A 72,089-nucleotide genomic window follows, 5' to 3' on the forward strand; every position below is an offset into this window, starting at 1 on the left:
TACGTTTTAGTCTAAATCTTCTACAACACGTGACGATTTCTTCTACAAATTATTTTAGACAATTGTAATTGTTAATTATCGGTAGATTCCTCTGTTAAGAGTTTTGACTTTAAAAATGACCAAATATATTGCAGTTACAGTATATGAAAATGATCAACATTAAAAAGCATATAGTTCGCGTATTAGTTGAAATCAGTTGATCCGCATACGGTTTTCGTATAAACCAAATAAATCTCTTCCAATAATTATGAATTTTTCGAGGTTTCATTAAGCGGCCAATGTGTCCCGCTCGATGCATTTTACTATGCAAAAACCCTACAAATAACTGAAAATGGCGCAACGTGCATACGATTTTTATGCGCATCAGATTTCAGTAATCTCCTATGAAAATACACAAATGGACACCTATTTTAAAAGGATCGGTGAAGAATCGCGGATGTGCCTCCACAATCAATTTTGGATAAAATACGCATATTATTCGCGTATCGATATATTTTTGACCTGTTTTCACACAGATTCGCGAATATTATAACACAAGAATGAATGTATGTGAAATCAATTCGAAGAAAAACGCGATTATATACGCACATTCATGAAGCAAAATCACGAGTTCTACAATCTTATACCCAGTTTAGTCCATTATCTGGATGCGCGTCCTGATTATAAGAAAAATTCAAAAAACACTGAAAATCCGGCTTCAAAATGTCAGCATCCGTTTAGGGTGGATGCAGTGATTATATCGAAAAATCACACATTAGAACCATATTGTCCATGGGGTATTCTGCAACTTAGTCACTGATCACATGTGCGTGCGTCGTGTAGTTTAGCCACAAATCAGGAAGGAACACAAAAACTCGTTGGCTTCAACACATTTCACCCATATTTTTACATTACCACCATCACAGCTTCCACGCAACTTATTATTTATTACCAATATTTTAAGATTTTGACAAGAACACTTCATATTTCGCGAGTTATAACCTTGCAAACCTCAGTTTCAAAAGATTTTTGTAATTTTCCCATATATCCCACATAATGGTAGGCAAATCTGTCCAGCCGTTCCTTCAAATATGGTTTGCAATATTTTCGCGGATTTTTCTCAAAATTTCCTTTCATAAAAGCCTTCCCACTTCAATTACATACAACGGAAAGAAATTTTAAGTCAAATCGGTGGCGCTGTTCTAAATTGATGAGTTACTATACATTTTTACATCATTTTTATAAATAGATTTAAATTAATATTACTTCAATTTGATAAGTTATTCTTTTTTCGTTTGACTCCTACGGGCTTTTTGCGAAAACAGGATATGTATGCGTCGGTTTCGGAATACTTAACGTCGGCACGCGCCGATTAAGCACCCAATCTCTAATCGATTAAGCACCCAATCACCCAATCTCAAACTACACAGAAACACTCCTCACGCCCCATAAAGCATGTACATACAATTTGGTCCAAATCGGTGCAGTAGCTTTTGAGTTTAGCGATCACGATGCCTACACTGAATCTCTAGAGATAGAGATTCAGTGTAGGCATCTTATTTTGAGTCGTTGGCATTTCATTGTATGGGATGCTGAAACCTGCTATAATTTTCACAATTAAAGACATTTCGTAGGATGATTGTAGGCGTGAGATTTTTTTTCATAGAATGATTTTATCTAATCTTATGTAAATGCTCATCATAACCCTAGTTTAAATTTTCTTATCAAATGTACTCCCGATATGTTGTTCTACTTGGTGTAGAGTAGTTTCCATTGAACTCCCATTCACTTACGCACGCTGTTCTATATTGACTGTGCCTTCCAGGGTTCGCTAAAATTCGCTCGCGCATTATTCAAAATACGTTATTTTCGTTTTGGGCTTATTTTACGAATGAATTTATCGCGATAAATTATTTACCAAACGAATGTTCGCACACACATAACAAACGTGTAAGAGTTGACAACAACGATCGTTCGCTACGTTTGGTGGTCAAAATTCTTTCTGACATTCGCTTACGGATGAAAACAAACATTCGCGAATGCTCGCGAACTCAATAGTTGTTGCGCATGTGCCCAGCTAGCATTTGGAAGATCGTTTTTGAAAAAATCGCGCATATTCGAGCATTTTAATCTTCCAGCAGTATTAAAAAAGACTCGAATATGATTAAGATTTTCGAAAAATTATAGCTGGGTGTTTTGTTATTCCACACATGCTCAACACTTTCTGCTACACACGCTTTCTTTCGCTGTATTTGTATTTATTTTTTTATGTTATTTTGGTTTGTTGTTTTTTTGAGATTTTCAAAAGAGTTTCTTTAGCAACAAATGCTCGCGAAAGAACGAATCGACGCCGCTTGCTGTGAAATTTTATCGTTCGTGAATTTTTCGTACAATGCGAACATTCGCGAGAGATGGCAAATGCTTGTTCATTCATTGTAACTTTATCATTCGTGATAAATTGAAAACATTCGAATTCTCGCCGTGAGAATTCGTATTTCGAACCTTGAACTTTGCGTAAAATTTTGCATAGCCATGTTCGATTATAGCCTAGTGGGAACAATGTTCTTAGCAATAATGTGTAACAAAATTTAATGGTCGCCCTATAATAATTAGTTGCAATTTTGTATTTCTGTGACCAATCTCAAATTTAGTTTAATAGTTCAATATCAACCGATGTTAATTATTTCGTATGCAATACGGTAGATCTACCTCTCATTTTCTTATAGACCATTTTATTTAATTTAATACGATGGGAGTTATTTTATTACGGAGTCTTACGTCAAGGGATAGACATAAAATTAATGTAGATATTTCCCCTTGAAAAGTTCCCATCGCCCCTCAATTCGACATTTCAGTAAAAACACAAATCCTAACGGTTCTCGTTTTTGAAACACGTTAATATATTCAAGTGGTGATAATACAAACAAAACAAGGAATGAGCAATTCTCATTGAGTCGTATTAGACGGCAAGGACTCGGCAACACTTCATTAAAATGCAATTTCATGGGAATTACGCGAGTCGTCGGGGCAGTTGATTAAAATTGGCTTTTAAATTCCACTCGTAAAAATTAACAACCCAGCAGCAAGCAAATCCGTGTAGTGGTTGTAGCATGAAAATGAAATCTGCTGTGCGCATGCGGCCAAGCGTGTTGAGCGCACATGTCCCCCGTTATGTCACAACAATGAAATTGAATACATTAAATTTACAACATAATGCAATGTAACATATCCATCCAGCCGGGACGGGGAGACGATGATTATTAAGACCTACAATGAATGTTTGCGATTGCGAACACAGCATGATGATAGACAGGACATCAGGGAGAGCGAGCCGGCTTGTCATCAACCCTAATAATGTTTTGCATACAAAAACCGAGAAGAGGGAAAAGCAAAACACAGACTGATTGCCCACAAAAACTGCTTACTGCAGTGGTTCCTGCTGTTTGTTTTCTACCTCATACCACCGTGCTGAGTGTCTGTGTGTTTGTGTAAATCCGATGTTTGTTACGAAATTTGAGTATTTCAAATTGAATTAACATTGACTGACGAATTGTTGTCGTTGTTCCCCTTTTGGCAAAAGTGCAGACAAAACAACGAAAACATCCTCAATGTGTGTCACACACAGAGAGGATGGTATTGCATATGTGTTCGGTTTTTTGATATCCTACAATCCTCATATGCAGATTATATCGAAAAAAAAAAAACAAAACAATTGAACATTGAAATAATTTCATTGCAATAACATTGAAATTGAAAGGCAAACATTATTGCGTGGTTGGTAGAAGGGGGAAATGAAATCATCAAAAACATCATCAATGCTGTTATTCACATTTGACAAGGGTCGTGTGTCTTGCATCTCTTCTCTATGCCTGTCAATATACAAAAGGAAAATTTCGCTTTGAAATTTTACACCTGGTCATAATAATTGTTACAATTTTTGTAAATATTTCACATTTTTTTTCTACAAAACGGCATACATTTTAGAGATCTAATAAGCCTTCAAGATTGTAGTTCGGAAAGCTTTCCTGGAGATCGAAAAAACTTTAGCTTTGAGGATTTTGACTCTTATAGTGAAAACTTCATTTTTGATAGATTATAGATAGATATATAGACCGCAAATTTGATCGAGATCGTTAATAAAAGAGATTTTCTTTATGTATTGTAGTCAATGTTGCTGTTTTGTGAAAATTCCGGACTAGTCGTCCATGTTCGTCGATATTTCCTGGGAAATTTGATGTCGATGTCTAAGCGTTGTCTCATATTCCAGCATTCAACTTCGGAAGAATATTACTGTGAAGCTGTGCGTATTACGTACATAAAATATGTTCATGTCAAAATACTTAGAATCGCGAGTAAAGCAATTCTATATAATTGATGTTCGGAAATTCCCGATTACGCGTTGAGACTAAAAGTAATATTCAAAAAGTTCTGAGAACCTGATTCCAAATTCATATAAGGCACATTAACGCTCCTTTGTAGGCTTTTATTTTTACTTTTACTTGTAGACCGGAAAATGTGTCGTTCAGACACAAATCGAGAATTGAGCGAATACCTAGTAAGTGTATATATTCGAGGTGAGAATAACATTTTCCACATATATGCTACTGATAGTATGTTTGATAGGATTTATCGGCTCACCTTTTGGTATAGCCTCCACACAATGGTACCTCGTAAATGTAGGTATTTAAGTAGTTTGGACTCGTTTTCAAAGAAAGTAGCTATATTTTTATATTTGGGATTATCATTGGGTAGAAAATAATCTCCCTGTCTAAGTGGGTCTAAATTTATTTTTCTCATTTGATTGCATAGTCAACTGCAGATATTAGTTTTATTTCATCAACCAACATATGCCCTCTACTTCGTTAGCGAATGTAAGAATTATTTAAACCTGTCTAAATATTTGAATTTCTTTTTACAGAGAACTGTATATTAGCTCTGCTTTGTTATCTCTATAGAAGGTATTTCCAAAACTAGCTCCATATGTCAACACTATACACAAATTCTGACTGCAACACAAATCTAGCTCTATGCTAATTTTGGTACCATTCATTACCTTTCGTACTCTTGTACTAATTGTTTCCAAAAAATCCAAATTTCATCATTCGAGCTCTATAGGTTCACTCAAATCTTTATTTTCCCAAATTTACAATATCATATTTCCCAATTTTAGCATTACCCAAATATACTTGTACCGAATTTAGTAACATTTATAACACATTAGTTTCAAATTCCCAAACTTCCTACATAACCCAATCCTACACCTAAACAGTGATCCTAACGTAAAATTTCAAGATTCCAGCTCTATAGGAATCCTACACCCCAACAATCGCAATGAGGATCGCAGCGATCGAATTTCCAAAACTACACTCCAATTGTAACCTTATTTTCAAATTTAAGTATGTCAGCTCTTTCGGTTCAGCCAAAACCACATTTGGTACCATTAAAAAATATATAATAATAACTTTCAAAATATGTAGGAACCCAAACGTACAACCCAACAGTGATCCCAAATTTCAGGGTTCCAGCTTTATCGGTTCACCCCAAATTTAAATTGTACCAAATTTAGTACGAATTTCCAAAACTTCCTACATAGCCAATTTCCATACTCCAACAGTGATCCAAACTTCGAATTTCAAGATTTCAGCTCAATCTGTTCACAGAAAATTCAAATTGTACAAATTTCGTGCCATTTAATACTCTTCGTACACATAAGTACAAATTTCCAAAAATACCTACATATCGCTATCAATAAAGTTAATATCAGGATTCCAGCTCCTTTCGTGCCTCCAAATTCAAAATGTACCAAATTAAGGGATATTTAGTACTTTTCGTATACATGATTACACACTTCCAAAAAAACCTCTTTATATTAACTCTGCTTCTCAATCTTGATTCGCATTCAAAATTTCAAGTTTTTAGATCTATTGTGTCAAATTTAGTAAATTTTAGTGCCATACTTATATATTCAAATTTTCAAAAACCCTTTGGTACATCTGTCCTACACTCCACAGTGGCCCTCATTCGGAGTTATAGAGTTCTAGCTCTACTCTATACAAATGGTACCACTGTTGTACTTTTAGTTCTGTTTTAGCACGAAATTTCAAAAACCCAGCCTTATCTGACACCTTTGGACTAAGAGTGACCCTAACCCCAAATTTCAAGTTTCTAGCTTCAGCCGTTTCGTCGGGGCGTTGATGAATCGTTAAGTCAGCCCATCAGTCAGTCAGCCACTTTTTATTTTATTAGTATAAATACCTATCTTGTCCCAGTTTCCCCGAGGACCATAATACACATACACCAGCGGGTATTTCAATTTCCAAAACCCTTTTGAAACGGGCTGTTTGGTTTAGCCAACAGCACCCGTTTCGACTTTTCTTCTATCTCTTCAATAGTGGGAAGTGAAGAAAGTTAACGGCGGCCAAGTCCGAATATGTGGCAAAACCTTTGTGTGAGCGCATACAAACCTTGGTTCTTCTGGACGTTTCCAATTGTGTGGTTTCAATGTTGTAGTCATACAGACATGATACATCTCTAACTGTGACATTTTGAAAACAGCGGTTATTTTTCTACCTCATAGGATTATATAATATATACTACTCCTTTATTTATAACATTTCTCTATTAGTTAGTGCCTTTTTGCACTATTTCGGTACGACTATCAACAAATTTCTAGCCTTATTTGTATTAGAGTTCCACCTCTTCCTACTTCCATGATACAATATTCAAAGAAATTCCAAAACCATGTCTTATCACACACCTACGCACTGACTTAGTGCAAAATTGCAAGATGCGGGCTTTAGCCATCGGTTTAGCTTTTATTTTTAGCCAGTCATCATCGCGAACCTCTAATACATAAATCCTAGCTTCCATTAGAGAAAATTGGAATTGTTCGAATTTCATTGAAATAAAAATTCCCAACTCAAAATTTGTGTAAGTTTTTTTGATACCTCTAATAAAGGACAGCGGATAGAACCCTTTATAGCAAAGGTAAGGGATGCATGTTGGCATTTTATAATTATATTATTCTTATTTTTCAGCATCGGTCATAGTTTGTTTTTCATTAACACCTTTTGCCAATGTTTATATTTGGAAAAAAAATCCTCCGAACAATTACATTTGGGGGTTTGTTATTTTAGGTGCTCTTTATAGCTGACTTTGAGTCGTCCTTTCATCTCTGCCTGTGGTTGGTTGCTTGTGGATTGTTGTTTACCTTCCGCATTAACTCATTGATGTGTGATTTGTCTGGGTGGTGGTGCCTCCGGTTGTTGTATTCCCACTCTATTTATGATTTATTCCAACGGCGGTTAACTATCCCATGTCCGTATGCATCTTGTCTTATATGCTGATGTTGTTGATATTGATGAAGAACTAAACGCCTTTTCACACCACATCCGATTTTCAAAATACATTGAACATCCATGTCCTGGTATGTTGTTTCTATAAAAGGGATCTTCTTTTTTCATTCATTCGTTTCTTCATTGACGTTATCCCTTTTCCCGATTCTATTTTGTTGTTGTTGTCGTTTCTCTCCATTTGTTTTGTTTTAATTTTGAAATGTTATTTTTTCTCTGTTTGGGTTTGTTTTTGTTTTCTCTCTCTGTGTTCGTTCCGCTTGCCTTGTTCCTGGTTGGTTCGAGGATGAGAGGATGTAATGTTGACTTTTGTTTCATCGGATTTATTAACTTTTAAACTTTTCGTTCGTTCTTTCGTTATTCATTTATTGGTTTTGGTATATGAAAATTAAATGTAAATATTTGAATTCGATGTTCATAACTACATTTTTTCATTTAAAGTACCGCTATACCATGCCATACATAACGACATAAAATTGAATATAAAAGAAAATATATGCTTCATTCTAAAATGTAGAATTATCAGAAAATCGGAAAGAGTGGAATATATAATATTCGCAGAGTGGGGTGTTTGAATTGAAAAAATAATTCCAATCCAGAATTATATAATATATTAACACATAATTCCGATGTCATTCCATTCGTTAAATGTCAAATTATGATTTCCAAGGTTATTTATTTTTTATTTTTATTTATTCTGATTTGATTTCAGTACTGCTTCTTAACTTTGACATTCAGTTGGGGGTATCTTCTTGAAACGAGCCGCTTTTGTTTTTGTTTAGCCAAGACTCTTAAGTAACTTTACTTGCGTCTAAATAATATTGATTTATCGGCATCTCACTTTTATGAGAGATGAGTTCATTTGCGACACACCATAAATCTTTTGTTTGCCTAATTTATGGCCCACTAACGTTTTATGGTTAGCCACTTATTTGCTACCATCATCCGACATTAGCATAGCTGACTGCTATACGATGGTCGTAGTTAAAGTGTGTGTGTATGGAAATTAGTCCAAAATTCCAAGAAATCCTCATACTCGTACATTCAAAATCCGAAGAAATCAGTAAACAATTTTTAAGTGAGTTTCAATTATCGACTACCGAAAAAGTAAGTAGTTTTTAAACATGTTGTGATTAGTTTTTCATGGCGTGCGGAATATTGAAAATGACCAACCATTCGGACGTGTTCGGATATAAAATAACCTAAAAAATATGGTATATTTCGAATTTCTCGGACTGAGGGTTTGTGTATAATTAAAAAATTAAAAAAAAAAAATTATACATTTTGGAAGAATGTAGAAAGTGACAATAACCACTATTTTGAGTGGATATACAGAAATAATGAAAACTGTGTTGTAGTTTACATGATATTTTGTGTTGATTTCGGACTCAGTCGAGTATATAAAAAACTGCACCTTTATCAATGACAATTTTTTTGAATATTATTTATCGAAAAATGATAGCCCTTGAAAGCTTATATTATAAATCCACTCCTATGCTTCTGATAGCCTTTCAAAGTGAGCCGTAGTCTCAAATAGTCTTTAAAAAAATATTTCCATATACTCCTACCGCTACCCATGGTTTAGATAGTTTTGGAACTATATTTTGATAATTGCCGGCATAGATGAATATCAGCCTCCAAAAACTCGAAATACCAAATTGCAGCCGCTTTAGGTGGGGATGGCTTTGTTAAAACATGGTCCTATTATGAAAGATATATGTAAGCCAGCAAAAGGCAAGGAATGTCCAATTTATACTAATAAAAGTGTAAAGTAATCGATTTACTGACTGACTTAGAAATTCATCAACGCCCAGACAAAACGGCGTGGAATTTTGGTGAGGGTCACTTTTAGTCCAAAGATGTCAGATAAGGCTGGATTTTTAGTACTAGAAAGGAACGAAATGTATTAAAAAGTACAAAATGGGGTACTACTTGTATTTGGCGAGGGTTACTGATGGAGTGTAAAATAGATGAACCAAAGGATTTGTTTGGAATTATTAGTATCCAAAAAGTACTAAAATTCCATAAGTAGGGTCGATATAAGGAGAACCACCTACTGTACTCATGTATGTATAAGAAAATTACTTCACTGTACTATATTTGGTACAGTTTTAATATGGAGGTTAGGATGGAGCCGTAATTCTGAAATTGGAAATTAACATTACCGTCGGAGTGTATGTTTGGCTTATGTACGTAGATCTGGAAATTTATGCTGATGTGTACCAAAAGTACTATATAGTATTATAATTGGTGCAATTTGGATTTGGTATGGTCAATATTGGTGTATATGTTGACTAGCACTTCTGACATATGCAGTATTTAAGTATTTAGAAATATAGCGGGAGCTATGTCAAAACATGCGCCTATTTTGATCATTTTCGGTTAGAAAATGTGGCTTAACCCTTTAAAATATCGAAATTGGAATTATTTTTTTTCTCGCCAAAAATCCACACAAACGTAGTTTTTTGACCTCTCTATAAACTTGATAAACTGGTCCGAATAAAAATCTTTTTCATAGGCACTACTTGGGAGAAGCAAAAAGGTGGCTGTCATTACTTTTGAATTAAATGCGGCGATATATGTTATATATAGGATACGACAAGAAAATGTATTCCTCTTTTTATTTGTAGTCTTTAAACATAGTTGTCAATGTCGTGTCAGCGTTGTTTATTCACACATTTTGACAATTTCATTACGAATGCAAATCAAACTTTTTTTCAATTCCATAAACAGTTATTTTGCTGCCATTCTACAATTGTATTTCTAATAATCCCCTGTCTCATTGAAACGCCATAGTTCTGGTTCTGCATAAATTCATTATAAGCTGGATTCCAAATACAGGACATAATCGTTTGTTTATATGCCGACAAACGATCAAAACGACAAAAAGATTAAAGAGAACCAAAGGTCGGACTAACACTCGTCAACGGTGGCGCATTCTATTTCGTAAACATTCGCGCATTCCCTTGCCCTCATCCTGACACTAAGGATAAATGTGCAGCCGGTGAATAATAAGGATTAAAATCAAAACAAGGATTTTTCCGAAACTTAGTGCCAAATGACAAACAAAGCGAAACCTTCTAACACACACGCACACACAACTAGAGATAGATATGACATTCACCCGTTGAATGTATCTTTGAAGCCTATTTAACTATGATTGAATTGAGTGGATGACGATGATGATGATGAGCATGGCTGACATACTGGCCATGTCATTCGTCTTAGAATCCAATAACATGACACGCGTGAGAGGGTGATGACAGGGCTAAGTACACTGGGAACGTGAGCAGATTGCACGTCAAGTGTTCCCTTCCATATGCTCGTCTGTGGCTGGCTGGCCGGCCATTCTTAATCAGCCCTGCAGCAAGGAAAATGTGAGGGTAAAGGATTGAATGTTTTAATTCGCCTGTAAGCGGTCTCATTATTTGACAATTATCATTTGTGTCAATGACAATTTCGGTCGAGTATTTGATTTGCCATCTCAATGCAATGGGTATTGGTTTTAGATTGAAATAAGCCTTTTTTGTGAACATATGTTAGAATAGCCACTGCTGCTGTCGTCGTTACAAATACATTGAGATTTTTTTTTTTTTTTGTTTGGAAATTTCCTAAGGAATTACAAATTATATTTCAAAAAATGTCTGGTACAACTCTGAACGAAAAAGGGTCGTTATTATATCTTCAAAATATGTATTAGAATCTATACAGATATGATTGTCCCAGCTCGTTAATTAATTCCCAAAAATTAAAGTGTACTAGAGACGAAAAAGGATTCAACGTTGGGCGCCATTTCCCCCTATGGATGGATTCTGTTGATATGCAAACTATTCCCGCAAATTTAAAATGATTTAAAGTTAGCAGGGCCCATGTCGTAAAAAAATTTTATGGAAATTTACAATCAAATAAAAAATGTCGGTCGATGCTGCCGACAGATATATACCCTCGACTGGAATTACTGTATAGTGTCAAGGTCGAACTATTTTTTATTGAAGTTATAATTTTACAAAATTGTAACCGTTTGTGGGTTTGGTTCCAGAGATGATAGATTTTTATAGACGATATGTGCATTTCATTTATATTAAGAAATTTTACAGTCTGTCACATGATTTACTATCCGCTTCAAAGTGTTGACCATCTATGGGGAGTAACCGGAAAAAGTTGCCCTGTAGACCTCATGTTCGGATTTCATGTAGGTTGGATAAAATGTGCAATCAGTAGATGAAATCGAATATGAAATTTTTAGTTTAACGTGTTATCTTTTTTTTTGGAGTAGGTACAAGACGGATTGGACCGATTGACTTCATCTAGATTTGGTAAATGTTTTACGATGTTCAAAGTTTAGATCACATAAGAAACTTATTCGATTGATGTTAGGCTAAGGAATTTTCATAATGTTGACACTTTGTGTGGGAGGCTGGGGACCATTCGGCACTTTTTTAGAGCTCTGTATCTCAGTACTTATTTAACACATATCAATACTTTATGACTGATTATTGTCCCCTGATACTTATTTTTAAAAACTAGTACCAAAAACACATACTAAAATAGTATTAGTTAAAATTTTTTACAATTTTGTAAAAAGGGTCAAATTCGCCGGAAGTGCCCCTACCCGGTGTAACATCGGCATTTGATGGGGTAATTATCACCGCTATCAGTCTGGTTGAAATTCAGATCCTCTAAAGGTTCTATTTTGTTTAAATATGCGTCCCGATGTCTGACTTTTATGGCTATTTATTCTAGTGGCGGACGTTGACATCTCAAGGCCACACACACTATCAGAAATAGCTTTTTCTAACGCTGTTTTCGTCTATAGAAGCTCGTTTGGATCGTTAGGATTTTTTCAAAGGCAACCCCAAAAAATTTAAGGAAATAATATAATACTATCTGTATACTGCTGAATGTGCCCCACATAAAACTGCCGAATCTACCCCGTAGGTACTTTTTATATTTTTTGTAATTTTTACAATCAATTTTCTAAAAACAATATATTTGTAATTATTCTTATAAAAATAAACATTGTAATTAATTACTTTTTGATAATACTGATTTATATTTTGAAAAGTTTTATTCACGAAATACTTACGAAATGGAATGGAAATATTACCAAAACATCTGTAAAAATACAAAAAACCGTACATCTAAATATGTTTATTAGCTAGAGATTTGAAACATTGCAACAGTTATTTATTTTGATTTTCGATACCTATGGATCAAAGCCAGAGAGTCCTTAATTCCTCTCTAACCCCCCAAAAAAATTTCCCAAATGAAGCAAACGACATTTATTTTAAGGATGTATAGAGACCACAGACCAATTAGTCCAATTTGGTCTTTATAAAGAGCTGCGTTCTCTATACAGATCTTTATAAACTTCTTGATAAAGGTCTGTGGTCTTTATACAAACCAATTCGTCTTTATAAACCTCTGTGTTTTCTACACATATCTATGGTGTCTATACAAACCTGAAAGTGTTTTGATATGTATTTGTGCATGCCTTTCAACAAAGTTGGGCGAATATTATACTTTGGGATCTCTTTGGGTGTCCAACTCAGTGTGGACATTCGGCACGTTCTAATTTAATTTTAATTTTTAAATTTTATGTCCATCTTTTTTTGTTTTGTCCGGCTTTTTAAACCCCAATGTCCAAATGTGTGCGAATCTAGCAACTCTAGGTGTACAGAATATTGTTCCATCATTGCTTAATTTTGTGCGAATACAAAGTCGCATCGCTCAGGAGCTTTTAAACATTGTTGTAGACGATTCAGATTACCTCAAAAAGATAATAAATGGTAGCGAATAATGGGAGTATTGAAACCAATACCCCTCATGTTCGGTGTCAATCTGATTCGGACAATTTAGAGTCTGTTTAAAAAAATGCTTGCCTTTTATGCTGGATTAGTCGCACGATAACTCACAAAGAAAGTTACTGATTGGATCAAAACTTTACATATTGTAACATTGTTCACTACCTGTGTAATTTTTTGAAAACTTGTAACTTTTATATGGTCACATTTTATTATCCTATTTGGAGCCAACTTTGTATAATATACTAATTTTACAAAATCTAAAAAAAAATGTCTGAAGATATGCCATATCGGCCCAATCCTACCGATGACTCCTCCACAAAAGCTTAACATTGTGTAAACGTTGGAATTATCATATGAATATAAATGAGTATTAGATTTGTTCCAAACCTTAATATTTATACTGGATACTTATTTAGGGCAAACAAAAGGCACTGTAACGATAACTCAATCTATAAGTCCTTCTAAATTGTTTTTAATAATTTAATTTTTCTTCGTATTATATATTTGTCCCATTTTATTGTGGCGTTTGTCCTTGTCACCAAATAAGTTCAGAATGACGAAAAAGGATTAAACAAAATCAATCACTATCATTCATGTTTATAGTACACATGGACACATATTCCACTACATTTTTATACATACACATATATATGTATATAATTATTTATCTTGATTTAAGCAAACACATTTTATATAGTAATTTATCATATTACAGTGATTACTATGGAGGGGGAAATAGAACAGAAGGAGTATGCGGCCAGTTATTTTTACTAGCTATACAATCCGGCAAGAGCGATGTTGACCACCATCATTATCCGTGCCGCCGAATAACAACGATGACAATCAAAAAATCCATGTCATGACAAATCATCATCAATTATCACCGCAAATATGCTGTAAATGAATGTGCGAGGCGAAATCAATCTTTAACCAAAAAAAGAAATCATGCCAATGACAGGCACAAATGATACACTTCTCATTTTGGTTATATTGAAGGGATTCCCACTCATTTAGTAGATTCTAATCAAACTGCTTGGAATTCAACGTAAATATTTACAAGTGGCAATGAACATTAGACGCAGTATTACAAATGAGTCATGCGAAAGGACACAGTATTTAAATGGAGTGATAGACCTTCATTCTATGGTTAAATTTGAAAAATATCCTCGATATATTTATTTAATACTTATAAAGGTTCAATTGCTATTTTGAACACAGCCGGAAGGTAATATCAGTATTGTTTGCAAGGCTATACGAGGAAGTCTATTGGAACCACTTTTTCAAATGATTCCTAACAACTGATGAAATTCAAACTGTGGGTTCGCAAATTTCCCTAGATCCGAGGATACGACGAATTTGGTTAACTAAACATTTTAGTCGTCGGATTTATAGATAGAAATTTTTAACAAAACAAATCTTTTGGGAAGAAATCTATTACATAAAAAAAATTACAACATCCATCACTCCACTTAAAGATATATGCGACGCCTTTGTTTATACACATTAACAGCATTAAATAAGCAAACATTAGAATTTCTAAGCAACATCAAAATATAAAAGTAAAGTGGTGGATCACAATTAAGAATGAATGTACTCCAACTCTCATCTCAATATTCACAATAAAATGATGAGAATGATGAATAAAATGAAATGGAAAACTGACCAGCCGGCTGCCGCTCCATTTTCTTGTTTGTTTGATGTGGTTATATCGGGTGTGAACTACACACATTGTGGCGCGATTGAAGAATGATGGATTTTCGATGACAATGACGCTAGAAGTCATTTCAGTTCCAATGCTTTTTTGCTTTGATGCCCACTTGAGTTAAGCATTATCATCGATATGACCCCTTTTTTTCTTCGGCTTTTCTTCCTTTGACCAACAAAAGGACGAAATATGAATGACGGGCTGTGTGCCTCTCCTATGCGGTGCTGCTATGGACTCAAAACAAGAATCCTCAAAAGCATTTATAATGGAAGCCATACAACAAACAAGGACAATACAAACAAATGCCATAATCCAAGAAGCATCCATTACTCACGTAAATGTTTTTTTGATAAATAAACGTTAGATTCTTAATACAAAGGAAAATGTGAAGAGGAAGAAGTAGTGCGAGAGGATTCTCACCTAACTAGAACATATTTTGGAAAAAATATATATTTTTACTTATTTTTTCATGAGATTGCAGTTGAAAATTAATAGTAGGTTTTAATTTTACCTATGATAATACCGGCGAATTAGATTATGTTATAACGAGTAATTTCAATACCAATAGTTGTTAAAAGTAACAGAATAGGTTAAATGTGTATCAATATTACCCATATACAGTTAGATACGATCTGAAATGTACCTCAGAGAAATATCGAGTTTAAACCCTAAGTGTCTTTGCCGAGATTCAACCATTTATAATTTGTGAATTTTACTTGGTGCCTAAACCGATATTTTATAAGGAAAATTTGTGATCTATCAAGTTGTACCCCTACAGATAAGTTATTTTTTCTAGCAATATTGCACATATATAATTTGATACGATAAGAAAATCTTCATATATATGCGCTATAGAACCCAAAAATCGTTAAGACAAAACAATACCCCAATGAAAACATTAAAATCTGTCGCATAAGAGCTAAAATCCGATCCAATTCCATTAATTTTGGTAATATTCCAGTTATTAGTACAACAAAAACATGTTCGAAAATATTTTTTTCAAACTTAAATGAAGTTTAAAGATGGGGAAAATCGGAATATTCCCCAACCAAATGGTAAAAATGTTGTTGATAATTGCAGTCTGTTTCTCTAAGACGATCGAAAGTCTATTCGAACGAATTATACTCACTCGAATTCGAATTAAATTGGGTTCCTGTATCAAATATCATATCGATCGAAAATTTTAAAATTTACCAAATTTAACTCATATTTTTACAACTACCCAGTAGTTCGAGTAACTGGTTATGAACTAGCAAAATCCACAAATACAATCAAATGTTTGAGTAAAAAAAGATTCAAATAACAATGTATAAGTCCAAATTTAGATTAGGCGAGTTTACTTGCGGCAAGTCTTTGTTTGTAGGAGAGAGGGGCAAGGGGTATAGAAATGAAAAAAATTGCTCGTACCGACAATTTTCTGGCAATTCGTTTTGTGTATTTCGTATTTGTTGACATTTTATATATATTTAAATGTGAAAAAACAACAAATAAAAAATTTTTTGGAAACCGAATTGGCTTGTATAGACGCATGGAGCAAGTTCAAAAGAGAACGATAAAAATTGCCGCAAGCAAACTCGCCTAATATAAATCAGGACTAAGAATTTGTAATTTTATGTCAAATTTTATTTTGTAAAAACATGAATGAAAAAGTCAAACAACACATGTAAAATATATTTCAGAAAAATTTATTTTGTTAAGAGAATTGTGTGGTGTGAATTTTCGGGTAATTTTGATTTATAATTCGCGTCTTTACAATCGATTTGAAAGCCCTGAAGTAAGTGACTGATTTTGACATTTTCGTTCGTATAATGGCAGCCAAATTCGTTATTATAGTGAAACAATTTGTGAGGAATGCTCTACCTTGTTCGTGATCCTTCGATGAAACTTTTGTTCGAATACATTTTTGTCCAGAAAGGGTGTTTAGATAAACCCATGGCATAATTACAGAAGGAAGTATCATTCGAGAAGTTGATAATGGCAACCCTTTGAAATTCATATATCAATTTCGATTAAAATAAAAAATAAATTCTATAAAATTTTATTTTTTTATCGCATGGCATATTTTTAATAACACTGTGCGACAAATTTCAATTTTGTTAATTTTTACCGTGATATTCCAACAGATTTTGAAAGAGGGACTAAAAAAAAGAAGACACATGTATCGGCGTTTTGAAAGTTTACGTCTGGAGGTAACCTAAAAAGGTGGGGCAATATTCCCCCTTTTCAAGAATTTTGATAATTTTTGAATTGTGATTTCATGAAATCCTTGCATTTTAGGTATATAGTGTCTTCGGCAATATACACGTGTCTTCTTTTTTTAGCCCCTCTTTCATAATCTGTTGGAATTTCCCGGTAATTATTTTTTGTGTTGCACAGTGTAATTTAAACAACATATATTTTCTAAAGCTGAACATTGCCCTCAAGTTGTAAAGGCAGGGAACTTCAAAATATTTATAAATATAAATTATTTTGCAATTTTTGCCACTGAACACATAATATGCGTACATTTCCGAGCTGAATACTGTCAAAGGCAAATTTATGAAAAAATTGGAAACATGACTGCATTAGACCCCAAATTGATTTTTTTCGAATAAAAGCGAATAAATCTTTTCGATCGTCATAGTGAAACAGGCAGTTAATTTTATAAAATCGTGCGAACGGATTATCTGCTAAATAAAATCTTCCTACCAAATATTATCAATTTTGGTCCACTCTTTAGGTTAGCCCCCATATAATTGTACCTCCCAATATTCGATATTTTTGAGATTTTGTGCGCGTTTTCAACTAATTGACTGCAATTTAAATTTAACTTCTCATTGGGTGTAAAATCTTCATACCAAAAACTATTATTATTGATACGTTTAATACGTTTTTCTTGCAGAATCGCAATTAGCGTCCCCGAAACAATTTTATGTGATATTTATTTATTTCATAAACTCACTGCTCTAATTATGACTATAGCCTATATCAAATTTGAAGATGTGACCCATTGGTTCACTTCTTCTGCCATCTCACCCACAAAGGACCAACATTTTATAAACATACAAATTAAATTTGAAGCGATTTGAATAACCTACAACAACATAAAATGCAAACTTTAAAACCTAATTTTTCGCTAGTTTGAGCCGATGTGGGAGAGCTCACTTTGTCATGGTGCACATTGGTTCGATTTTGAAGGGAAACAGGCGGCATTCGACCTGTTTTGCTGAAGAAATAAGTGACCAATCACTTCGAAGTTTTTTTTTTCACGAACAATTTTCATTGAGTTTGAATTGTCTTCGAATGCACATACGGTCTGCTTGGGTGCGTCCTTTAAATCATAGGAATCCGTGATTCGTCACCTGTTACGATCTTACGAGTGGCTTTTGAAGCACCGGTGGTTGACGCCATGACGATTTTGTATTTGCTCTAATAAACATTAAAATAACAATTATTTATTGAACAGACCTTATATACTAGCCTTTCTGTATGTTCCCATTTTCAATTGCAACATGACATTTATAGAACTTGGGGAATACAACAGAAGATCACCTATTGTGTACCTCTGTCTATATAAAGTTTTTAATTTGTTTTGATTGCCGTAAGGCAATAATCTGCTATATTTAAATAAAACAACTATCCTCCTCCCATATGCAGCCCAATTGCAAAACAGAAAATACCTTTCAATAATGAAGGCAATCAACTTAAAATCCAAAACAACAACAACAATTTGCATTTTGCTTAACAACTTGACTCAGACATTCAAAAGTCTATTTTGTAATTTTGTCATTGTTTGAATTGGTTGTTGGTCGGTTGTTGTTTTATTTGTTGTAACCGAAAAATAAATATTGTTCATCATATTTATGTTGGATGTTAGAGAGGGCGACGACAATCAGCAATCCATTTGCAAATCTATTTCTGAACGGACTAAGCAATTTGAATGACCGTGGTGAAGTTTGGGTTCAAAACCAAATGATCCATCCATCCGTCCGTATGCCAATACCAATAAACAAACTCATCATCGTCACCACACGAAATATCCTTCATTTGCTGTAATTTGCCATACTTGAAAAGTACTTCAGAGGACAAATCATGTCAATTGCAGGATTGGGCGACGATGATGATGTCGAAAGGACATTGGATAACGTTTTTGAGAATATAAGAAAAAAAGGTATGAACTATACATGCATGTGAACGACAAATATATATTTTATCTATGTGATTATCCTTAAGACTGCGTAAAAAGCAAATGGGGTCAAGTATTTTTTCTTCATAAAGAACATTTTATTTATATGCTTACTGATAACTGTGGGTATCTCCACCAACAATAAATGCAACAAACGTGTGCTAAAGTATAATTTAGAATTTTTATTTCGTTATGAGCCTATTGTAGAATTTCCATCACAATTTTATGTATTCTGTTGTAACATAAAAACATCACTTAGCCCAGTTTGCCATGTATCAGCCAACAAAGTTACACTATACTCCGCCCCCGAGGAACATGGTTAAATATAAAATAGAAATTCAGCAGTAGCTGCAATGGCTTATGTTTACATTGTCCTTTTTACATCAATCCATTCATCCATCCATGTATATGTGTATACGAATGTATGTGTGACAATGATGATGAACATGATAATGCTGACATTTGCAGTATTTGCTCGTTTCATCATCAACATTATTGAGGAGGATACTGAAGTCCTAACAACTTGGTCCAATGCAAACATTAGAAATACAATGGAGCTATAAATGGCCAAGGCTTGTGAATATGTGGAATCTTAATTCGTGTTTGGTGTATGGTTGTGTGCGTGTCCTTGTTGGTCTTCCCTTTTCGCCCAAGACTCTGACCTTAAATACAGACATAAACACTGAACGGGACGTTGGTTGGCATATATAGTTTTAACATCATTTGCCACGTATTTCCCATAAGCCGGAATGAGTGGTTGGTTGGATGGTCAGTATCTAGGATAGCATAAGAGGCATCATTAAAGGCATCAATCCTAAATAGCGGACATTACTTTGGACAACCGCACACATAAACACATATCTCCTTTCTAGCCATTCAGTTAGTTGGCTGTGTCGGAGAGTTTACATTTTCGGGTAATATCACGGATGCTTAAGAGGTTTCCTCTTAAATATCCCACTATGCCCTCTTGTCGTCGTCATCGTTTGTTATATTTAGCCATGGCTGATTGTTTGTTCTAAACTACAAAAGCACAGCGGAAAGGAAAAGAATGAACCAACAAATAAGTTACTTGAAAATGATGGAGAAACGTCCAAAATGGGTGACAGCACACAATAAAAGCAACAACAATTTCCTCATATTGAAGTGTAAATTAACACTTCGGTTAACTATGAAAACACAACAGCATTCTAAATAAATACACACTATTTAAGGACGGATGTGGCAGGATGTACTGTGAAAGTTGCTATCATTTTGGGATGATGGGACTTTTTAAACAATTGTTTAGCTGATTTCAAATAGTTACTAATGTCATGGGATATATTTTATGGACCCCATGTTTCTTTGAACCAAATCCGTTTCACAAAATTTGGAGTCGATCTACAAATGTCCGTCCGATCGGCTGGTGCACACGATAACTCTCGAAGGGAATAATCAAATTTATCCAAACACTGCACATCCTTATATTTCTTCCAAACTTAGTTCATGTTCGAAGATGGGGAATATCGGTCCACTGTTTCTGGTACCTCCCCACAAAGTCGTCAAAATTGTGCAAAATATTAATTTTATAATATAATGCGAACGGACCGATCCAATTTGAAAATGGCACACGATTTTGGGAATTTTCATTGATGTCCCAGAAAATTTCCTTTGATTTATTCATATTGATCCACTATGTCGTTAGAGCTTGATTTATGGTATTTTCTAAAACACTTCTGTTCTAATCAACAAAATGTCGATCATTCCCAAAACCAAGCGGATATTTATCAAAGACTGTTAAATGTCCGTTCTGTTTACATAAAATATTTGTTTTTATTTTCGTTGCAACGCGGTTTTATTTATTTACCTAATGTTGTTGTTGTTGTTTTTGTCGCTGATAATGTTGCCACTTGCCACCGCTTTTTTCTTTTTCTTCTTCTCAGAATAGAGTTTTTGGACAGCATTTAACACATGACATGCCGAGAAACACTTGAAACTGAAGATATAAGTAAATAACAACAACGGCGACGATGACGACCAATAAAAAAAAACGAAAGAGAGCTTTAAAAGGATAACAAGGATGCCTAAAGTACAAATATTTTAACAAGTGTCAAATACACACGCTTGCTCTCTACTTTTGTTGGCTGTTTTTTTTTCAGCTATAGAACAACACACACATACACAAAAGAACAGCAAGTGACAAATGAAAACAAGAAGAAAATGACAGCACCACACATGTGTGAAATGTTTATGGACGAAGGACGGGGGTTGTTACTTTTGTTTCCCTTTCTTTTACCAGGAAATGCCAAGGATTTGATAAAAACGGCATTTAAGGCATTGTGCTGTGCGCGCTCGACTAGAAATGTGAAAAGTTGCATTTGTTTGCTCCAGCTTTGCTTTAGTTCGCATTCAAGTTTTAGTTTTCTGGACCATCAGTTAACCGAGACCACCACCAACACCACTGCCGCCGCCACACCACATAATTCCCAGCTTCATCATGTGCCACTTTTGTTGTTGTTTGGTTAGTGTTGCTGCTGCTGTTGTTGTTGCTGTTAGATGTCCTTGTAAAAGTTTGCGTGCCAAGTGTTAATGTTCTCGCAGTTCTTGACAAGATTTGCCGCAGTGTTGTGTTACATTCGTGCAATTCTTGTTTTTCCAAAGATTTAAGAACTTTTTTTCGTCTAAAACTTAAGGTTGCTCATTTACTGACAGATTTATATGCCTGTGTGCATAAATTCAGATTTGATTTTATTTTTATAGAAGGGCAATACCTACCTAAGCCTTCTTTTGGAGGACTTCGTCGTAATCGCTTCTTTGATTGTGGGTCATACTTTGATTGTATTCCCTACAATTATATTACAGTGTGCTCATTATAGCAGATTCAATCATTTAATATGCTCCGACAATTATTAATTATCGGAGTGTAGCACCAAATAATATTGATTGTGTATTGGAGTGAGTACATAGCCTTTTTTCAGAAATGAGGGCAATGCCAATACATACGCCTTCAATGCGATTTTGACTTTTTGGATTCCTACCATATTTTTTTAGTAAATTTATATAACATTATTAATTATCCTCTCTCTTCCTTTCCATTTACTTTCAGTTATGCTGTAATAACTGGCCTTATTGACATTTTATCCCGACGATGCATGAAAATACGTGAGAGTATCGAAAATCACCAGAGTGTCGTATTATCCTTGCTGGCCACGCTCGGCTTCATAACCCGATTTATTGATGTTTGTCCACCAGGTAAGTTAACTTAACTATATGTAAGATGTATAATTGGAAGTTTGGAACCACTTTAGCCGACCAAAATGTTGTGTCTTGGAATTTGAATTGATGTTTATAGAATGTGTAACGAAATAGGCATTAGTTTACATCTAATTATATCGCCTTAAATGATTTGCATTGAAGGTGTTATTGTGTTAGCAGTCTCACTTCTTTTGCACAATGTGTTGGGGTGACAAACATTGGCCGAGTGAGACTCGGGTCCCTCATTGTTATCTTTAATGACTGTAATCTAGCATTTTCGGTTCTATTTAAGGACTTGTTTTAAGTTACGCGTCGTAATGTAACGCGCGTTAGATTTTGCTAACCTACATAAAGTGCGCTATTCACCAAACATTTGAAATTGTCATTTAAAATGTGGTGCTGAAAAATTGGGTTAGGCGACAACATTTACATTTTATCAAGATAATGACCCCAAACACAAGTTCTAGATCGTTCGAAAATGGATGCTTTCTAATTTTCCACAAGTAAAACACCTCCCCAATACCCGGATTTAAATCCTATAGAGAACTTATGGAGTATTTTGGAGAAAAATATTAGAAACCATAACATCTCAAGCATACCAAGTCTGAAAAATATTTTACAAGTAGAATGCGGACAAATTCAGACATTTTACACGAACAATTTGGTAAAATCTATGCCGGCAAGGCTGAATGCTGTAAAAGATAACAACGGATATCATACTAAGTATTAACCATCCAATAAATCCGTTTGTAAAAATACTTGTATCTTGGAGACTTTTCACTGAGAGCCTGCAATTGCTTTTGTTTAGCAATAATTATTTTTATATCCTAGAGCCTAGACATGTCCTCTTTCTAAAACAGTTGGAATTTTCAATTGGTATGTTCCAGTGAGGAGTTATCATGCCCGCCATCGAAAATAGACTTTTCACCCAAAAAACAACAACAAACACAACAACAACAAATTTTTAATTTATTCTTTATTTTTAAATCTTCAAAATTGTGCCAAGTTACAAACCTTAACAAGCACTTTTACAAAATTTAAAAAATTATTTTTTAAAACTTAAAAATAAAAAATAACTTTTATAAATAATGGGGGGGTTCCCTTACTTTTTTAAGTTACGCAAAAATGTAACGCGCGTTAGATTTTTAACCTACATAAAGTGACCGCCATTCACGAAATCATTTGAAATTATCATTTAAAATGTGGTGCTGAAAAATTGGGTTAGGCGACAACATTTACATTTTATCAAGACAATGACCCCAAACACTTTTGATCAACTGTGTGATGGATAAAATTTTTAATTTTCCAAAAGTGAAACAGGCCCAATGCCCGGATTTATTTATAAAAGTTATTTTATTTTATTTAAGTTTTAAAAAATAATTTTTTCTAATTTTGTAAAAGTGAGTCTATAGTTATGCAACACCAGCAATTTTAAAATCTATGCCGGCAAGGCTGAAACCATAAAGAATAAATTAATTATTTTTGTTGAATCCAATAAATGTGTTTGTAAAAATACGTTTTATTGTGAACAATAACTTAATGAGAGCCTGCAATTGCTTTTGTTTAGCAATAATTATTTTTATATCCTACAACTATGTTGTCAGGGTGTTATTTTGTGTGGCCCCAAATGTTTGTTATGCCGCGAAATATTGGTCTTAACCCACCTTTTAGTATACCGATCTTCATATTTCGGCTAGCTGAGTCGACCTAGACATGTGTGTCAGTCCGTCTGTCCGGTTATAGGTCAATCGTCATGAACTTTGCATGAGGATGAAATGGACCAAAAACTTTATTTTTGTCTGTTTTTCTGGTCGCTCTAGAGGCCACAATTATGACCAAAACATTATAAAATTTTACACAGAGAACGACCATAGAATAAGTTTGCTAGTTTTGATAAAGATCGGTGGATAAAATAAAACCAGACTTTTGTGTGAAAAATTACAAAATTTGTATTCTACGGCAAATATATTTACTCCTGATGGATGCAGATCCGCGATGTTGATTGTATATACTAGAGGAGTGGTTGACCTTTAAATTGATACGACGTTTATATATTTCGGATATGATTAGATGATATTTAGGGGATGAAATGGACCAAAAAGTTTTTTGTTTGTTTTTCAAGTCGCTCTATAGCCCACAGGGAGTCAGGCCAACTAACTAGAAGGACGGTCGATATTCAGGGGGTCAAAAACTCCAAGATATTTCTGTGTAAAATGAAAAATTTAGCATATTATGGCACAAATTTTCCCACCGGAAAAAATATTTCGAAAATATATAATAAAAATAAATACTTTTGGACTAATATAGAACTACTCACTTCTAGAGTTATCGTGATATTGCAAATTTAATTTTATACGGGATGTATCAGAAGTTGTGAATCTATATCAAGCACTATAATATGTTTGCATGATTTTATTAATTTATTTTAAGCAAAAACTAACAAAATTTATTGACCGATATTTCCCATCTTCGATATTGATTTATGATTGGAAGAATATCGTATTATTCTTCGTGCAAAGATTTAATGAAATCGGACTCCAGGACTCCAAATTACCTGCAACGGATTGGGTCTAAATAAACAAATGTTTCGATGAGGTACATTTCTGTCTTAGTAATGTGTATATACAGAGAATCAGTCAAAAATATCCACTTGGTTTTTTTTTAATAATAAAAATACCATATGTGCGTAGCGGTATGGTCCGCCGGGACCAACACATGATACCCTACACAACATCCACTGAGCTCTAAGTTCCTGCGGATCTATATTCTGTGCATGGGCAATATTTCGCGACATTGCACTCTCTTCATGGCCATCGGCAGTGGCGTTGCACAATCCAATATGTTGACTCAGCCTATAAAATATTTAATGATGGAACATATGGATCCATTTAATTAAATACCCAACCATTGCACATCGTAATATTTTTATACAATGCCAAAGATCGAAAATTTTTAAATCTCTTATAAAGCGAATAGAGTGACAAATTTGAACCAATGTATGTAAATCGTAATAATTTTATAAACCCTATATAAAATCCGATAAAAATGGAAAGCTAATGGAGTGTCCAATTTAAACCAAACTTTGCATATTTGATTCGTCTAACCTACATTAAATCTTAATATTGGGTCTATAGGACCACTTCTTCTGGTATCTTCTTTGATAAAAAAAATATAAATCGAATGGAGAATCCTTTTGGTACGATCCTGGCAGATATTTATATTTTCATTAACCATACCTTACAACCCTTCAGAATTTGACACTAGACAGTGATCTGCAATTGAAAAGTCAGCATAAGAGACAATTTATACTTGTTTTGGTTTTGTATAAATATATCTCTTTTATATTTTCGGGAGTTTTAATGTAAATGTTTGACCCCTCCAATTCAAGTGAGTATTTCCACCTTATCCCCTTTTCACAAATTTACAAAAGAATTCCATATGTTCGAAACGTATATTTAAAGCAAAACATCCCTATGTATTTGCACTCGAAATATTAATAAATTATTGATTTATAAATATTTGAACCAAATAAGTTATATTTGCCACATTTCCTTACGTAAAAGAAGGTTGATATGAATTATTTTTTATTTCATACACATTTCCCTAGAAATATATTTCCAACTCTCTACATTTCGAATAATACATTTACCACTTCCTTTAATGGTAAATTTATCAATGAACGAACAAAAAAAAAACGTATGAATGAGGTTGTAAAAAAGGAAATTACCCAACTTTCCTATTCCTAAGACTTTGTATGTTTAGTCCTTTTTCTTTATGCACTGACTGGCTGACTTTCGGCTAATTGACTGATGACTCAAACAGAAGATAGAAAACTCAATGTTGACTGACATTCACACCTTGTGGCTAATTTGCTGTTCTTTTTTTATTGACAAACCAGCAGGCCAGCATAATTTTCACCTTTTCCCTGTTGTTGCTTTACCATTATTTTTACATTATCGTTGTTGTTGTTGTCGTTGTTTACCACCTTAAACTAATTTTTTATTTCTATTTTTCTATCATTTTCATGTATGTATTTTACAACAGGACCTACCGATCCGACACGTTTCCTCAGTGCGGCAAAATCAACAGAACTCTTTGGCTCCATTTCCATGCTGTATGCCAGTGTGGTACCCATAGGTAAGTTGTAAATGACAGAAGGCAATTTGATTCGATTAGTTGCATCAACACACTTAGGAGGCGGACAGCCGGACGAATGAACTGAACGAACGAATGATGTGGAAATGAGTCATTTTGTGTGTGTGTGTGTGTTCGTGTGTTGTGCGCCTTACATTTGATTCTAATCAAGTGCAAAGTGCATTTTTGTTCCAAAAAACACAGGACGGATTTATTTCGGAGATAATTCAAAAGATTTATTGCCTGACTTGATCCACGTTGGCTGGTTGTTTGTTGAGCTATGACGTGAGTTTTTCTTGAAAACGGAAATTATGAAGTTTTCCTGATGCGGAATGGCCGTATATCTTTGGTCAATTTATGAGTTTATGATTTCATATCCGTTCGTTTAAACTTGTTTAGTTTTACGACTATTGAGCAATGACTGTGTGATGCTCTGACGAGAAATATCGAAGACGTGTGTCCTATTGATTTTATTTGGTTATACCTTCCTGGTTCCTTCCTTTTTTCTTTCAATTACAGGTGAATGCATTCCACCGAGAACAATTTCGTTAGCGGCAGCAACATTTAATTTACTTGTATCAATGGCTGTGTTGGATTTAGCAACGTTCCAGGTAAGTTTGATTTTTTTCTGTCTATACAAAATAAGAAAGGGCGAATTTAAGTCACTATTTATGGAAAATTTTTTAATAATGTTTTCAAAAAAATTAGCAGTTTTAGGTATATTTTGTTATAGAGTCTAACTCCGGTTAAATAAACATAGATTGCTACTACTTCTAGGTATCACTAATGTATATCGGTCCAAGTTTTAGGAATTTTTCAATAGAAGATCTGGCCTTTAGATATTTTGAAGGACCTTGCCGCAAACGAAGTTGGTGCTATTTGCGATAGAATTGACTGCAATTCGGCATTTCGAGTATCACAAAACTATGTCTATATTTTGATATAGTCCTTATTATAAATTTGTTCCCTTTCCAAAGTGACTTTGTTTTGGCGTTACGAGTTACCAGATTATGATTCACTTCTTGATAGAAAAAATTCGGAATAAGCCAATGTTTTGACATTGACCTCATATAAATATACTGCTCAGAGGACAGAAGACTTCCTGGTTGGAAATTGCCAATATGTTTTATAAAATCGCATTTTAAGTATTTTCTAATGTTTATATTCATTTTCCCCTCGAATTTTCAGGATTTCCAGTTATATAAAAGAGCTTAATGATAAGTGATCGAGTGACTGACAGATACTAGCCAATACTTTGAAGCTCAAAGCTAAAAATTTTGAGTGCGTGTTGTTGAGATAAGGCTGGAAAGTTAGAAGCATGAACAAAAGAGTTTGTGGAAATTCGTCTTATAAGTGTACGAAAAGTACTATTGAACATATAAAGCTAGAATTTTAAAATTTTATATGGGTTGCGAAGTGGTGTCGATGTATGGAAATGGTTTTAGAGTTGTAGAATTGAAATATGGAAGTATAGTACTCATGTTGACTAAATGTGCGAACAGATAGAGTTGGACTCCAGAATTTTGAAATTAAAATTATTTTTGGAGTGTATGATGGAGGTAGATTATGGAAATCGTACCTTTGGGAACAAAACTGGAAACCTGAAATTTATGGATACGAAAGATACTAAATGATACTAAAAATGGTACAATTTGGATTTGTCTAAACGGATAGGGGTGAAATCCTGAATTTTTTAATTAAAATTATTGTTGGAATGTAAGATTGAGAGGGTTTTGCAAATTCGTACTTACTGACTGTATTAAATATGGGCTAGTTGAATTTGTGTGAAGGTTAGTGCTGGATTGTGAAAGTTTTGCAAGTTTTTTAGGGAACGGAAGGTGCTCTAATGGGATAAAATTGGAATCCTGAAATTTGGAATTTAGATTACTGTTGGAGTTTAGGATTAATGTAATTTTGAGAATTTCTTCTTATGGGTACTAAATTGTACTAACTATGATACAATTTGTTTCTGTGTGAACGGATGGGGATGGAATTCTGAAACCTCTATCTCTATATATATAAAAATTACATGTATGTTCGTGATCGCTAATTGTATGTACATACTCTATGGGGCGTGAGGAGTGTTTCTGTGTTGTTTGAAGTTCATCCGACAGATGGCGCAATATTTAGTTTTTTTGTTGTTTTTCACCATAATTTAAGAACTACTGCACCGATTTTGACAAAACTTTACGTATATGCTCTATGGGGCGTGAGTAGTGTTTTTGAGTTTAATTTTAAGTTCGCGCGATATATAGCTTCTTTGTGTTTTGCCCGATTAAAGATTTGGTGCTTAATCGGCGTGTGCCGACGCTAAGTATTCCGATACCGACTCATACATAATCTGTATTGGTAAAGCGCGTTGCAGTCAAACGAAAATAGAATAAATTATCAAATTGAAGTAAAATTAATTTAAATCTATTGATAAAAATGATGTAAAAATGTATAGTAACTCATCAATTGAGAACGGCGGCACCGATTTGAATCAAAATTTCTTTCAGTTGTCTGTAATTGAAGTGGGAATGCTTTTTTGAAAGAACATTTTGAGAAAAAATAGGGGAAAATCTTGCAAAACATATTTTGAAGGAAAGGCTGGACCGATGTGCCTACCATTATGTGGTAGGCACAATTTAATTTTACTACTTTCAAAGTACATAAAATCGTACTATGCCAAAATATGGAGCAAAAAAATGAGGCTTAAAACGCACAATAATGGCGAGCCAATTTTTTACATTATAAAACCAACACATGGCATATATCCCACTCGATATCTGAATCATTGGCTGAAACTTGAACGTATTCTAAATAGGAAATAAAACTTTATTTGTGAAAAATTTCAATACATATAAATAGGATATACCAAAATGTCCATTACATATACCTCCACAATTTAGCTAGCTATGGAAGGCATTATTGAAAATTTTATTATATTCGGGAAGTTTGAAATCCTTCATGGAGGCAATTTGGTATTAGCTGATCTAGGTGTCTAACTTATATGTGCCTTTATGGTTCCTCAAATATATTGTTCATGATATGAAAAATGTTTCCATTGAGAACCACTGCACAAATTCGACTCACATTTTCCTTCGATTGTTTTTAATTGCAGTGGGAAGAGTTTTACCAAAGAAAAGATTGGAGTAATTAAACACAACGCACCTTTTATAGAACTTATGAATCGTATGTGATCAAAATAGGAATAGTAATTATTTTTTATTGTGGAAATTTGACGTACATTTTTTGGTAAATAGTTTTTGAAATATACAGTGAGTGTAATAAGTATTTTGCCTCAATACAAATTTGACAAAATTCGAATATATACGCCTAAAGCCAGCATACTAAAGATGTAAAATGAATTATTTATGATGGGATATGTTTGTGGCCATATTTAGATCTTATTTCTGCAAGAATCACTGCGAAAGACCTATTTGTCTCGAAGATATCGGCCAAAATCTATACCAACCCAAAAATGATGATCACAAAAAAGTATTTTGCTTTTTATTATCATTTTTGAAAAAATCATTATATAACACACGCTTTGTCTTTTTATAGTTACCACTGCGGGTAATCACATACTAAAAGCGATTTGGCGACGATTCCAATAAACCACAGCATTTTTTCGCGAATATTTTCTCACATTTACGTTCATTACATTCTCCAGCAATTTTTCATTTAATATATGGTAATTTCTCGTCCTAATCTCGTCCTAAATGAGAGTATTAGATATGGTCGTCGCGGCTTAAAAACATCCCAAATAAGTTTAGAATAATAAAAAGAATGTTGAAAATAAACCGCGAGGACAGGACCTTAAAAACTATTAAAACCAAAATCCGACAAACAAATTGTCTAAAAAAATATCGCGAAACCCCATTTTTCTGACTTTGATTACTTTATGGTTCATTAATATTGATCTAGGAACCATATATGCGATGAAAATTGCAATAAGGTGGTCAGATTCAAAGAAATGAACAGTTCTAAAACAACAGAAACTACAAACAGTACATGAAGTTGGGAGAAAACATCATTCTTCGTCAAATACTTTTGCGTTTTAAAAAACTGTGGTAGCTGGTGACGAATACGCAGTCAATATTTTACATCCGTTTAGCACCATCAGTTGCGAATAAAATCCAGCAGTGAATAAACTGGTCGATCTATTTATTTTCGAAATTTGATGTATTTCTATTGCCACAAAACCGTACATATCTTAGAATCTGACCTCCTTATTGCAATTTTCATCGCATATATGGTTCCTAGATCCATAAAGTAATCAAAGTCAGAAAAATGGGGTTTCGCGATATTTTTTTTAGACAATTTGTTTGTCGGATTTTGGTTTTAATAGTTTTTAAGGTCCTGTCCTCGCGATTTATTTTTCAAAACCTTCTTTTTATTATTCTAAACTTATTTGGGATGTTTTTAAGCCGCGACGACCATATCTAATACTCTCACTTAGGACGAGATTAGGACGAGAAATTACCATATATTAAATGAAAAATTGCTGGAGAATGTAATGAACGTAAATGTGAGAAAATATTCGCGAAAAAATGCTGTGGTTTATTGGAATCGTCGCCAAATCGCTTTTAGTATGTGGTTACCCGCAGTGGTAACTATAAAAAAACAAAGCGTGTGTTATATAATGATTTTTTTCAAAAATGATAATAAAAAGCAAAATACTTTTTTGTGGTCATCATTTTTGGGTTGGTATAGATTTTGGCCGATATCTTCGAGACCAATAGATCTCTCGCAGTGATTCTTGCAGAAATAAGATCTAAATATGTCCACAAACATATCCCATCATAAATAATTCATTTTACATCTTTAGTATGCTGGCTTTAGGCGTATATATTCGAATTTTGTCAAATTTATATTGAGGCAAAATACTTATTACACTCACTGTATTTTCGATGAATTCGTTAATTTTTACCAACCCTATATTGATGCAATTCTGTTAAGGCAAAACAACGTTTGACGGGTCTGCTTGTTTTGAAATAAAATTACTGTAGGAGTGTAGGATTGATTTGTCACGAAAAGTGCAGAATGGCACAAAATATTGTACAGATTGTACATTTGTATGGCTAACGGATAAGTCTAAGAATCTGAAATTTATAATTAAAATTACTTTTAGAGTTCAGAATTGAGATATGGAAGTAGTTTTGAAATTTCGTAATTATGTGTACAAATTGATACTAAATTTGGTACAATGTAGATTTAAGTGAACTGATAGAGATGGAAGACTTAAATATGGTACAATTTGTTTTGTGTGTACGGACAGTTGGAATTAAAACTACTGTTGTAGTGTAGGATTGAGACATAGTTTTGGAAATTCGTACTCATGGGTACGAAAAGTACTAAATTTTGGTACAATTTTGACTGATCCTGAAAGTTACAACTACGATTTCTCTCGGAGTTTAGGATTGAGATAGTTTTGGAATATGGGTACGAAAAGTACAAAATGGTACCAAATCTCGTACAATTAGGATTTTGGTGAACAGATATAGCTGGAACCCTTACATTTGGACTTAATAATACAATTGGAAAGCAGGATTGATGTAGTTTTGGAATTACGTACTTATGAGTACGAAAAATACAAATTTGGCAATAAACTTGATATTAGATACAGGAATATACAGTATTCAAGATTTCCATATAAAATGCTATTTATTGGTTTTGTATTCTATTCCGCATACGAAGTAGCGGACACTTCGCTAGTCAGAGAATAAAAAAGATCTACTCACATCAATATTTACCATTGCTTCAATATATTAAAATATATTTTCTTGATTTAAGACATTCCCCATATAAAGGTCCATCCCCATGTTTGGTATTTTCATTTTTTTATGTGTATTTTCCAGCGGAAGCGATTGTAATTTGGCATTCCGATTTCTTAGGATAAAAAATTAATTCACAGGAAATTTTAAATAAAGGTTGTCTATCCCGCCATATGTTAGCTTTTTATGATTCTAGGTGCATTTTCCAACCGAAGTGGCTGTAATTTGACATTCCAGGTTCTGCGTAGGTCCTAAGCCCAATTTCCAACTGAAAGGGCTGTAATTCGTATTTGCAGAAATTTGATATTTGGCACTAAAATATGGCATTGCCTCCGTATAATGGTCCCGGTCCATATTCGGTATACTGAATGTCTTAGCCCAATATTTGCAGGCCTTCATGTATATCACATAGTTGAAGCCACCGTTCTCCGAATCTATGAATGATGTTAATGGTGCCCATTATGATAGACAGTTTCTTATATATAACATATATAAGTCCCAACACTTTTAAGACTCGCCATTGCCGAGACCAATGTTGGTAAAGCATATTTACTTATAATCTCAATTTTGGTACTTATTTATTTCGAACCTATAACATTTTAAATGAAATCATCACCAACTGGGTAAAGAGCGCTTCTCAAATCTTCAAACGTATTGTTCCCGGTATATTATTTTACGAAATCTATTACTCCAATCGGTCAAATGTTGACTTCGAATTTCGAAGTCAACCTCACTTCGATTCAATTTTCTTACATTCATACACAAAAACTCATTTTATAGGCCAATAAATGGAATCTTTTTATGTTCTGAAGCATATAATGCCAGCTCTGAGAAGGAAAAAACATAAGCATATATACTTCTTAAGCCTATATAAATTATTTCTCCAAAATATTTCCGTATTTAAGCTAATCAATATATTTATTTATTTTTTTAACGATAAACCTACTTTCCGCGATACACCAGGGACCCAAAACTACCACACGCACATCCAAAACCTAGTGGACTTTTGTACACAATTTCAAATTTACCTTAGATTTGCCTTTGTTACTCCTCCACCAAACAACTGCTGCACCCACGTCTAACTTTTCTACAGTTACAGTGATGAGACTTGTAGACGGGCGGACGGTGTACGTCCCTTGTCAATATTTATCTATGTCGGCCGTTCACTCGTATTTGCTTGTTAGGCCAAATGTTTATTTACGTTTCACTTTTTTTGCTGCCGCTTCTCTTTTGTCGTTCGCATTGCCAAATATACTCGTACAACAACGCATTGTTGCAGCAGCAGCAACACAAAAGCCAATCACATGAACAACAACACCCACACACACATATTATGAGGATGTTAGATGTTATAGCCATGTGGAATGGATGTTGCTTGCTGCTGTGGCCGTTGTCTGTTGTCCAAGTAGGTAAACTAATTATGGTTGTTTGTATGCACAGCAGCCACTACTGGACTGCACAAAGGACGATACACCACACCATGTATGTATTGGCGTTTTGCGTTTTGTCATTGCCACCCCCTTCATGGGACGAACGTAGACACAGACCATAATTGAAGAATTAACCAAGCGCGAAAACCAATTGTTGGCCTAAAACAAATAAACGTTCTGCACAAATCAAACAAATCGCTCAAAGAGAATCAAATCAACTCATTTTTGCTGTAATGACAACTGTTGTTGTTGTCGTTGTTATTGTTCGTCGTTTTCTTATAATAAAGGATTTGGACAAATTATCAATTACAACCATTGAAAATAATTATTTAGATTTTGTTGTGTTCAATAATGATAAAGGAGGGAGAATTACCGATTAATTCCTTGGGGACATTATTAAGATTAGAAGAATATCTTTGGTGATTATTTTTTTGTGTGGTTTGTGTTTCTTACTTCTGGGTGTTTTATATGCCTACAATCACAATACAACTGTAGTCCGTGGGTGTTACCAACAGATATATATCCTATGGTTTGCGGAGGTCTATTGCATACACCCAGATTTTATTATTTGCTTTTTATATAGTGTATTTTTGTTTTATCAAAAAGCTGACTATCTGTGGAGCGGTACTAAAGGTGGTTGCCCCAGAGACCCCATCATGTGAGTTAATGTGGGTTTGGTAAACTATTATGTCGATTTGAATTTTCAAATTTTTAAAATATGTACAAGCTTTCAAATGATGGGTCCACTCTTCGAACTTTATTTAGGATTTGATAAACATTTTACGTTTTCTAAGTTCGATTAATCAAACCTTAAATTAGCTTGATGTAGGATTATTGCGACCCCCATTCTCGATTTAAAAAAAACCAGTGAGCGGAGCAGTATAGTCCGACGGGGCCGACCATATGATACCCTACACAACTACCACGGAACTCTCACTTTTGCGTATTTTTATTTCGAGCCTGATCAATATTTTGTGATATTTGCACCCTCTTGACCGATTAGAGATCAACAGCACATCTTCCTTACACGGACATATTTTCCGAATATTCCAATATTCTGTACATCCCTTCTAATTACTTGTCCAGATTCACTTCACCGTGTGTTGTGGTGTGATTTTCGGCTAGTGGCCTATAGATTGACTCGAAAAACTACAAAAAATTGGTTTTGGGTCCACTTCATCCCAAAATTTTAATCTGATCATCACAGAAAATTATAGGCGTTGTCCTTGACCATACCTGGATCCTCAAGAAAAATTTCAAAGCGGTGAGCGCTATATTTCCCCCCTCTATTGTGCTAATATGTTACTAAATAATATATGAATACGTAAGCTCCTGAAAATATTTACGTGACTCCCACATCCGAGTACATATGACCATATAATTGGTATCAATTTAAAGGTGAACCACTCCTCTTGGATATACTATCACCTTCTTGGGACTATGTCCTTCAGGAGTAAATATATACGCTATAGAATACAAATTTTGTAATTTTTCACACAAAAGTCAGGGTCCATTTGATCCGCTAAATATTGACCGATCTTTATCAAAACCGACATGCTTATTCTTTGGCCCGATCCCCTTCTCCATGCAAAAATTCGCGATGTTTGGGCCATAATTGCGGCCTCTGGAGCGACCAGAAAAACCGACAAAAATTAAGTATTTGGTCCATTTCATCCCCTAAATATTAACCGATCTTTACCAAAAACAATAGGGGTCTTCATTGGGCAGAACCCGTCATACATGCAAAATTTCGTGAAGATTGGTCCATAACTGTGGCCTGTATCGTGTTTACAAATTATAATGGACAGACGGACGGACGGACACATGTCTAGATCGACTCAGCTAGTCGAGATATGACGATCGGTATACTTAAAGGTGGGTCTAGGTCCAATATTTCGCGGTGTTACAAACTCTTGGGCTGCACAAAGCTATAATACCCTGACAACATAGTTGTGTAGGGTATAATTAATATAATCATACACTAACCCAAAAATGCCCCTTAAAAATTTCAAGCGAAAATCTCAATAACTCTTGAAGATATAGCCAATTTATTGTGTCAGCATCAAGAGACAGAAAGCTTGATTCACAAACTACAAACGCGTTTTTCTCGAAACAGTTTTTTTACGAATGGCGGGCGCGATAGCACAAAAACTAATAATGATAATGATTCAGAAGAAATATTACGATGTGCTAATCGGTTACTCCCTTCTTGAGTTATCGTGCGCTTCAGCCAGACGGAAATGAAATACCGAAATGAAATTGTTTACTCGCTAAGGTCACGGGATGCCAGTTTACACCCACTTTGTAATGCCAAATATAGTCACTTCGTTTGGAAAATGTGACTAGTGCCATCAAAATACTTATAATGGGATTGGACCATTATATTATTTACTATCGAAGTGCCCGATACTTCGTATGCGGAAAGGGAATAAAAAAATAATAAATATTATATGAAAATCGTGAATACTGTATAACTTGTTGTACTATAATCCCGAATTCCACCTCTATATCTACATCTAATATCATGTTTATTACTATATAGTACTTTTCACACACATATGCACTAATTTTCGAATTCTCTTCCTTATTTCCATTATACAGATTTGAAGTGATCGGTATTCCAATTATATATTTCGAACACATAAGTAATCTTAATTGCAAATGTCAGGTTTACAAACCTATCCGTTTACCCAAAATCAAAATTGTACTTAATTTAGTACTGTTCGAACCAATAAGTACGAATTTCAAACTTCTAACTTCAGCCGTTCGTCTGAGGATGATCTGTCATTCATTCACTCACTCACTTATCACTAAGCCAAGTTACAATTCATGTGTCCTTTAGCGAAGCTTCAACCATATTTGAAATCCACAAAATCCTCAAAAGGACCAAACATCTATAATTACAGCTAAGTTTTGTTTTGAGAAACATACAAAATACAACATGTGTGTTATATTGAATCAATACTCCAAAGTTAACCTATATTGATATTTTTGGTAGGAAGATTTACTTTGCAACGGGACCTCATAATTCGAAATATCAGCTTTAAATCAACCTAATATGGAGACAAAACATTTTTTAATATTTTTATATCGCCGACACAAAATATTAAAATAACATATGGGACGTCGGAGAAACTTTGAACTGTAATGTTTCTGAGGTCTGATTCATACACATATTAGCAGTATTATCCCACATAATTTTTTTCGGCCAATGTTAAGGTTATGCTCGTTATTTTCATTCACTTCCTTAACAGGGTCTGAGTTTGTTTTGTTTGTTGATGTTGTTGCTGCTGCTACTTCTGCTGTTGCTGACAAAAGTAAATAATTTTATTAGGTTTTAATCATGAACACAACTCAATTTTACGACGAGTTTCAGTTATTGTTGCCATACAAATATTGACACAAGAAATGAACATTTACTCAAATCCAATACCCCCAGAAGCAGCAGCGGGGATGTTGGAGCAAAGTCGCTAAGAGGGCGGCGAGTAAGGGGGTAGTAACCAGAGTAGTCAATGAAGAAACGATTTCAACCACAATTTGCCCTTTCATACCGTGAGACTAAATGTGGCTCATCTTCAGTGTCTACCATATTCTTTTTTCGACTCCCCGCTCCCCGCTTTGGTTGGGAATAATGACGTGAATGTTATGAGTGGGATATATGTATGTACAAGTATGTACGTATGTTTGAGTTGCTGTTATTTGTTCGCATTGTTGAAGAGTATTTGCAACGCACTTAATAATTCCAACAGATTTATCTTTTATGGTTTGCATTCGTTGTTGGCTTCGATGCTTGAGCTTTAAAAAACGAGATTGAAAAAAAAACAAACTGTGGATTGTGATACACATAGCCCAATCGAAGTAATGTAAAGCAAAGCAAGCCAACATAAAACGAAAAACTCAAGCAAGCAAGTTTTTCAAAACTTTTCGATTCGTTTGTTCATACAATTCATTCAATTTTCCAATTTGTAAACTTATTTTTTCTTCATTATGCCAGTATCCTTCTGTGGGTCTAGTCACGCTTTGAGCTTTTATACGCACATCAAGCCATTCCAAATGAAACTGGGAAAACTGTATGCCAGCTGATGACTGACTGGCTGGCTGGATGACAGCCTGCCTGCCTGTCTGGTATGGGGCGTTTGAGGGCAAAATTTATGCTTTGTGAATATTTGAGTAGTTTTTGCATTCATAAATTAATAAAATATTTGTATTTTATTATCATTTTTCAACAAAAAGAGGAAGTAAAAGGAAGAGGAGGGATGGGGGAGAGAGAGATAGAGAACTGAAACGACTATTCAAATTTGAATGGACCTCAAAGAAAAACAATACTGAGTTTGATGTTGGCATCTGCTGGTGTTTGTTGTTGTTGCTGGTGGGTCAAAGGTACAAACTAAAAAGACCAGAATATCACAGACAAATTGGAAAATAGAAAAAGTTTGTTATTATTTTTTCCGTAAAAAGTTTTTTAAAACTATGCAATTTATCTTGATTTTGAATTTCTCTTTAAGTAGAGATATTGGAATATAATAGGGTATTGGTTTGTGTTCTTATTGTAATTTATTTGGTAATTATATGAAATTATTGGAATTTCATTAAGGGAGGTAGGACTAAAACATTAATTTTTGGGTTTCTACTCCTATTTTATTCATAATGATTCCATCTTTGACTGTAAAAAATCAAATTATTATAAAATCGACTAAAATGTGTCGTAGAACCTCTTCCCTCCACCATACCAGAAAACCTCTTGGAATTAACCAATAAATGTGGGATTTCAAAGTCAATTATGTAGGAAATTGTGGGTAAGACCCACAGGTGAAATGAAATCCAATAATTTGTGCAATAAACAAATATCATACCAAACCATTAACCCTTTTCCCTAACAACCAATTACTACCAATCTTAGCCAAAGCCATACGTTATTTGTTCTTTCTTGGCACTTTTTGATGAATTATTTTTGTTGTTGTCTACAAACTCTGAGTTCAGTTGTTCAATTGCTTGCCAGAGAAAAAAACAGAAAAGAAATATAAGAAAATTGCTTAGAAAAATATTTACATTTGGTTTATTATTCCTTAGAATCTTTGCAAACAAATTAAAAGTGATTTATTTTGTAGACCTCCTTCTCGTCGTAGTAGCTTTGCAACCCGACGTTCAATTTGAATTTCATTTCATTATATGTGGGTATCTCTTGCTGTAGGCTAAGTACAAGGAGGTAGTTGTTGAGAGCCATAAAAGTTGAAAATAAATATTTATTATGTATGCCGAAAGAGGAAAAAATATCAAATATAATTTATATTTTCATATTCATACAATGTTATTTGCATAAAAAAATATATATTTTTTGTGAGTACGTTGGATTATGTAGAGGATATTTATGGATCCGAGTTTAATTTGTAAGGCCGTTCAAATATTTTTATGTGGAAATTTCGTATTTGAATTCAACAAATCGATAAATGGCATAATTTTATAGTAATATCGAAATATGGATCTAATGTTCTACTCATACATTTTAACGACGATGGAATAAAAAAGTTAAAATTCTAATTGGGTGACAAATCTTTCTACTATAAATGTTTAATATTGGTCAAATGTTTTTCATAGGACTTTATTTAACATGCTTCGGAACGTCCAATTTGGGTTAAATATGCATCGCTTTGATGTATTATTTGTTGTCATTTTAAAGATAAATTCATTTGCAAAAAATCTAGCAGTCGATATTCGTAATCCTTCCTAGATACCAATTTTTATCATTAAAGAAATGTTGCAATGCAAGAAAAAGATGATAATAGCTTGGTGCCAAGTCCGGACTGTATGGCGGATGCATAAAAAATTCCCAACTAAGCTCCCGAAGTTTCTGGCGGGTCACTGTAGATGTGTGTGGCCTAACGTTGTCCTGGTGGAACACGACACCTCTCCTGTTGGCCAATTCTGTCCGCTTCTGCTCAATTTTTATCTTCATCGTATGTGATCCATTTCTCATCTCCAGGCACCATAACATTCCGTTTGGCCAAAGGTTTCGCAGATGGAAACCCGATCCATCCTATTTTTGTCTGTTAATTGGCGTGACATCCAAACATCGAGCTTCTTTTTGAATCCAGCTTTATGTAAATGATTTAAAAAAAGTTTATGGTAGATTTTTAGCTCCTGGGCGATGTTACGACTGCTAACATACCGGTCAATATCGATCATTTCTCCGATTTTATCGACATTTTCGACGAAAAAAATAATGGATTTATTTTTCTTCGATCTAATATTATTTGGTCTCTTTTGTGCGCAAAAATGTGCCTAATCGAAATATTGATTTTAGGCGCCATGCTTCTGTGGACCAAATCCCTTTCAGAAAATTTGGAGTTGGTTTCCAAATGTCCGTCTGTCTGGCTGGCTGGTGCGCACGATTTCAAGTGTTATCATGCGCAGTGACCGATTAAAGCTACCTAGTTCGAAGATGGGACCCATTGGTCCACTCGTTCTAATATCTGCCACACAATTGATCATCATTTTCGATATTTATAAGTCCAACATCAGTCGAATGGAATGTCCGATTTGAACCAATCTTCACCACCCTAGATCAAGTCCAAAGATTACACCCGTCAGCCCTCTCCTCCTGGTACCTTCCCTACAAAGGGTCAATATTTTATAAATATCAACATTACTTCCGCAAACCAAATATCAACATTACTTCCTCAAACCACAGGCTGAGGATATATATCTATCGACTGTCGGTTTGTTACATGTTTATATTAAAATAGTTACCTCATTTGTTTCGCATTTTAAGGTTTGTCCCCGGATAAACGTATTTCACCTTAGAATGGGGAATATTCTGAACTCTAAATTATCGGTTTATATCATGTAAAGTATGGTACTACCTTCGGTGGGTATTAAGATGCAAAACTGAGAGGTCAGTTTCGAAAATTAGCTGTAACGGCCCACTGAGACCCTTACAGAATAATAACTCCGAATATTCGGTATTTCCTACCAGATGTAATCAATATTTTAGGCACACTTCCCAACCCTATACACTGTACCATAGTTCCACGTAGAAAAATAATTTAACAGAATCTTTTTGCGACGGAAATCGTTGATCACATATCGTGTGCCTAGTCCGGTCAAAACGGAATATTCGTCACATTACCAGTTTTACCGTAGGAATAGCTTCTTCGAGGACAGTTTGTTTCCATTTGGATCGTATTTGAAGATCCATATGGTAGATTGGTGTTTTGTACTCGTCACCTGTGACTATCTTTTAAATGCCCTTTTAAGCACTGAAATCCTACTTCTTCCAGTCGACACTAGCTGTCTTAGTTGTCTCCAGAACAGACCAATATTTCCTAAACTACAGAACATGTATCTTTAATTCGCCAGCTTCACATCTTTTGAATGCTACCCACAAATATCAAGCTTGTGATACCGCATCAAGGTTTTAGGCTTATTTCGTGTACAAATTAAAAATTGACAACTGTCAATAGTTGTTTGGGAACACGAATTAGACGGCGACATGTGACTTTTGCGAAATGTTGCATAATCCGCGCTATAAGAGTGTGTTGTTGTTGTTGTATGTCTATGAATGAGTGACAACTTACAGTTACTGACATGTAAATGGTTGGGTATGAATCGAGTGACTGGCTGACTGACTGTCTGTCTGTGATATGCATAAGCATTAGAGGGTGAAGTGCACCACCGCCATTGTTGCCACCATCAGAAACGCCGACGCCATCTCCTATTGATGACGTTGGAGAAAATCATGTTTGTCGTCGACCACACACACACTCTCACACATACAGGAACATCGACGTGAATAAATGATATTGACATTATCGTTCATCAAATGCCAGAGACGGTAAATATTTTGACACTTTACTTTGCAATTGAATATCGCAAATTCAACAACAACAGCAACAGTGCGCAAACTTTTTCACTGTCTATGTGAGGGAGGGGTGAGAGGAGAGTGTGTGTGTATGTACGGGCTGAGTGGTGGTGGGTGGTTGGTTGGTTGTACGATGTGATTGTTTGTCTATCCGTGATTATTTGCCAATACTTGAGGGGCCTTTGTGAATTCATTTCATCTGAATTTCACTAAACAAATAAAATGTTTGTATCCGTTTTCCACAAAAATAAAAACAAAACCAAAGGGAGTTAAGAATGTGGAGACAAAGTTAGTTGCTCTGAGATGATATTGTTTTTACGAATTAAATACTGTTGTTCTTGTTATCGCTGCTGCTGCTGATGATGATGATTGGGTTCGATTGTTAGACGCGTGTAAGCACTTGAATGTATTTACGCATCAAAGCATCGATAAATGAAAAATTCACATCCGCCTAAACCTGCTAGAAAGCGAGCAAGCAATCCACAAAAGTAACCTCACTAGCACACGCGTCAACGAATGAGAAATGATGCTAAAGAAAGCAGTTTGAAAAGTATTTTCCGGAGTTCAAATAAGAAGGCTTATTGTCAACAAGGTGACAATAGAAAAGAACCCGTCATAGAATATTTTTTTTGAATTGTGTTGTATTCTAAAATTTGTTATCACTTTTGGCATAGCTCATATTTAACCATTTCCCAGATTTTAGAAATTATTAAGATGCATCCAGATTATCTTCTCGAATTGAAGCATTAGCTTGACAAAACATTGATCACTTGGCTTTACTGCGGTTCAAATTTAGATATGGCCCCCATATATATTTTCTTTCGATTTTATGTTAACCGTGCACAAAAACACTTTGCCTGTCCACTTGGCACGAAATTTGTCATATGTTCCAGAACTAAGTATCGTTAAAAAGTTTCAAATTCGAACTAAATTTAGTACAATTTTGGATTTTGGGTGAACGGATAAAGCTAAAAACTGGAATTTTAGAATTAAGATTACTATTGCGGATTGAGCTACAGAGAAAGCTTTTGAAATTCGTATTTTTGTGTGAGGGGAGAGAGCTGGAAACCTAAAATTTGTGTAGAATTGAGATATAGAAGTTGAATATTTATGTGTACTAAATGGTACTATATTTGGAACAACTTGATTATGTGTGAACGGATTGGGCTGGACTCCATAACGTTGGAATTCAACTTTTCTTTTATAGTACATAATTGAAGTAGTGTTGGAATTTCGAACTTATAAGTACGAAAAGTACTAACTGGTACAATTGAATCTATGTGAACGCAGAGGGCTGCGATCCTGAAATTTATGATTAAAATTATAATTGAGGAAGTTTTCGAAAGTCATATTTACGTCTACGTAAAAGTAATAAATGATACTGAATTTGTTGTTGAACGGAGACCCTTAAGATCATTATTGGAGAGCATGACTGAGGTAGTTTTGGAAACTCGTACATATGAGTACGAAAAGTACTAAATTTGGTACAATTTGGATTTTGGTGGATTAAAGATTACTGTTAGAGTGTAGGATTGATGTAGTTTTAAAAATTCATACTTATGAGTATGGAAAGTACTAAATGGTACTAAATTTGGTACAATTTGGATTTAGGTGAATGGATATGGTTATGGAATCCTATGATTTGGAATTTAGATTACTGTCGTAAATTAGAATTTATGTGTACGAATAGTTCTAAATGCACTAAATTTGGAACAATTTGGATAACGGAGAGAACTGGAAACCTAAAATTTGGTATAATGATTACTATTTGAATGTAGAACTGAGATATGGGGGTAGTAAACGGTATTAACTTTGGTACATTTTGAATTTTGTGTGAACGAATAGAACTGGACTGTTGGATTGTAGGATTTATGTATATTAGGAAATTTGTACTTGGGGGAACTGAACCATACTAAATTTAGTAAAATTTCGATTTTGGGTGAACTTTGGTATAGAGCTGGAAACCTAAAATTTGGGATTTTTATCGCTGTTTGAGCGTAGAATTGAGACATGGAGGTAGCCTTGAAAATGTACTTTTGTGTTCGAAAAGTGTTGAATGGAACTAAACATAGAACCTGTACGTATTACCAAAATATATAATTGGAATTTTGACCACTTTTCAATATGTATAATTGAAACAAGAAATATTTTTCGGAAATTATTGATTATGTGACTTATTACAAGGTAGGGCACAGCTACCAAAAATTTTTTCACAAGGTGGCTTGTTCCATCACCTCAAAATACATATTTGGTGTATATAGTGTTTGGAATACTATGTGAAATAAATTCAAAATAAATTGAAATATATTCAAATTTAATTGAAATGAAAATTATGTTTTTAACAAGTTCGTCCGGAAATAATTACTTTGTTATGGATGAAACAAACATTTTATGGTATTCTCTACTGGATTTTGGGAAGAAATCATAACCTTTCATTAATTTTTCGCGTTTTTAGTTATGTGTTGAAAAAATGTCAAATAAACACAACCACTTGTTGCGTATATTTGTTTTATATTTGACAGAAGAAGCCACCACGTATATATTTGATTTTTTGTTATTCACCCCAAGCTGCCCTACCTTTTATTATTGTACCATAAGTACTACATGGTAATAAATTTTATATTTGAAGTTAGAGTTTTGAAATTTATCCCCAACTTCGAAGTTATTTTTCAAGCGTGTTGTCATCTTAAGATCTGCCAATGTGGGTCTAAACACTTTAACGAAAAAGAAAAGAAAATGGGGAAAGTGTTCAAGCATGACTCTCTATTTAAGAAGCATCATGATTTGCTAAAAACAATCTGTGGTTTTTGGTTTTTTCTATTCTTATTGTCATTGGTTAGACTTGTTGGTTTTGATTTATTTATTTAAATATTCAGTGTTAAGAAAATTACAAAAATTAAATGATGAAGCAAAAAAAAAAAAAAAAAAATCATGAGACCATGCTGCCGACACATAATAAATTAGTTTGTTAAATGGAAAGTAAAACGATTGGAGCAACATCTTAAATTTTGATGTTCTTTCTTTCAGGGGCATTAACGACAAATCGGTAACAGTTCTCACAATGAAATTTTTCAATAATGTGATGGAAATGCAAAATCCCTAGAGAAATTTTACATTTCTACTATCTCAAAACCTGGGCTGATATTGAACTACACAATTCTAAATAATACATGTTATATGGGAACTTCATAATGGGTAGCCGCACACCCAATTTATTGTACCTTTTAAATCGTTCAAATTTTCGATACGAATTTCTTAAAAAGGAATATTGCTACATTTTTTAACATTTTCTGTGTGTACACGTATCCTTTTAACTATTAAAATGTCTAAAATATTTATTGTAAATTTCATAATCAAACTCAAAAATTCTAGTTATCTGTTCCTATAATTTTACTGTTTTATACTTTTCAAAGAAAAATGAACAATAACTTTTACAATTCACAAAAGTAATCTTTTGGGCAAATTTTAAGGACTTTCCAAAGTTTTTTTTTCCTAATTTTTGTTTTACAAACTTAACTCAAGGACTCTCTTGGCATATTCTGTGGAAGTTGTTGTTTGATATTGCCCAAAAAAGTTTCACATATGAAAACGGAAAATAATTTTCCGTTTTTTTTTTTGTAAATTGTATTCTTATTCGTTGAGAATGGAAACTCCTAGAGACCACTTGAACTGTCAATGACACAAAATATATACGAAAAAGTTTATACCAAATATATTTCAATACACTTTTGAATTTTTTTTTTTATTTGTGGCACTTTAATTTATCCCAAAAATATAAATAATTTTTATTTCTTTTTATATCTTCTATTCCTTTAGGAGGTAATGTCCAGTGAAGCGATCTCTTTGAAGTTCCTCGATGTGGTTACAATTCTACTCAAATATTGCGGCAATAAATGCACGGCAGCTAAGAATAGTGAAACTCAGGCAGTTATAATTGATTTGATTGCAACCATCGGTTTCTTCTGCGCCAATAATAAACAAAATCAGGTAAATGGTTGATTATTTTAAAGTCCATTAAGAATATTGTTTGGTAATGTATTGTGTATTTTCTATTTATTTGCAGGATCTTTTATCCTCTGAACAGTGTTCCATTATCATTAAGAATTTAACAAAACTACCTGAACATTTGAATGTGGTGGTCTATCCATGTCTAGTAACTATAACGTTCCAAAATCAGGAAGCCCGTAATGTGATATCACGTGATTTTAATCTAGATGTAAGTAAAATTATAATAAGTTTAATAATGATGTAATCCGAGGAAAACGAACAATAGGCTTTACAATTCACAAAAACAATTTTTTTGGGCAAATGTGAAGGACTTTCAAAATTTACATTTGCTTAGCATAGACGGTGATGAAAATCGGTTGCTTTTCTCATAAAATATTTCCCTGAAGATGACTGCCAAAGACAGTCGAAATATTGGAAAATACAAATAAACAAAAAAGAAAAACATAAACAACGAGTTTTTCAATTGACCTAGAGCCAAAACAAAAATCCACAAGAATTTTGATTTTTGCAAAATTATGTAAACGACTTTTTTGGCCTATGATGTGAAACTTGTTGTTTGATATTGTTGAAAAAATCAGGCTCATAAAAAAGAAAATATTTTTACAGAAACAATTCCCCAGTCCAAAACATAACATTTATATGATGAAATGTATTCAAGATAAAAGTTTTTTTTAACAAACGGTTTTTTGGGTGTCAAATATCTTGTTATTACAACTTTCAAAGTTGCCGGCATAGATTTTACCAAGTTTTTCGTGTAAAATGTGTGAAATTTTCCCAATTCTAGTTGTAAAGCTTTATATGCTTGAGATGTTGTGGCTTCTAATATTTTTCTCCAAAATACTCCATAAGTTCTCCATAGGATTAAAATCCGGGGACTAAGGAGGTGCTTTTGGAGAATTATAAACCAACCATTCTCGAACGATCTTGAACTTGTGTTTGGGGTCCCCAATCCCAATGTTTAAATAATAAATAGTATTGACATTTTTTTATTTTTAAGCCTATAGATTACAAAAATTCTTGCAGACTAAACTAAAAACTACAAATGTTTACAATATTATATTGTTATATTAGGCATTTAAATGTAATATAAATTTTCTTTTTACGATATCACGACTATCAGAAAGATCGAAAATATTGTGTAATTTATTAAATTAAAGGCGAAGGGGATCATTATTTGCATAGAGTTAGCAGAAAAATACTTTATTTGTAGTAGAGATGAAGTTATTTTACCTTGATTGACAGTATAAACGTAATATTTAGCATAACTCATAACTTTTTAGCGTCGGTAATTTTATTAAACCTAATCGAAATTTATAAGATGGTAATATTGTAAAGTCCATCCACGACTTTTAATACATAATAAAAGAAATTGCTTTTGTAGAGATTCGATTGAATTTGAATGAATTGTATAAGTCGGATCCTATATAATTGATCCATATTCTAAACTACAGCGAACAATATATATATATATGGGCAATATTGCCAATTTTTTAATATTTCATTTTCAAAAAAATTGTTTTTTTTGTGGTATATCAATTATTTTTGGAACACATATAGAAGAAAATGCTCTGACTCCGAAACCATTCACGATAAAATTTTTGGTTGATGCGCGCAAAAGTTATCGAGGTTTTCATTTTCGGCATATATATATATATATATATATTATAATAATCGCGACAAATTGCACATCTTCGCAATATATGAGAAAAATATTAGAAATATATGATATTACGTCAATATTATCATTATATTAATGACATGTATCAGCTTAAAAATTAATTTAAAATGATCTACATATTTTAAACACCATGATGAATCAAATGATATCAATCACACAAGTCTGTGTAGTGGTTTGTAAATTACAGCGAAAACAAAACATGATATTGGGGGAAAATATTTGTTTTTGGTTCGAAGAAAAAATGTAATCATATTTATTTTTTTAATTTTATACAAGAAATTTCAGGAAAAATGTTGGGGTTATTCTTCTGTTTTACCCGAATTTCGCCGAAAAATTTACATATATAAAAATAATCACTTTTTTTGTATAAGTATACACCTTGCGGATTATAGCAAGACCCTTCCGATAAATCTTGGGGTTCTACAAGTAGGTATAAATCTTAAAATAAAACTATATTATGAAATATACATTCAGTTGACAGATCTAAAAATTTTGCCCGAAAAATAAGTTTTTTAGCAATTTGATCTCACAAAATTTCCACCTTCTGATGAGTATTACTCTGAAGCTATGCATAATACATACACAAAATATATATCAAATTACTCAGATTCGCGACTACAATAGTCTTATAATCGATTTTTAGAAATTCCTATTTGCGCATTAAAGCTAGAAGTAATATTCAAAAAGCACTCATAATCGAGCTTCAAAATTGCAGCATCATTTAACGGTAGATGCAGTTAAAATTTTGATAAATGATACATAAGAGCCGTAGTCCCCATTTTGTTGGCTTCTAGTTTTACTTCAACACGAAGACCGTGAAATGAGTGGCTTAATCACAAATCGATAGAGAACATAAAAAAACGGGTTCGCCTCAACCTGTTTTTACACATTTCTTTTTAAGTTTGGTGTTCAATATCATAAACAGTTTGCAACGACAGATCAATTAACCCAAAACTATTCACTTTTTTCATATACTTAAGTAATTCCCGAGTTATAAAGGGGTGAACCTCCGCTTCAGCTATGTTAAAAAATTGGTTTTTATTTAATAAATTCAGATTTTATAAAGCTATTACTTTGAAATTTAGAATTGTAGTTTTGTTTTATATGAAATATTCAGTTTAATCAATTTTGCGTGGGTTTTTGGAATATAACGGTTGTTTTTGTGGGTTACGTTTTTTTCGCTGTCTTACTGGCAAAGGGTCAATATAAAAATGTGAGGGTTAATACCAAAATGTTTCAATTAATTTCAATTAATTTAAATTAAATATCATACTTTAAATAAAAATCCTAACATTAAAAATAACAAAAGATAAAAATAAAATAACGTAATTCATATTAATTATGTGTTAGTTTAGATAAAATTTCAAAACATCTATTATTTTAAATATCTTATCTTCCTATCCGTTTCATTTATGTGAATCTTTGATCGACTTATACCATTAGGTGGAGAGTATATTAAATTTGTCATTCTGTTTGCAATACCTCGAATTACATTGTAAACATTGGAATAGCCCCCATATAACGGCCCCCACCAAATAATTGGTATTCTGGGAATTTTTGGCACTTTTTTAAACTTATGAGCCAGTTTTTTAAACGATTGTGCTTTTATTTGTGTTAAATATACTAAAACATTTTCGTGGAATAACCCGCCATATCTCTAAAGTCCCAAAGGATTTCAGGTATTTTATATATAGGGGAGACTGGGGCACCTTTGCCACTTTTTGTTTAGAGCTCTATACCTCAGTACTTATTCAACAGATATAAAAACTATATGGCTGATTATTGTCCTCTGATACTTAATTATCAAAACTAGTACCAAAAACATATAATAAATTAGTATTAGCTAAACATTTTTACAGTTTTGTAAAAAAATTTCAAATTTGCCGAATGTGCCCCTTCGGCATTTGATGGGATACATTCGGAAAAATAGTCATAGCCTGGTAATTATCACCGCTATCAGTCTCAGATTCTCTAAAGGATCTATTTTGTTTTAATATGCGACTGAAAGTTTGACTTTTAAGGCTATATTTTCTAGCGGCGGACGTTGACGTCTAAATATCACACAAACTATAAAAAAAAACATTTTTTCTATCGCATTTTCGTCAATACAAGCACGTTTCATCTTATATATGTAATTTCAAAACATATTAAAGGAATATTTTTAAACTAATTGGCCACTTTATAATAATATTGCCTTAAAATTTAAAAACTTTTATACACGAAATACGAAATGGAATGAAAATATTACAAAAACATCTGTAAAAATACAAAAAACCGTGTAAGTTTATTAGCTAGAGATTTCAAACTTTATGACAGTTATTTATTTCGATATTCGATATCTATGTATCGAAACTAGCGATGTACGGTGAGAGCTTCATACGCGATTGCCGAAGGTGCCCCGATGCCAAAGGTGCTCCAGTCTCCCCTACACCTCATGGTATAAGTTCGAGCGGGTCAAATTAATGAAATTTTTACTAGTTGTTTACTAAAATCACATATATGTCTTTGACATGTTATCTAAAAGCTTCCGAAGTACGGATTTCTAATATAATACTAAAATAATTGTGTGTTTCATTTATATTATTAAAAGAGAAAAAAACGTAACCCACACGTGCGTTTAACAAAAATGTAAACACACTGATCATATTTGTTTACGATAAAATTGTTTTTGTTGTAAAATTATAACGATAAAATCTACAGCCACCAAATTTTAAGAGATGATGTACATTATCGAGAACTATTGATCTATCGAATAAAACGAAAATCGATTATGGTGAGGGTTACGTTTTTTTGGCGAATATGGCTCGATATGTTCTCTAAAATCCAAACGATTATCTAAATGAATTCCTAGATCAGTCATAGAATCAACATATTCAACTTTCCGATCATGTAAATAATAAATAGTTTCAATCCTTAAATAAATACACGTTTAGCCCTCAAAAACGTATTACATATTCTACCAGTAGACATTCGGGTAAAAGTACATTTTGCGTTCGAAGTTTGGCCGTGACATGGACCTATATTACAAGATTTGAAGGTATTTATATACCTTCACCAATATACCTCCATTACTATGTCCAAGTATGTTTATATGCCACGTTAAAACATAGATCTACAAACTAAAGAAACTGAAACTGATTTTTTCAAAAATCAATACATAGATTTGATTTTTACAGTTTATATAAAAAATAAGTTGGAGTAAAAAAATCCATTATTTTTTCTGCAGATCGCTGAATTCCTTGGGTGTTGAAAATAGAAGCAAACAAAGGGGAAATTCGGGGCAAGTCAAGCGGCTAAGATTGTGAATGGTGTTTATGATTCCGATACTGTAACAGCCAATTATGTGCAATTTTGGTTTCGTAGATTCCGTTCAACAATTTTTTATGTTAATGATGCACATCACACCGGCCATCGAAAATGCCGATAAAATCGGGTTACTTTTTCTTCAATCATAAATAAAAACGAAATTGTCTCAATTTTTTGTTTTGACAACATTTTAGTTCAGTTGTTTTTACCGTTATAAAACTACGTTCTGGTTTCTACGCCTATTTTTATACCCATAGACCATTTTAAAAGGATTTTATTACAATAACATGTTTCGGTTTTCAATTTTGACTTACTGCCAAAAAATATTTAAAAATGGCTAGAAACATATTCATAATACATAATTAAGAGTAACAGATCTACATACCCGGCAACTGTCAAATATTGATTTCTTGAAAAGAATCTGAAAGCCAGTTTAAATTTCGCAAAAGCTCATATTAAATGAAATCCGGAATATTATGATCTCGGATGAATTTAAATTTAATATTTAAGGCTCAGACATGAAAAAATTTACTGTGAGAAGGCCAAGGAATTAGAGGCTCATGCCACAGTATTGCATGGGTACTGGGAAGCTATGAGGAGGGTCAATAATGGTATTGGACTGTTTTACTTTTTATGAAGTTCAATATATTTATGTGATTTATGAAGTAATGCATCAGATTCTTTATACAAATGTGTTGAAAACGCTATGGTTTCCTTCGCTGAAGAAAATATACCGCTTTTTTGGATGTTTTAGCTTGACAATAACCAAAACATGTCAAAGATTTATTGTGGAAGTCAAAAGTCAGGGTTTTATAATGGCCAGCACTATCGTCAGATCTTTACCCTATAGGAAAATCTTTGGAGTATCATGGATAGCAAAATGAAAAGAGTTTCACAAAGAGACACACAGGTTCGTGATGCAAGGAGTTGTATACCCAAGGATCAAATTGAGCATTTTATTGATTGAATGGCTTGTAGGTGTGCTGCCGTAATTAAAAATAATGATTATGATAACGATTACTAGCAAAATTTTCTTATTTATAAGAAACAATAAAAATTGTCTTGAATATGTGTAACCCTCTAAACGCCCGGGTTTGGTTAATTCCTAACTATTTATACCCATTAAAAGTAAAACATGATTTTTATATAAGAGTTAATTAAATTCATTTATTTCTTGTTTCTTTTTTTATTCACTTACAGTTCCTGGATGAATACAGTAAATCGGAAAAAGCTAAAAAGAATCATCTGGTAGCTCTGCTCAAAGATAAGACGTAATTAAATTGATGTCATCGTGTCCGTTTCTCTCTGTTACTGGTTGTCTTCTTCGGAATCAGTCGTCAGCACAACCTCAACTTACCGTGGTGCTGTTGTATGGTTCTAGGTTTTGTCCGCTAATACAACATGACTGCCAATTTTGTACAATGACGGATGATAAGGAAGATGATGATGCTGCACATGAATCGATTTTAATTGTCTACCAAACACATTTTGAAATCGCTGGATCTATGTCTATGACAACAACAATACAAACAAAAGCTATTTTTTTATAAAATCATCATTAATATTATTACACTTATGTACATGTAAATGAATACTTAGATATTTACGTATTATTAACATTAACACTCACACACTTACATTGCAATTTTTTATTGAATTATTACAAACACACACAACAAACATACTTATGTATTATTACAGAATATCCTCTTAGCGTATACATACACTTAAATTATATAATATACTAATATTTTTTATATTGAAATTAATCTAGATTTAGAAATTTACAAGTAACCAGTGAAAGAAACATTGATGCTTATTTTTAGAAATGTTTTTATAATTTTTAATTAATTGTGATATGGAAATAATGAATTTTAAATGATACATACCCAGTATCCAAAATTATCTGGCCAAACAGACAGAGAGAGCTGTCTTTATTAACTATTTTTCAATATATCATGTATCGGGTGGCGGAAACTAAATATTTGAAAACTAATACCAAATCAAATATCGGAAAATTTCATACAGGATTATAATTTGTTTTGGGAACTGGGTATAAATCTACTGAAAATTATGTATGACTATTATTCTTCATTAAACTTCTTCCTACCCTACTAAACATTGTAATGCAGCAAACAATTTTATTGTTGTTAAATTTATATTGAGATTTCCAATGTATTAAAATATTTTGATTTTTTTAATATATTTAGAACTATCCTTGCGAATACTTTGATGGCGCTTCTAGTTTGTAGTATTAATTTTAACTTGCCCTCTTATACTTTTCTTGGAATATGAATCTGTAATATTTTTTTATTATTGTTTTAATAAAACATATTTATTATTTTTTTCAAACATTTAATTACATGTATTGAATTATTAATAGCAATTGGTTATACATTGTAAGAGGATCTGGGAAGGTAGGTATTCTTGGCGTTTTTCTGCCATACTTTAAAACTTGTTTGTGTTTCCGTTAAAACGATCATCTCGATTAATCGAGCTGATGGGGCTTTAAATAACGATGTAGTTCACCACTCGATACATTTCTTTGAATAATTACGATATGAAAAAATGTACAAAGATATATTATGAACATTTTGAAAAAGTTTATTTGTTGACTTTTTTTGTAGTCACTATAAGTAGATACACGGGTATATGTTCTGGAAAACACCGTGTGTTTTATACCCTTTTGGCAAGATTCGTTGAAATCGGTTCGGATTTAGTTAAGTTCAGAGTTTAGGTAAATGGAGCACCGAGTGACACGAAATTTTGCACAACGTGTCGAATTGAGACTAGAATGACGTAATTACGTTTTGTTGAAATTTGTGCAGATGCAGACACAGCTTTCATATATGTATATTTTTGAAACGCTAACTAAACTATTTATATATTTGACAGCACACAAGACATATAACAGGTAGATGCAACTTATTTTTAGCAGCTACAAAAACTGTTGCAGAGAGTTAATATATTTTTATTCAGAATTTGTAAGAAAATATATATTAGTACCGTTCCAGAACCTAATAGAATCTATTAATTTTACAAGTTTTGCATCTTTTTACTCGAAAACCCTTCCTGAACCGACAAAACTATTAAAACTTTGAGCCAAATTTAAGAGAGCACAAAACAAAATGGCGTTCTCTTTGTAAACTTTTTACTCGAGAAATTTCGCCGAGTAAAAATGGTAAACAGGAATGCCTACTTCTGATTGGCTGTTATGTTGATTTTGAAGTATTGCCACCTACTATTAACATATTTACTAGATTTCCGTTCCCGAACTTTTCAAATTAGTTTGTACTCTGAGAGCGAGTTTGACATTTTTCCTTTTTACTAGATTTACTATTAAAAAAGTGCTGGAACAGACCAATTATTGACATGAGTCGGCCAAAAATTCCGACATTTTCATTCATAATTATTTATTTATTTATATTTCTTTTTATATAATTACAACAAAATGCCCCCAACAAAATATCTGGTGTATCTATTTAATAAACACACCACAGAAAATAAAGATTTTTGGCAAGTCGATTATCGGTTACTCGCAAAAATTCACAACTTTTCTTTTACAATTCCGATGGGATGGTATCATACAGTAGGTATGCTCGTATTGAAATTTATTGTCAAATAAGAACTCAGTCGATATCGACTGTTATCATTTGTCCCCTGGTAATTGTGGATACGTTCGCTTCTATTGACCTCTATCCCTTGGACGGGTAGATAGCATTGACACCAGTTGGTTTGCTCCTGGCATAACCGTAGGCAATGTAGGCAACCCTCAATCTGTAAATTTTGTAGAGGTTCTCGTTACCTTGGCACATCATCCTTCATTGAATCAAAGTTTCGTGTTTTTCTGCTGCGCTCGGTGTATTCCAGAGGTTCTTGATAACGCCTGAAACGGGAATGGGGTCTTTTACTATTTATTTACTTTTGAAAATAAAATTTTTCGAAATTCCGGAACAGATACTTTTGATACATTTTACAATATTTTACTGACAGGTACTTATGAATGGTCTTAGTTATGATGGTTACATACCCGTGTCTATTATACAAATTTCAAAAAAATTATCGTCCTTAAATGTAGGTAGCCCTCGCAAAAACTTACATCAATAACAATTATATTTGGCATTAAATTGAATTGGAAGGGATTGTTACTATAACAGCACCCAAAAAGGATTTCTACATAAATCTACCTTCGGAAATCATAAAATGATATAACCATTTGTATCATGTGAATTTTCTTTAATTGTGAAATTAATAAAAATTTCAGCCTTACTTACAAAGAATTGCCCTCGATTTAAAATGAGACACTAACGATAGGTGTTTATGGATTTCTATGACCAATGTATTTGTTCATAGATTACGTGACATACCGTGAATGTGATAAGACTGAATATTTATTCTATTTTGGATACTTCTGATTGGCTGTTATGTTGATTTTGAAGTATTGCCACCTACTATTAACATATTTACTAGATTTCCGTTCCCGAACTTTTCAAATTAGTTTGTACTCTGAGAGCGAGTTTGACATTTTTCCTTTTTACTAGATTTACTATTAAAAAAGTGCTGGAACAGACCAATTATTGACATGAGTCGGCCAAAAATTCCGACATTTTCATTCATAATTATTTATTTATTTATATTTCTTTTTATATAATTACAACAAAATGCCCCCAACAAAATATCTGGTGTATCTATTTAATAAACACACCACAGAAAATAAAGATTTTTGGCAAGTCGATTATCGGTTACTCGCAAAAATTCACAACTTTTCTTTTACAATTCCGATGGGATGGTATCATACAGTAGGTATGCTCGTATTGAAATTTATTGTCAAATAAGAACTCAGTCGATATCGACTGTTATCATTTGTCCCCTGGTAATTGTGGATACGTTCGCTTCTATTGACCTCTATCCCTTGGACGGGTAGATAGCATTGACACCAGTTGGTTTGCTCCTGGCATAACCGTAGGCAATGTAGGCAACCCTCAATCTGTAAATTTTGTAGAGGTTCTCGTTACCTTGGCACATCATCCTTCATTGAATCAAAGTTTCGTGTTTTTCTGCTGCGCTCGGTGTATTCCAGAGGTTCTTGATAACGCCTGAAACGGGAATGGGGTCTTTTACTATTTATTTACTTTTGAAAATAAAATTTTTCGAAATTCCGGAACAGATACTTTTGATACATTTTACAATATTTTACTGACAGGTACTTATGAATGGTCTTAGTTATGATGGTTACATACCCGTGTCTATTATACAAATTTCAAAAAAATTATCGTCCTTAAATGTAGGTAGCCCTCGCAAAAACTTACATCAATAACAATTATATTTGGCATTAAATTGAATTGGAAGGGATTGTTACTATAACAGCACCCAAAAAGGATTTCTACATAAATCTACCTTCGGAAATCATAAAATGATATAACCATTTGTATCATGTGAATTTTCTTTAATTGTGAAATTAATAAAAATTTCAGCCTTACTTACAAAGAATTGCCCTCGATTTAAAATGAGACACTAACGATAGGTGTTTATGGATTTCTATGACCAATGTATTTGTTCATAGATTACGTGACATACCGTGAATGTGATAAGACTGAATATTTATTCTATTTTGGATACTTCTGATTGGCTGTTATGTTGATTTTGAAGTATTGCCACCTACTATTAACATATTTACTAGATTTCCGTTCCCGAACTTTTCAAATTAGTTTGTACTCTGAGAGCGAGTTTGACATTTTTCCTTTTTACTAGATTTACTATTAAAAAAGTGCTGGAACAGACCAATTATTGACATGAGTCGGCCAAAAATTCCGACATTTTCATTCATAATTATTTATTTATTTATATTTCTTTTTATATAATTACAACAAAATGCCCCCAACAAAATATCTGGTGTATCTATTTAATAAACACACCACAGAAAATAAAGATTTTTGGCAAGTCGATTATCGGTTACTCGCAAAAATTCACAACTTTTCTTTTACAATTCCGATGGGATGGTATCATACAGTAGGTATGCTCGTATTGAAATTTATTGTCAAATAAGAACTCAGTCGATATCGACTGTTATCATTTGTCCCCTGGTAATTGTGGATACGTTCGCTTCTATTGACCTCTATCCCTTGGACGGGTAGATAGCATTGACACCAGTTGGTTTGCTCCTGGCATAACCGTAGGCAATGTAGGCAACCCTCAATCTGTAAATTTTGTAGAGGTTCTCGTTACCTTGGCACATCATCCTTCATTGAATCAAAGTTTCGTGTTTTTCTGCTGCGCTCGGTGTATTCCAGAGGTTCTTGATAACGCCTGAAACGGGAATGGGGTCTTTTACTATTTATTTACTTTTGAAAATAAAATTTTTCGAAATTCCGGAACAGATACTTTTGATACATTTTACAATATTTTACTGACAGGTACTTATGAATGGTCTTAGTTATGATGGTTACATACCCGTGTCTATTATACAAATTTCAAAAAAATTATCGTCCTTAAATGTAGGTAGCCCTCGCAAAAACTTACATCAATAACAATTATATTTGGCATTAAATTGAATTGGAAGGGATTGTTACTATAACAGCACCCAAAAAGGATTTCTACATAAATCTACCTTCGGAAATCATAAAATGATATAACCATTTGTATCATGTGAATTTTCTTTAATTGTGAAATTAATAAAAATTTCAGCCTTACTTACAAAGAATTGCCCTCGATTTAAAATGAGACACTAACGATAGGTGTTTATGGATTTCTATGACCAATGTATTTGTTCATAGATTACGTGACATACCGTGAATGTGATAAGACTGAATATTTATTCTATTTTGGATTTATGATTTTAAAATACTCTAAAAATTTATTTTAAAGTGGCCTGATTTTATATGCATTGAAATTCTTTAGGTCATACTCTTTTAAATACCAGAAATCTTTAAATATAACTCGGGGAAATTTTCAATGGTTTTGTTTATATCAACACTTATATAAATTATAGCCTTTCAGTTAATCACAGTTAATTATAGGACAATTTTTAACTGCTCCATCTAATTTCGAAAGATTACTCTTGCACCCCTTTCCGGAGATGTCACTCTATTTCAATTACGAATGAAACTTAAAATAACCCTTCGATGCATTGTTTTTTGGTTTAATAGAAATCACAAGCAATCATATAATGCCCTTAGAGGTGGTTATGGTGACATTGGGATGGAGGTGGTATAATTACACACACACACAACAACAATAACCATTGACATCCAACAATAAAAAATCGTCTGCCAACTCCCACCAAAGGGAAAGCGAAAATTAATTTCTTAAATACTCTGAACATTTTACAAAGCCAAAGTCCGTGTCGTCAACAATTTTGGCGCAATTCGCAATTGCAATTTATTGCAGAATAACTTATTGTGCTCTCTCACCCTCCCACCTCTTTTCCACCTGCCACATGTCGCAAGTCTGTCAAGCGTGCAACATGTTTCGGCGTTCTATTTTAACGCTGAACGTTGACTCGAATTCGTATTCATGATGACGATTTTTGTTGTTGTTTTGTTTGGTATTGTTATATTTTCTTAATAAACTCTGGCATTGTCCTCATCAACGTTGTCGTCCGTTTGTTACTCCTCCTCGGCTACATCTTTCGAAAAAAAAAACAGCAAAATTGTGATCGTTCACTGAAGTGAAGTCAAAATAATCATAATAATGATTATGACGGTGATTGTAATGCCAAGTGAACGAATGAATGAATGAAAGGTTGCGTGGATGAATGAATTGGCGGAGGGGACTGCCTGCCATTCGATACGGAAGTGCGAACGTGTATGTTCCCCCTGGTAGCTCGTACAGAACAATGCCAAAGGACAATTATTGTTGTCGTTTTCCGCATTGTCGTTAGCGTTTTTGATTATTTACAATTGGAAATCCTTTAAAAAATTGACTTCGACATCAGTTCGTTTTTGGTCTAAAAAACACTTACGTTTCCCTTTCACAGTGAATTTTTCGAAAGGAAATCAATTTCTTACCGAATGTCTTGTTCTCATTTCAGTTGAGCCATGAAGTTGGTACGCTATTAATTTGTTTTTTTATTTTTGTGAAGAATAGAGAAGAAATTGTACAGAATTAAATAAGTGAAGTAGGAGAGAAAAAGAACAATGTGTTGGTGGGTGTAAAGAAATATTATTTAAGTCTCTTCTCTATTAAATTGTCTAAAAATTGTTCATATATGAAACATTCCATGTATACGAGGTTTGTTTACAAATATCGAATATCTATTTTAGCCCTTAACATCCCGGCATATTATGCAGTTATAAAAGTTTAAACGATCTCTTCTCTCTGGTCGTAACATAGCGTGGGTCTCTTAATGACAAATAAAAGAAGTAAAAACAGCGAATTGAAATGTTTTAAATGAATCGGAACCTTATATGTGTGCTAGTTGCCATATGTTAGGCTATCTTAAAATTTCGACTAGCAACTTCAACATATGGAAAATGGTCGGCGACCTTTATCCATTCAAATTGTGCCGGACCGGCAACATATTGAAAATTTTCTTTGAATATTTTTGTTCGCTCTCCAAGAGCCCGAAATACAAAAATACAGTCAATTCGGTTATAATTTAAAATGTTGGGTTGACTGACAGAACTTTCGTTCCATAAGCCGAGCTTACACGATTTACAGGCGCGTCGGTCTTTTGCGCAGTTTTTCCAATTTGAAAGACCATGTTCGGCAATGTTGTCTTTCACTTGATATTTCCATCTAATTCTTGGACTTCCCCTTCTGCGTGAACCATCAGCTTGTATGCTGAACCATCAGCTTGTCGGCACCTGTTGCTTTATTATTCTTCAGCCGATTGTTTGCTATTCTGGCCTCACCTTGGCTAGGTGGTATACAGCCTATACCGTCATCTCTTATTGGTTCTGGGGCATCTTCATCTCCGGTCGCTATTTGATACCAGAAGCTTTTCAAATGCTCCTTGTTCAACACGCTATCTGTATCTGCCATCAGGTTTCCATCTTCATCTCTACTGGAGGACGTGCCTGCACCAAAGCATTCGGATTGGTGTTTTCTGACTCCTGTACATCTCTATTTGTTCACGCTTACGTTTTTCTTGTTCTTTCTTCTTTTTCTGAAAAGACGTTTCTCCTCTCGCCTATACGCTGCATTTTTCGCCTCAGTAGCATTACGAAACTCCTGATCGTACCATGGAATTCTTGATGGTGGTTTTTGGTACAAGTGTTGCTTTGTTGCAGTTTGTAGGGAGTGTGTTTCTATATTATTTTCGGGACAAGGAGTGCTTTCGTCAAGCAGGTGGGTAAGTTAAGCGAAGCTAGCTTCTGCTACCTGTTATGTTTGCAGCTTTTCGATGTCGAATTTCCGTGTTGTGTTAATATCCCTACAAAATCTCAAGAACTCTTGAAGATATAGCCGATTTATATTCTCGAAGTGAATGGCGGGCACGATAACTCAAAAACTAAAAATCCAATCGGTCACAAATTTTGACAGGTTTCTCTGGGAGTGTATAGCTCTCGTATGAACTAGGATATAGCCAATCGGTGAATATCTTCCTTATTTTTTTAACCTAGTTTGCAGTCAAAAATAGGCGATTTTCCAAAAAAAAATTCAAAGTTCCGCCATTTTGTTAATTGTATAATAATCCCAGTTCATACGAGAGCCAGACAAGTACTCTTTCTAACACCGTTTGAATTTTCGGATTCCCATCAAAAACAACGACTTTTCTTTGATCACAAAAAACAACAACAAAGTAACAACAAAAAATTTTTGTAAATTTTTTTTCTTCCTTTTTAAATCTTCAAATATATATATGCAAAGTTACAAACATTAACAAGCATTGGTATTCATTTACCAGCCCAATCTTAAAAATAAAAAATGTGAATGGAGGGGGGGTTCCCTTAAGACGAGAGCGAACCTTGGCTGCTACAAGGTATTGGTCCGAATCGATATTCGCTCCTCGGATCGATCGAACTCTAAAACACTGGATGAAAGCCTTTCGTCTAGTACAACATGATCGATTTGATTTATCGTTGTTCTATCGGGAGAAATCCAGGTGGCCATGTGTATATCGAAATGCTTGAATTTGGTGCTGCTAACTACCATGTTTTTTGTCTGATGTTTCTTCATGAACGCTGAATTTTTCGAAGGTGGGCCAAAAACATTTTCCCTTCCGATTTTTGCATTAAAATCTTCTAGCAGAATTTTAATGTCCTGTTCCTAGGAGCTCGTAAAATATGTCTTTGGTCTGTCCATCTTTGTCTTCGGTCGGAGCATGGGCGCAAATGAGACTGATGTAGAAGAACTTCTCGTTTATACGGATTATAGCAATTCGCTCATCTACTGGAGTGAAATTGGAGACGTAAAGCAATAATATAGGCTTTGTACTTGTTGAGTACATCCGCCACAGCGAAAACTGCGCCAGTTCTGTACAACCTGTGCACATTCCACGTGTAAATTCGCAGATCGTGGTCCTTTATACGTTTGCGGGGCCGTCTTGTTTGGTTTTCTTTTTCGTTGCTTTTTTATAATACGAGTGGTTTTCAGAGTGTTGGCTACTAACCCGACGCCTCAACCCATTTTTTATAGTTCTTATGGGTGAACTCGCGGCACCGCGGAGAGGTCAGCACAATTGAGGTGAAAGAGGGACCAAGATAAGACTGGGCTTCGTCATGTTAAAGCCAATCAGAACCGTTACTTGGTATCTATCATCCCCTACACTAGGGTTGTCACTAGGTGTTTAGATAACTGATAACTGAATCTCGGATTTTAGGTATTTGGAAACATTTTTCAGCCGATGTAGCTGTAACTTAATATTTTGTGTTCTTATTGGGTAAAAATTATTCTCATTTGGTATTAACAAAGTCGGCATATGTCCACTATTTTTTTCTTATTCCCCATATCACATCTATGTTGCATTTTCTTATGTAGAAAATATAAGTATAAGTATGTTATACAGGATTGTCTCATATGTACTTGAAAATCGACTATCATTATCACTGTCACATTCTGTTCAAGCTGAGTGATTTCAATCTGTCACATAATAAACAATACAATAGCGACAGCAACGAGTAGGACGGACAATAACAGCAGCAACGTCAGGAGAAGCAACACAAGTCAATGGTAGTGGAAGCAGTAACAGAAACAACAAATTAATATTGGAATATATCGTATATTTTATAGCAGTACTTGAGTGTAACCATTATCCCGTATCCGTATTATTTGCTTGATTCCACCCTTGAGAGCTTTTGCTGAACGTTTGTTTTATGCTTCATTGTTTGCTGACTTTGTTGTTGTTGTCGTTGTTGACTTTCTCTCAAATTAAAGTCCATATGGCTGAATTAAAGGGAATGACATGTGAATTTTAGTGATTTGCTTTCCTTTGGCTTTTCAATTAACAATTATTATATAAGGTGGAAGTTTTCCTTATAAATTATTACCTGAATATTTGTCAATGTGGGAGTTAGGTCTAGCCGCCTTGGTGGGGACAGGTAAAGTTACAAAAATTTAATTTTTGAGTCATCAGCTCCATTCTAAGCCAAATTCGTATTCTGAAAACGATAAACAAGGGGGTTACTTTGTATTGCAATGCGCAAGTAAAATTATATCGGATCGAGTAATTCGTATCTCCTTTCGCATCTACTTTATGCAAATGTGTCATCATCGCTCTCAGTAATACGAACACGTATGTGAAACTCGTTCGTTAAGCGCAAATATCTTGCGTTAAAAATTATCAAACGCAAAATAAGTTTTATTTATATCTATTATCTATTGTTAATTATTTTAAGAAAAATCCAAAAAGTTGCAGACTCAGCAACGTCAGCTCCAAACTTTAGTAAAGTTTATAGTGCAACACAGCGATTTGGAAAAGGACAGTTGCAGAGTTCAAATGCGAAACAACACGCCAACAATTTGTGGACAAAACTGCCTGATGACCTCAATTCAAATGGACCCCCTGTAAAAGATGTCGCTGGTTGGAAAATAGAGATGTAGTATTTTATAAATAAAATGTGAAACTATGTGTGCATACTTACAGGTTTGGTGTTGATAACCACCTTGTCCAAGCAATTTCAAAGCCGCGACCACTTTTATTGCAGTCGGGATTGCTGTGGATCTATTTGGAACTACGAGGTCGTTTTAATACAGTTTAATACATACATAAACGCATCTTCATTGAGACGAAAATTTTGAACAAATCTATAAATATTGAATATTTGAAAACGGTTTTCACATAATTCATACTTCTGTTATCATAACCGTGGTCCACTTTGGGAGTATACTTGATCGATCTCTTAAAATTCTTTTTTTAATTCGTTCATAATTCTACTTTTTTAACCATTACGTGTTTTTGTTTACTTTGTGGTGCCAATGTGATACAGAGCACCAAATTGTACTCTTAACGCATTTGGCTTTCGCATCGCACTTGATTTTGCAACGCAATGCAGAGTAACCCACCTTTGGACTTGAAAAGTCTAGATCAAGTCCAAAGGTGGGACCCGTCTGCCATCTTTTCTGCTATCTAATGATAATAGGATCTTCTTCGGATTTGATCTAGGCTTGGTAAAGATAATACATAAAAAATGATTTTTAGTCTAATTTTGACTATTTTGTGGGGTAGATACCAGAAAGAATGGAAGAATGTATTCCCCATAATCGAACTTAAACAAAGTTTGGTAGAAATATTACTATGTGCAAAGTTTGGATGAAATCGGGCCACTACAGACAGACGGACAGGCATTTCTAAAACGACTCAAAATTATATGAAACGGACTTGGTCCAAAGAAACATGCGGTCTAAAACCAATATTTCGATGAGGCACATTTTTGCCGTGTCAAAGTGTATATAACCTCATTAGCCATAAGGCTGAGGGTAAAAAAATGAGGATTTACGTACGTACCTTTTGAAGGTATCAGAGGTCTGTTTAATGACATTTTCATAAAAAATTATATTATAAGTCTGGCTAAATGTTTAAAAAAGTCGAACGGACCTTTAACTTCCTCAACTATATGATAAATTTTTACTTTTATTTTCTTCCAGATTGTCTTAAAATTATATCGGCACTGGTCAGTTAGTCCATAATTTCAATCATCAATGTTTGATAGATTTTGGGACAATATTCGATAATTAGCTAATAGCGATAAAATCGGAAGCAGAAAAATGTCTTCCAGTCTGGTCCATCTGTCCAACCAATTCCACTTGCCCAAGACTATTGTGGAACTAGAACCAATACATGTCCCAAATATAACACCAACTGTATCGTGTTTCAATATTTCAGAAAAAGAACTTATTAAAATGTCCTGTGGGATTTCAATCCTATTTTTAATTTTATTTATAATATAATAATTACCGAATAGTTTTTGTTAAGTCGATCCGATTTTAACTACGCGAGTTTTATGACTGTTTGCTAAACTATATGTTGTCCATTTCACATTAAATCTTAAAACAAAAACTTTATTTTTTATTACACATCCGAAATTTCTCTCCAAGTAAACATTACTTACGGCTACCACGTGACTAACCATAGACATTACAACAAATTCGGAGCACGTAAACAATTTTTTGTTAACTTATCTGATGGTGTCATCGTAAGGTCATCCTTGCACGCAATGTCCGACTAAAGCCGAAGGAGTCGGCCACAAAAAAGTCAAATTCACATTCACAGGATATGATTGCAACAAACAACATTACATCGATGTCCAACTGTAGTTGGACTACACCACTGAGGGATGTTTCTATCCCACCCACTAAAGACCATCTGAACACAAAACGGTAATTAATGCCGGCAAAACACGTGAGAAAGTGAGCAAAAAGCTACCAACGAGACATGTGAGCAACCGAAAAACAAAAAACGTGGAGAGTGGAATTGACTTCCGTTTCACTTTAGCTCAAATATCCGGTTGTAGCGTGCCGACGCGAAATGTTGTTGCATAATTTCGCTGGTAGAGGAAATAAAATAGATTTAGCACCAAACCCATGGAAATGAAATATCCCCAGGGGTTTGGTTGGTTACCGGTTCCAGGACTCATCTGCATGAAATTTTTAGTATTTTGTGCGTTTTCATCGCTGGTCATTTTTATGATAGGTGCGGTTCGGCCTGCAGCTAGCCGAAATGTTAATATCCCTGTGTCACGTCAAATAGCAACAGCAGAATGTCAGTTTGTATGTGTAGGTATGTGTGTGTGCGTATCTCTCTGTGGATCTGGGACAGTGGAAAATAAATTGTGAACATTAAAAACTTCAGTCGCTTAAATCATAAAATAAGTTAAAGCAAAAGTGACCAACATTGGATTTTTATAGTTATGGCTTGTAATAAATAATTATGCAATGCCAATAAAGAAGTTTGTTATTTGGCTGGACTTTATTAGATGTTGAATGTTCAACATGATTTTGAAACATATTTAAATATGATATAAAAATTCGATTTTTTACAGGACGCATCATGTTGAATGGGAAGGACAAAATATATATGAATTAATGATTCTAGTTTAATGGCTAAGAAATAGGCATAGATTTTTGAGTTGAAAAGTCTTAATTTGGAATTACTTAACTCCCCAAAAATCTTCAGTGAATTTAAGCCAATTTTTCTTACATTTACATATTAAAACCAGTAAGGAAAGTAGTAAAGTCGGACGGGGCCGACTATATATACTATATATGAATCCTAACAGAAGTCGCATTTTTAAAGGACCAGTAAAATGAAATTGGAACCATAAACACATCATTCTGCAATCGATACCAAATTGTTCATTTGGTCAGATATAGAAGCTATATCTAAATCTGAACCGATTTCAGGAAACTTAACACACATCATTTTAGACCTAATTTGTTACGCTGTGCCAAATTTCGTGCAAATCGAAAGATATATAGGGACTTTGGTGCACCATTTACATTAAATCTGACGAAAGTATATGTGGGAGCTATATATAAATCTGAACCGATTTTCAGGAAACTTTACACACATCATTCTAGACCTAATTTGCTACGCTGTGCCAAATCTGTGCTGTGCTTAAATCGACTCAAAAAGTGATTCTATGCATATTCTCAAAAGGAACCATGGGTCTATCTCGATTATTTTTGCATGTTACAAACATATGCACAAAAACATAATACCCTGTACCAGAAAATAGAATTTGGTTCAAGAACCTCAAAACCTGGGGGCTACCAGAAAAAATTGACCAATATTTATAATTTATAGTGGAGAGATGTGCTACCTAATAAGAACTCGACGTACTAAATTACAGTCAATTTGGTCGAAAAGTCCGATCAGAACCCCCAAAATACCAAAAATATTGGGGTACCGTTATATGGGGACTACCAGAAAAACTGGACCTATATTTATAATTTTTAGTGGAGTAATTTGGTACCCAATAAGAACCCAATGTACAAAATTTCAGCGAATTCAGTTATAAAACGAGCCCAAAACCCCGAAAATACCGAAAATTGGGGGTGCCCTTATATGGGGGCTTTCTGAAAAAATTGACCTTTATTTATAATGTTTGGTAGGGAGATTTGCTACCCAATAAGAACACAAAGTACCAAATTTCAGCGAATTCCGTCGAAAAATGCGATCAAAACCCCCAAAATACCGAAAATTGGGGGTAATCTTATATGGGGGCTATCCGAAAAAATTGACCTTTATTTATAATTTTTGGTAGGGAGATTTGCTACCCAATAAGAACTCAAAGTACAAAATTTCAGCGAATTCAGTTAAAAAACGCGCTCAAGAACCTCAAAATATCGAAAATTTGGGGGTACCCTTATATAGGGGCTATGCGAAAAAATGGACCGTTATTTATAATTTTTGGTAGGGAGATTTTCTACCCAATAAGAACACAAAGTACCAAATTTCAGCGAATTCGGTCGGAAAATGCGAACAAAACCCTCAAAATACCGAAAATTGGGGGTAATCTTATATGGGGGCTATCCGAAAAAATTTACCTTTATTTATAATTTTTGGTAGGGAGATTTGCTACCCAATAAGAACTCAAAGTATCAAATTTCAGCGAATTCAGTTAAAAAACGCGCTCAAAAACCTCAAAATAACGAAAATTTGGGGTCCCTTATATGGGAGCTATGCCTAAACGTGGACCGATTTTTTCTAATTCCAATAGGGTTCGTCCTTGGGCCAATTAAGTGACCTGTGCCAAATTTCATCCAAATCGGATCATAAATGCGACCTGTACTTTGTTAACAAAAATGCATGGACGGACGGACAGACGGACATGCCCTTATAGTACGTTTACATTTAACCGGATTTCGTTAACCCAGTGGGCTTCAATTGCCAATTCCTTTGCATATATGTCAAATAAATCATCATAAAGCAGGTTAAAGTTCTAATCTATATGCCGTTTTAAATATGATACAATAAACTTCTCTAGAAAAGATTTGTCTCAGAACCTAAATTGGACTTAAACGACTTCTAAAATAAACGACACATTTGTCATCAACTTAGTCATTCAGTTTGTAACATATTAACATAACAAACTCAGACCATTGTAAGTATGTATACATAATTTGGAGAAAATTCTAATATGGGAAACATTCTTGAACAAATTTTTGTGTGTTTCTTATCTTGGGATCCGATTGGGTGGCAAATAGTCCGTTATAAAAATTAATTAAATTGGTCCACGCTTAGTTACAGCACCCGGGGTTTCTGTATTTTTCACATATACAGACATGTGTTGCGCGCGATAACTCTCGAACGAAGTAACCAAACTTAAAGAAACCCAACCCCCCCCAATTCACAACGTTTTTTTCAAGATTTTCAATGCGCTGGTAAATCAATACCAATGCTTGTTAAGGTTTGTAACTTTGCACATATATATTTGAAGATTTAAAAGAGAGGAAACATAATATACAAAAAAATGTTGTAATTGTTTTGTTGTTGTTTTTTTTATGTAAATAAAGAGAAGTCCTTATTTTTGATGGCGGGCATGATAACTCCTCACTGGAACATCGGAATCCGAAAATTCCAACGGTGTTAGAAAGAGTACATGTCTGGCTCTCTTATGAACTAGGAGTATAGACTTCGCTCTAAAATTAACAAAATGGTGGACCTTTGAAAAAATATTTTTGGAAAATCGCCGATTTTTTACCAAAAACCAAGTTAAAAAATAAGGAAGATCTTCACCGATTGGCTTTATCCTAGTTCATACGATAGCTATACACTCACAGAGAAACGTGTACAAATTTGGAATCGATTGGGTTATTAGTTCTTGAGTTATCGTGCCCGCCATTCGCAAAAGAGAAAAACGCGTTTAAAGTTTGAGAAGCCCTTTAGCCGTCATTTGATGCTGACACAATAAATCGGCTATATCTTCAAGAGTTCTTGAGATTTTCACATGAAATTTTGTCGGGACATTCTTGAATTAGTGTAGATTCGAATTAAATCAAAAAAAATTAACCCCGAGAATGGGGGGGTCCCCTTAAATCAAATTCGAAAGCAATGAATATCGGTCAACTCCACTATGGGCCAGAGATCCCATTTTTTGGCCATAATTAGAGTAGTAGGTTTATAAAGTAAATGAATATCACATATACGGGTTTAAGGAACGCTGATTTCGATTCTGCAAGAAAAACTTAAAAATTCAATAGGGTAGATCGAAAATGGCGGTCAATCTTTTTAAATTTTGAATTAGTAAAATCATTTTCTAACACGTTTTGTAGAGCTATGGATTACAAATGTGAAATCAGATTTTGAATTCAAAATGACAGATCAAACATGAGAAAAAATTAAATATTTCATTTATCAGCAGTTTTTAATCCCAATCTTCGGCGGTACCGTTATATGAAGTCTATCCTAAAAAATTTACAAAATTGATCAATTGATAGGTTCTGGAATACAAATTTTCTGAAAAAAATGATATTTATGAGTTTTAAATACGAAATTTTAGTTGAATATCTTTAAAATACTAATGTTTTTACCTTCATTACCAGTTCAATCACAGTTCTAGATGTTTAATTGACCGCCATTTCAATGTTATATAACATTTTTATACCCTTCACCACACTGTGGTACAGAGTATTATGTCTTTGTGCATATGTTTGTAACAGGCAAAAATAATCGAGATAGACCCATGGTTCCTTTTGAGAATATGCATAGAATCACTTTCTGAGTCGATTTATGCATGTCCGTCCGTCCGTCTGTCCGTCTGTCTGTCCGTCTGTCTGTCCATGTTAAATTGTAAACAAAGTACAGGTCGCATTTATGATCCGAATTGGATGAAATTTGGCATAGGTCACTTATTTGGCCCAAGGACGAACCCTATTGAAATTGGGAAAAATCGGTTCAGATTTAGATATAGCTCCCATATATATATTTAACCGATTTAATGTAAACGGTCCCTATATATCTCTCGAAATTTGGTACAGTCTAATCATTTAGGTCTAGAATGATGTCTGCCAAGTTTCGTGAAAATCGGTTCAGATTTAGATATAGCTCCCATATATAGTTTCGTCCGATTTCATGTAAATGGTGCCCCAAAGTCCCTATATATCTTTCGATATGCACGAAATTTGGCATAACGTACTGAATTGAGCCTAGAATGATGTCTGCCAAGTTTCGTGAAAATCGGTCCGTATTTACATATAGCTCCCATATGTAGTTTCGTCCGATTTCATGTAAATTGTGCCTTAAAGTCCCTATATATCTTTCGATTTGCACGAAATTTGGCATAACGTACTGAATTGAGCCTAGAGTGATGTCTGCCAAGTTTTGAGAAAATTGGTTCAGATTTAGATATACCTCCCATATATAGTTTCGTCCGGTTTCATGTAATTGGTGCCCCAAAGTCCCTATGTATCTTTCGATTTGCACAAAATTTGGCATAACGTACTGAATTGAGCCTAGAATGACGTCTGCCAAGTTTCGTGAAAATCGGTCCGTATTTAGATATAGCTCCCATATATAGTTTCGTCCGATTTCATATAAATGGTGCACCAAAGTCCCTATATATCCTTCGATTTGCACGAAATTTGGCATAACGTACTGAAGTGAGTCTAGAGTGAAGTCTGCCAAATTTCAAGAAAATCGGTCCAGATTTCTATATAGCTCCCATATATATTTTCGTCCGAATTCATGTAAATGGTGCACCAAAGTCGCTATATATCTTTCGATTTGTACGAAATTTGGCATAACGTACTGAATTGAGCCTAGAGTGATGTCTGCCTTGTTTCGTGAAAATCTGTCCACATTATAGATTGATTTTAAGTAACTGATGCACCAAGGAACCAATAGGCTGATAGGAACAAAACGTTCTGAAATTAGTATAACCTAACCTGTGACAAGTTTGTTTGAAATCGCTTAATATTTGGATAGAGCTTCCATATATATTTTCGCTCGATTTCAAGTAAATTTGGCATCAAACTTCTCATGTTAGTCAGATTGACATCAAATTTTGCACAACGTACAAAATTGTGCATAGAATTACGTAGTTGCGTTTTGTAGAAGTACAGATATAGCCCAACGGATGACCTATTTATATTTGTTTGAAGTCGATTTACATACTTTATGGATAGATCTAGGTAGATTCACATTTAGATAAATATCACATATTTAATTTCATCCAATTTCATGTTAATAGTCCTGTTTAATATACCCATAGTGGTGAAGGGTATCATATAGTCGGACCCGTCCGACTTTACTACTTTCCTTACTGGTTTAAATATTAATTATGTTCACAAAAGTATGACATCTTGACTTTGACATCATGTCATTTGAAAACCGTTACCCACAATGATATACACTTTTACAGGTGCAAAGCTCCTTCTGGTACATCTCCGCCTAATTGATAAATGTGTTGCTGAAAATGTGTTTCATATAATAAAGCTTGTATAATGATGGAAAATGGGCATAAGACTCCCTGATGCAAATTGAAATTTTGTGATGGTCGGCTGATAATAGTGACGTCGAAAGCGACTAGAACCAAGGCAAAAATTAAGCTTTCGGTTAATTATATGCCCGAAATATCATCTAATCATGATTAGTTAGCGCCTCCTTTTCCGGTATTGTCTAGGATATTGTACTTTTTTAAACGAATTTCCTGTTATCTAATATTTTGTGGTCGGATTGGGTAGGAAATTCGATACTTAACATGATATCGTAAACCTGCACTAACCAAAATAGCGTACAAAAGTCTGGATAATTGTATACTACGTATGTCATAAGATGAGGGTATATATCAGTCGGCAAAACCGAATGACAAAAATGTGAGTTCCATTTCATCCCCTTAAATATTAACGGATCATTATCAAAAACAATGAGGGTCTTTTTTGGCTAGAACACATCCTACATGCAAAATTTCGTGACGATTGGCCCATAACTGTGGCATGCATTATGTTTACAGATTATACTGGACAGTAGGACGGACTGACACAAATGTCTAGATCGAATCAGCTAGTTGAGATATGAAGATCGTTGTACTTTAAGTTGGGTCTAGGACATATATTTTGCGGCGTTACAAACTCTTGGTGCCACACACAGCTATTATATCCTGACAACATACATAGTTGTGTAGGTTATAAAAATGGAACAAAAATACAATCATATAAATGAAACAATGTTCATCATGAAAAAGAAAACTTAGGCTTAAATCAGTGTCGGTGATTTTTCACGCAGATTTTTCCAGTACACCTTAGATTCTAAATTGCAAATATAGGTACTCTTGTACCATAGGTGCCCGTGGCCATGGGTGCATATCCAAGATCCCCTTACGTATTCCTGCTATCTCAAAATCAAAGAGATTATGTTACATGGAACATATTCAAATCTGTCCACTGTTATTGTATAAAGATTTTGGAAGTAGCCGAACTTCGAACATAGATTTTAGCATATGCCTATGGGAAAAATTGTAATAACCAACAAAATAGCCTGGATTTATGATAATTCTTCTAAGAATGTCTTTTGACAAAAACAAATAAATATTTGTTTCGTTATTTCTTGTCAAAAACTAATTATGAACTTGACAATTTAATTTCTATAAACAACAATGTTGTTATTTGAAACATATACATACATACAAAATTATGTTAGACGTCAAAACGAAAATATTAATATTTTTTCAACATTCAATTAATTTTCAATTCATATCGTCTTTGTGAAGCACATTTGGACTATTTCAAGAGTTTAAAGAAGATTTTCAAGTAAATTATCCTACAAATTTTGGATGTGTTTTTTATTTAAGGCGAAAAATTAGTTTTCGCCTCGGCAAAAAAAAATGACTTAAATAAAATAAACTTAAGTATTCTCTATAAATTCGCTTACTGGCCGACCTTATATATTGGCTGTCAAATTTATTGTTTAAATAATAAATAAACAAAGAAATATTTTTATTCCAATCAAAAAATATGTGCACATTACTATCATTACGTTTTCTTGAAAGATACCTTGAGTTTTTATTCTATTCTGGTTTGTATTTCGCGATTAAAAAGTTGAAAGCAAGAGAAAACTAAGGCATGAATTCGCCTGCCGGTTAACCTTATGAATAAATAAATAAATCTGTATCTATATGGGAAAAATGTCATATCAATCGTAGGGAAAATGTAATTTCAATCGAAGAGACTAAGAGAGTTTTGGGCATTTATTTATACGAATCGGATAAAATTATGAAATGTGGGCCGATTTAAAGCAAGCATGACTTGATCTTAATCGATTTTTCAATATTTATTTTTCAAATAAGTGTGCTGTGTCA

General features: G+C 33.8%; 1 protein-coding gene across 1 annotated transcript; it reads left to right on the forward strand.

The window, feature by feature from the left end:
* Nucleotides 1–22,094: 22,094 nt before the first annotated feature.
* LOC133334839 (uncharacterized) lies at nt 22,095–51,736 on the forward strand. Its single transcript, XM_061543152.1, has 6 exons — nt 22,095–22,236; nt 26,284–26,376; nt 26,893–26,984; nt 45,237–45,407; nt 45,484–45,636; nt 51,613–51,736. The coding sequence occupies exons 1-6, from the start codon at nt 22,137–22,139 to the stop codon at nt 51,685–51,687; spliced, it is 684 nt and encodes a 227-aa protein (XP_061399136.1). The 5' UTR covers nt 22,095–22,136; the 3' UTR covers nt 51,688–51,736.
* Nucleotides 51,737–72,089: the final 20,353 nt, after the last annotated feature.

The sequence above is a fragment of the Musca vetustissima genome, unplaced genomic scaffold, assembly GCF_032173495.1.
Source record: "Musca vetustissima isolate MV318-11 ecotype Yass unplaced genomic scaffold, APGP_CSIRO_Mvet_v1 utg39678, whole genome shotgun sequence".
Classification (NCBI taxonomy): Eukaryota; Metazoa; Arthropoda; class Insecta; order Diptera; family Muscidae; genus Musca; species Musca vetustissima.

Excerpts from the sequence above, each read along its gene's own strand:
- LOC133334839 (XM_061543152.1), top strand. The coding sequence starts at position 22,137 with ATGAAAATACGTGAGAGTATCGAAAATCACCAGAGTGTCGTATTATCC. Across the intron at positions 26,377-26,892 it reads TGCCAGTGTGGTACCCATAG|GTGAATGCATTCCACCGAGA; the intron begins GTAAGTTGTAAA and ends TTTCAATTACAG. Across the intron at positions 45,637-51,612 it reads CACGTGATTTTAATCTAGAT|TTCCTGGATGAATACAGTAA; the intron begins GTAAGTAAAATT and ends ATTCACTTACAG.